This window comes from Aythya marila (genome assembly GCF_965140915.1).
Source record: "Aythya marila genome assembly, chromosome: 2".
Classification (NCBI taxonomy): domain Eukaryota; kingdom Metazoa; phylum Chordata; class Aves; order Anseriformes; family Anatidae; genus Aythya; species Aythya marila.
This window is the reverse complement of record NC_139043.1, coordinates 39,369,331-39,441,419: the sequence shown is the minus strand read 5'-3', so window position 1 is coordinate 39,441,419 and position 72,089 is coordinate 39,369,331. Positions and strand designations below refer to the sequence as shown.

The following is a 72,089-nucleotide window of genomic DNA, read 5'->3' as shown; positions in this document are numbered from 1 at the left end:
TATTAAAGAGGACCGGCCCCAGCACTGAGCCCTGGGGGACGCCACTAGTGACTGGCCTCCAACTGGACTTGGCTCCATTCACCACGACTCTTTGGGCCCGGCTATCCAGCCAGTTTCTAACCCAACAAAGCGTGCGCCAGTCCAACCCAAGAGCAGCCAGTTTCTTGAGGAGAATGCTGTGGGAGACGGTGTCAAAAGCCTTGCTGAAGTCAAGGTAGACCACATCCACAGCCTTTCCCTCCTCCACCCAGCGCGTCACTCTGTCATAGAAGGAGATCAGGTTCGTCAGGCATGACCTGCCTTTCATAAAGCCATGCTGACTGGGCCTGATCGCCTGCTTCCCCTGCAAGTGCTGCATGATGACTCTCAGGAGGATCTGCTCCATGAGCTTTCCTGGCACTGAGGTCAAACTGACAGGCCTGTAGTTTCCCGGGTCTGCCCTCCGGCCCTTCTTGTAGATGGGCGTCACGTTTGCTAGCCGCCAGTCGATTGGGACCTCCCCCGATAGCCAGGACTGTTGATAAATGATGGATAGTGGCTTGGCCAGCTCCTCTGCCAGTTCCCTCAGTACCCTTGGGTGGATCCCATCCGGCCCCATCGACTTGTGCACATCTAAGTGCCGTAGCAGGTCACCAACCAGTTCTTCATGGATAATGAGGGCCACATCCTGCTCCCCATCCCCTTCCACCAGCTCAGGGTACTGAGTATCCAGAGTACATCCGGTATTGCCGCTAAAGACTGAGGCAAAGAAGGCATTGAGCACCTCCGCCTTTTCCTCATCTCTTGTAACTAAGTTTCCCCCCGCATCCAGTAAAGGATGGAGATTCTCCTTAGTCCTCCTTTTTGTGTTGATGTATTTATAGAAACGTTTTTTGTTATCTTTAACGGCAGTAGCCAGATTGAGCTCCAGATGAGCTTTTTGTGATTAAATAAAACCAAAAAGAGATTAATTTTGTGATTAATAGTTGGAATATTACAAGGCAAGAAGGAAGATATGATTGGCATTCAGGCTAGAAAGACTTCTGCCTTTGAAATGCAAACTCTGGCAAGAGGCAGTCACAACAGGGGGATTAGCAGTAGGATTAATGTTTTAGCCACCATTTATTCATTTGATCCTATTGTATTCTGATTACAAGAGATGATGGGAAGGGCCAGTTCTTTGTGTGTAGGTCCATAACTAAATTAAGAAGATATAAGAGAATTTTCTTCTATTTGATTGTGAAAGTTCCTGGTAATTTCCTCAAGAAGAAAACAAATGAAGTTGTGTATCTTGAGAAACACTAGAGTAGACAGAATGCTCCATGCTGGATTTCAGCTTGTTTAGGGTCCAGATAGTCTCAGGACAAGGAAAGCTACTCTGTGAAGGACTGAAACTGAAGCAAAACCTGGAAGAGTACAGAACCTCTGTGTGCTGACATTTTCAAGGGTTCTAGCAGTTACCACCCTTCCTAGGTGGAAGCTTCATTGAGTATTTTTAACCCAACCCGTTCAAATGCTAAACTAAGCCATAACAGGTCTAAATAAGAATTCCCATTCATTCTTTTTGCCCAGTTCTAAAAAAATACAGGACTGTACAGTGATCCAATGTGTTTTAAAGTTAACTAATAAGAGTCTAAATAAGATTCTAAATTAGGCTGTAGATGCTTTCAGATAGGGCTGGTTCTCTTTTGCCTGGCCTGAAATCTCGGTATCTTGAGATCTTGGTATTTGATGTTAAATTTTTATTATTTTTTTTTTCAAGCTCTGGTGCTTCTTAAATGAATGATAATTAAGATTCAATCAGGCATCACTTTTCCCATACTTCTGCCATTTTGCAAAAGGCATACTAAGCTATGATTTCAATTTTTGTTTAAGAACCTTTACGATACTGCATTTAGCAAGGCCCAAATTCAAGAAAGTTCTTTATAAAGTTAAAGAAAATAATTGAATAATTATGGAACTGAGTTGCTAAGAGTCATATATGTGATTTAATCATGCTTCGTGTAAAGACAGTGTGGGCTGGTACTACCTAGGAAACCTTATTTTATTTCTAGAAAAGGCAGAGTGCAGCACTAAATGTTTTGGTATTCAAAAGCTTTTAAATGTAGAACATAATTCTCATGCTAATCTAAGAAAAGCCTTTCAAGAAACATACTTTTCCTTTTTGTATAGCTCCTAAGTTTTGGTTAGATGTTATTAATTTCACAGAAGAGAAGACCTGAAGATTTCATCTATTTCATCCTTCTATTCCAAGGCAGCATCAGCTATATCTACTCTTTACTTGATAGATGTTCACCAAACCCATTCTTAGTGTCCTAAAATAATGAAGTCACCACACTTCTCCGAGGCAGTGTCTTAGGATTTCACTGTCCCTTACCATTTAGAAAGTCTTTGATAATGACTAACCTGGACTTTCCTCAGTGCAATTTAAGTCCATTACTTCTTTTTTATCCATAAAGAACAGATTATTACCAGCTCCATGCAGGAGCTTTTAAAGCATTTGAAGTCTGCTCACTGAGTCTTCTCTTTTCTAAACTAAACACTCTCAATTAAGGAGGCTGAAATGGAATAGCACTAAAATCAACTGTCAAAAATAATAATCCACTAAGAACCTAAAAAACTATTTATAAAACTGCCTCATGTCATAAAAAGAACTGATTACAGGCTATTTAAAAAGAATAATAATAAAAAAAATCTTTTGATGTTTTGGCTGGCATGAGAGCCAGTCAGGAATAATCGGATTAAATGTCTTTTTTATTCTTCACTTAAAACTTTTCTTCCAAAATGTGTCTAGTTTGGTAATTTTTGAAAAGGAGTTACAGCCTCAGTGAGAAAATATCATTTATCTCTGAAGAGTGAACAGTATAATTCTGAACTATCAACGTGTGTATTATTCAAGTGAGGTCAAGACCTTTTCTGTGAATGGTTTGGGATGTGAACTTTAGCACCTCGTGCTACAGGTGAGTTTGACAGAGATTGAATTGGATACTATCTCAGGTGTTTCTTTTTTTTTTTTTTTTCTTTTTTTTTCCAAAAAATTAGTATTGTGATAACTGCCCTTTGAAAGAAGTAACCAAAGAATTGTTCCATATAGCCACAGAACATCACTGTTGTCATCACCATCCTTCTCATTTTGTTTGCAGGGGTGTAATGTGTGACTGTATGCTAAATCCATAGGTAATAGTATTCATATCTGAATACCACTTCAAGGGCAGCTGATATGACATAATTCAAGAATTTTCCACACAGAACAGACTATCACTTTCTGGTTAACAAGTGGTATAATGAGGACTCTTGAAAGGTAATACAGCTGTGATTCAGATTAGCTGACAGTCCACAGTATGAGAGAGTGTACAAGAATTTCTGCTTCAATTCTTGAAGGTGAACAGACACTTCACAGCCAGCCATATTCATGGGCAATTTGTAAGAAGAAAAATTCTGAGTCTCTGCTGAAAACACACTTTTTGAAAGGACAAGATTTTTGAGTCATCTTTTAGAGCTGTCAATTGTTTAGCTGCCTTGCCTAAGACTGTCTTCTTTTCTTTCCTTCATAATATAATGAATTTCTGGTGCAATCCAAGCAGTTTTTTGTTTGTTTGCTTGTTTGTTTCTTTCAGTAAAAGTGAACCACAACAAGTAGTGGAGAAGGAAGCCATACATGTATATCAATACGTTTGTCTCTCTTCTGAGTCCAAAATAAAATTAATCTTTGTAATTTCAAGGCAGAAAAAATCTGTTTTTCACTTACGAAAATATAACATATTCCTTATTTTTCTACTTCATTTATGGTGCTACATATAGTATGTGTGTATACATATATAGAGATATAGATATAAAAATTCTTGTCATTAAGTCAATTATCATCTGCATTGTAAATAATGCTTTTGTAAATATAGTACCACAACAATACAATAACCTTATTTCTAAGTCAGATTCAATACAAAACAAAACAAAACAAAACAAACAAACAAAAAAAGATAAGATTCACCTGCCATTTTCCAGGATAGAAAAAAAGGATCATGTGTTTTTCACAAGGTGTTATACAAGGTAGACTGCTAAAAAAAAAAAAAATGCCTCTTTAGCAAAAGCAAAATTTTGTCATTCCATATCACTACACTAAACCACCTGGTCTAGTATTATACTGTGCCTCCAGCAATGACCTGTGTTAGACTGGAAAAATAAACAAGAAACCTTGTCAGTTCTGTGGCTTACCACACAAGATTCCACAAGGATTATTTTTTGTTTGTTTCCTGCAAGAATCAGCTGATACACTGTTGCTGATACTCGATTGCAGTTTGTGATCTTGCAGTCTGTGTTCAAGACAAAACCCCATTCTACCTGTTCTCCTGTTCAAATCCTTATGAGAACCTAACCAAATTATTTTATGGGTTGTTTTTATGTGTAATATAACACTTAGTTTGTCTCATGGAAGTGTTGTCATCTACTATAAGAAAATTATATATTTAGTGCATGGGTGCTTCACTGCTAGAACTAATTGTCTTATTTTTTAACCTTTTCAGTTGTTTTATGGAAATGAGGGACAAATAGAAGAAAGATTACAGCTGAAAACTGACAAGAGTCTGATGCAAAAGTGATCCAAGTAAAATAACATGGTTCACAGTTACTGTGATGGAATTTGGCTCTGCCATATTTTTAGGGTAGTTTCTATACGTGTTTCCACACATTTTTAAAGCTGTATATGTTTGTCCCTGAGAATTTGTCCTTGAATGCTACCTTAACTGTACTATTCAATGTCATTGCAAAGAATTTGATAAGAAAAAGAATATAGCAGCTAAAATATAACCTGGAATTCCTTTTTACCACATGCGCTTGCTGTTAGTTGTAAGTGGAAGACATCAGAAATGACACAAACAGCAGTTTTCTGTTCTTCCTGTAAGGGCACTTCTTCTTCTTAACTGGTGGAAAAAGTAAGATGAGTCCCAGCAACTCTGTTGAAAACCTAGTCTAAGCAAAAAAAAAAAAAAAAAAAAAAAGAGTCTTATAATAAAGGCACAGTTTTCTTTCTTACATTGGTTTAAAAATCTAGTGTAAAGCCCGAACCTCTATAGATTTTCCTGCATTTGAAGACAGAGTCATTGAGTCCAGTTCTGTACTTGACATTGGCACAGTACTAATAATACCCAGTAGAAGAGCAGACTTCAGCCATCAGCTGATGATGATTTTATTTCTCTTTCTCAGAACTTTTATCATGAGCTACATGATTTGCCTTTAAAGATTTTTTTCCCCAGTGAAACCCTATTTCTCTGAAGTGTACAAGACACTTTTTGTAAGTATATTAATAAGTTTCCAACTATATAAGAGATCACTTGGAAATGAAAATCAGAGAGCAAAAAGAATAAAGGTTACACATTTATCTTCATGTTCAATTTACTGTAAGGTCCCCATTGAAATTTCTTGTCCCTGTTATACTTTTTTTTTTTCTTTTCCCAACATAAAATATTAGTATAATAAGTGAAAATATTGCAAATTAATTTTGGTTATACAACTTCCTTGATTTATGGAAAAGACAGGGTTCTATGCCAATAGTCTAATGTGCATCAGGACTTATTTTTTGTTGAGTTTTACCCTCTATACATGTATTCTTATCCTTACTGAATATAGAAACAAGTATTTGGCAAAGAAAAATAAATGGTCATATTAAAACAAAATCCTTTAGTGATTTATGGTTCTTGGCTCTGACTTGGAGCTGTCATCACTACAAGTACTTTTGTTAGAAAGACGAGATATAAACTGCTGGGTCTGATCAAAGACTTTAAAACTAATAAACAGGTTTCTAGGTAGATTTCCAAACCTCTGGAAATAACTTCCATTAGATCTTTCAGGGGAAAAGAATGGAAAAGAGGTGATACAATGATAGTGACTGATGTGTTTGCAGAGATATGGTAGGGATGAAACACAAAGAGAAGGGGACTTGCTGTATTTTTATGTTTTGATTCTCTAAAGATCTCTGAGTATAAGCCATAGAGAACACAGCTGTTCTCTACTGTTGTAACTTCAGGCTTCCTATTCATAGAACGTATCATTGTGTTGTACAGACCTACTATCAGAAATAAAACTTCCCCTAAATAGGGGAAGCTTGAGTAATTTCTTGAAGAGTTGTGGTTTTACTTTAGATGGAATGTTTACATTTACTCCGTCTCAAGACCACATAAAGTTTTCTGGTATTCTCTCTCCCTTCACTTCCTCTGGAGTAAATGTATAAAAGTTCTCAAAAAAAGCATTGCGATATTACTACATTTTGTGTAAAATCAGCTGAATAAGCAACATGCTTTTGCACAAATTATTGAAGGACTGATTCTTGCAGAGCTCTCAATTATTTTCAGAAGTCTTCATTTTCATTTCTGTTCAATAGAAAAAATGCACTCTTACTAAGTGTAATGGTTATGCAGAAACCTGTCAAAAGTTGCTAAAAATGTCTGGCAGTGTTTGCAAAGACTCTGAAATGGTGAGTCTGGGTGCAAACTACTGCAATGGTTCCAAGATACCAGTGATGCTGCTTTAAATATTTACACTATTGTGACAAATTTGAAGCTGCCTGTAAATATTTTATGAATGCTGTGGCTTAACAGGATTGTTGTGGTGTTTACTGCATGAATATACAGAACATGTTTGTCAGGAAATTGGCTCTGAAAACAGTGTACACTATAATCCCGATATTAGCTTCTTAGAAACATTTCAGAATATTGCAGCTCCATCAGTCTTGAAGTGAACTTGTGACATTCTTGCAAGCTGACTCAGTTGGTTTAAGCAGGAACAGAAAACAAAGCAGAGAACAGAAAACTTGGATTAAAATAAAAGGAGAAGCGTTCAATGACAGAGGCTAAAGGGCAAGTTTGGGGATGTAGAATGGAATCCAGACTACAGAGATAAGCTAGAACTGTAACTTTGGGACTCATTTAATGTAATGTAGACATTTACAGTGATGGTATCTGTAGGTTAAAGAGTCACACTTGACTACTTTTCTTCCAGTATAATCAATCAAGAGTTAAAAGGCAGTCTTAGTATGCAATACATAATGACCTATGCTAGACTTCTGTTTTGATTTGAAACTGTGTTCTAAACTTCTTGTAATAATGAAAATATCCTGGATAGATTATCTCTGATGTAAACAATGTGCACATTCATAGGTCTTTAACTGAATCTCACCCATACACATTGTTACAGTTCACCAAAACTATTTTTTTTTGCTCTGCCTTCTTCCTACCATTAAAATTAAGCAATATTTTGCTTCAAAGATACTTTTTGGATCCTGAATTTACCATTACTCACAACTCCCAAAAGGAAGATCTTCAGGTACTAATTATGGTCAGGCCTGCTGCGTGATTAAAGCTTGTAATCAGGCACTTGGAATAAGATTAAGCAAATTACAACTTTCTTGCTGAGAGAGGTGAAGACATCAGAAGTAACACATTGTGATCCAGAAGACCAGATAGGAAAGTCTTCAAAGAAACAACATGCTTTGCAGCCATGACAATCATTTAACTATTTTATTTCTCACTAACCCCCTGCAGGTGCCTGTATTAATTCACAGAATCACAGAATAATTCAGGTGGGAGTGGACCATCCCCTTCTCAGAACCATGTCAGCTTGGCGCAGGGCCTTGTCCAGTTTGATTTTGAATATTCCCAGGTAAAGTAATTTTGCCTGCTTACTGGTCAACATTTAAAATAGTTTATTATCTTTGTGGTGGAAAGATAAATTGTTACACTAATCAGATTTTACATTTTTGTAGCTGTATTGTTGCCTTTTATCCCAACACAGTGACAATCTCAGGTAGTCTGACTGCTAACTCTCACATTATGTGGAGAGAGCAATAAGATTACACCATAACCTTCTGCTCTTGAGGCTGAGGACAGTATGTCCTCTTAGCTTCTTCTCATATGACATATCTGGCTGAATATGAGAGGGCGCTTCTATACTGTGAGGGTGACAGAGCACTGGAACAGATTGCCCAGAGAGGCTGTGGAGTCTCCTTCTCTGGAGAGAGGCAAAAGCCGTCTAGATATCATCCTGCACAATGTGCTCTAGGTGATCCTGCTCAGCAGGAGGTTTGGACTAGATGATCTTCATAGGTCCCTTCCAACCTTGGACATTCTGTGATTCTGTGGTATGCCGTAGTCCCCAGGTCATACAGGTCTGCAGCTAACTTCTTCCAGTATTTCAATGTCTTTATTTTTTTGAAGAGTTGAAAAGTAGACCCAGTACCCCAGATGTGGTCCGACATATAGATGCTTTGTGATATATAGAGGGGAAGAATTACTTCCCAGGACCTGATAGAAACATTCTTACTGATGCAGCCTAGGATGTAATCGGCCTTCACTCCTGCAGGGGCACATTGCTGTGCCATGTTCAGCTTGCTGTCCATCAGAACCACCAAGGTCATTTTCTGCAAAGCTGCTTACCCAGCACCTTACTGCAGTGGTATGAGCTGGTCAGCCCATACCACTGCAGTGAGGTTTTCCATCCCAGGTGAAGGACATGGCATTTTTTTTTGCTGAGCTTCATGAGCTTCCTGTCAGCCTGTATCTCCAGCTTGTAAAGTCCCTCAATGGCCCTGTACTCCAAGAGATCAACCTTTCCCACTCATTTGGTATTGACCACAAATTTGCTAAGAGTTCACTCTGTCCTGCCATGCAGGTCACTAATGAAGACATCAAATATTATTGGTGCCAGTATTGACCCTTGATGAGCGCCATGAGGAACCAGGTCCCAGATGAGCTTTGTAGAGCCCTTGTATTGCCACATATACATCTAATATATATTCCACTTATCCAAACCATATCTTTTCAGTTTGGCTTGACAATGTTGAAAGGTGTTACAAAATCCAGGTAGCTATAGCAGGAGCCTGTTAAGATGTCATTTGTCACCTCTGATCCTTGTCCATAAGTTCTTGACTGGCACATCACCAGTTCCCAAGCAATTTTCCATGCATTTAAGTAGTTTTTTGTTTGTTGTTTGTTTGTTGTGTTTGTTGTTGTTGTTGTTGTTGTTGTTGTTTGTTTGGTTTGTTTACAACAATTCCGGTGCACAAGCAGTCCCACCACATCTGTGAAGCTGCTTTCACAGGACAACTGTGAGGACCTCCACCATAACGCTGTCTATCATGCACCTCCTCATTTCAACCCATGTGTCACTTCTTACCAGTCTGTGGTTACCATCTCCATCTTAACCTCATCACTAGATTAAGAAAAGTTAGTAGAGATGCTCTTGCACCACTTTGTCAGGTGATCCTGCCTCTTGCCATCTGACCTTACCTTAATTAGAGGGGCATAAATTATGAAGATGCTCACTGGATTTTCTGAAGTAACAGGTGAAAAAAATTAATTTATAATGGGGGGAACTGGAAACATATGAGTAGGTGAATACTTATTAAGACATGACTAGATCTTATTTTCCTGAAATGACTGAGTTACTTATAATTTAGGAGATGCTTGCCTAAGATAAGTTAGTACAAGGAACTAATATTCTCAGAAATCTTGAAGAGCTGTATTCCATGCCATTCTGTTTCCCATCTTCTGCCACTTTTCATGGTTGACTTTTCTCTATCTCTTCCTCAAATAAATGTAGCAGACAAACTATATCTAAGCCTAATAGGATTTGAAAACTGTCCAATATGTGTACTTCTGATTCAAAATGAGATCACTACAGGAACCGAGAGTGTTTTGTGGATAAGTGCTATGCTGAAATAAATCAATATACAAGCTTCCTTCCTGTCTTATCAAATACCCAACTATCTGGTGACATAGATTAGTTCTGTGAAAAGAAGATTTTTATCCTCCATTCTGTTAGTCTAGAGCATAGCTGTCCAGAATGGCTTTTTTTTTTTTTTTTTTTTTTTTTTTTTAATCTATTAGAAGCTTTTTGTATATCAAATGAAACTACTAAATGTAAATGTCTTCACCAAACTAGGGAAAATTGAGAGATCTGTGCCTGGATCTCTCTCCTTCTGCAGAAAACAACGTTCTGTGGAAATTGTGCTCATCTCCACCAATTAGACTGGGAGGGTAGACATCTTTTTCACAGGAACTGCTGTTTCTTCTCTTTCTGTTGACTTTTGGGATGAATCATCAGCAAATGCTGGAATTTGGGCAGAATGACTGCAACATTTTATAAAGTCTGACACATATTTGGTATTACAGAGACTGGATGATTATTACACAACTTCAGGCAACCAAGGGTTTGTATATGTATATCTGTCTCATGAGACAGTTGTTTTCCTGTTCACTTCTTAGAAACAGGATGATAAAAGTGCCAGACCAGTAATGAAAAGACAACCATGTGAGTAAGTAGACCAGTCCCATTCAGCTTTGCTTTTTCTCAGCTTTTCTCTCCAAGGTAAGGTAATATCTCTCTGTTTTGCTGCCATTGAGCAGTTGCCAAATAATTCTAGCTGTGAGCACAGTATACAGGAAATAAGTAGAAATGAAGATGAAGAAGCAGTTAAACGACCCTCTTTGCTATATTCTGTTCTCCTAAAACCATCTAGTATACCCAGCATCTAAGACAGAAGAGAGCAGAACAGTCACCATGCCATGAGAGGCTGGTAAAGCACGTTGCTTAGAACACATGATGCTGATTTGTTCTTAAAACAGTGGTAAATAAAAATTGTGTATGGGAAGAAAATCTCATTGACCAAGTCCTAGTTAGAATTCATGAGCTGTTTTAAAGATAATAAAATAAAAATAAAAAAAGTGAAGTGTCCCTGCGTTTTACTGAAATATATCTCTCTAACATTTTTCCAAAAATCCTATCCCAGATTACATGGTTTAGTATTGAATTATATTTAACTGGAAGATTGTTCCTAGAAGTTTACTTGTAGTCTCTCAAAATAAATGAGATAATAGGAAATGATGTACTTATATTTCTCTCTGTTATGGTAAATCAAACTCTGTTCAGCTTGATAGTATATGAAGAAAGCAATTGAGCAGTCCTAAACTCTAAAACTGTTTTGATATTTGTTGTTCTGTATCAAAAAGGATCATGTTGTCATTATTTTTTTTCTCTCTCTTATTTTGTCCAGAATAGATGGATCTAGATACACAGAAACCAGAGGAAATCAATGGGGAGTTGAAGAGCAATTTGATTGCTGAGACCAGAGTGAATACAGCTTAAGACTGATCTCCAAAAATATTTTAGGAGGAGTTGGCTAGTAGAAGTATTATTTCTGAGTGTTTCTGTCACTCTCATCATCTGTTATGAATCTGTTGCATTCTGTGAGGACCTTAAGGTGGGATCTTACTTTTTATGTCAGGCATAACAGAGCTGGTATTTGACTGTGTCCTTCAGATGCTAGAACAAGAAAAAATGTTGTCCTACTTCTTCATGGTTGTTTGCGTTTAGAAAACAATGATATAAGGGGAAATGAAAAAAGCTTTTCTGAATTTTCTCCAAGAAAGTACACCTAACTACAGAGGGATCTTGATACAGTCTGTTTTCTGATATGACCTATTCTAGGCTTTTTTGCTTGTACAAATTAAAAATGTAATGGCTAGAAGAATGCATTGGTTTTTTGCCTTTTTTTTTTTTCTGTTGTTTTTCAGATGTCTGCCTAATTGAGCACAGCTGTGCAGTGGCGCAAAACTAACCAGGAAATGAGCATTTTGATAATTTCACATTTCTAAAGCACCTCTTAAACATTTCATGTGAAAATAGCAGCCGCAATACCTTTAGAGATCAACAACATTGAACCAGATTTATCATACTGAGCTGTCTCCTGCAGGCATTTAGAAAAATCCACTTTCAAGACAAATCCGTAAAGGTTCCCTCAACTGTAACTGTCTTGTAACATAAACAAAATGTGTGTGGAATAGAGACAAACTTTTCCAAGCTGCTCCAAGAATGAATTCTTGTCTTTTCACTAGTCTACTGCCAATGAAGACTTCATATTTTTTTATTTTATAACAATCATCTCTACATCAGTTTTCTATTTGGGACTATAGCCAGTGGAAAAGTGTATAGACTTACGAAATACTCTGAAGTAATTCATAATGTGTTGCTTTTTGTGAACATCCTGTTTGTGATTTCAGTCTTCATCTTTACAAGTTAAAAAGCTGATTCCTCATTGAGCCATATTCTCAGAGGACATAAAATAGTCTAAGTGCACTGATACAAGTCTGTTGAGTCACCCTTTTCTAAAAAAAGGATTAATTTAGAGATTGCTTTTCTTTTTTGATTCCGATTCAAAACTAGAATGGAGGTCATGAATTCCTGAATGTGAGTTTTAAGCAGGGTCAGAAATCTGACCAGAATAGCTCACGTGTGCCCAAACTTTGACATTCTTGATTCTTGGCTGAACTTAATCCTAAACTGAACCCCAGATATCTAGTACAGAAACACAGTTCTTTTGAATTTAATCGTGATATGAACAGATCTACTCCAAACGTTCTATACTAATTCTGTAGTTCAGTAGTGTTTCTCACACACCACTAATCTTCTGTTCCAGAAAGTGGACAATAGAGCAAAAAGAGAGATCTTCATGTTTTCATCCGTGGTCAAATATCTTTTTCTGAAGTCTGCTTTTCTTTATTTCTGTGAGTATAGTCAAGTTTCATTAAAAGAAACTTTAAATATAGTCAGTCTTTCATAACTGGAGCTTGTAGACTTCTGTGGAGATCTAAGTCACAATATACATGTATGTACATTTCACTAGTTTATTATGCTTTTGTATATCCTGTTTACTTTGTGTGCATTTTTGGTAATAAAAATGTAGTCATATAGGCATTCGGAACTGATTCTGAGATATAAAAATAAATCAGACCAAGAGTTCCTTGAGCTACCCCCTGACACAAGTTCTGGGTAGACCACTAAATGCACTTTTACCTTTTTAATCTGTGTATTCTGAAATGAATACAGCTCTCAAATTTGATTGTACTTTTTCATGTACAACATGCAAGAAACAATAATGTCACTGGTGAGAAAGGAATGTACTTTCAATACAATCTTTTATCCTCTATGCCACACTACAATTGCTGTGTTTTGAATAGTCTTTGTGTTTCGTTTTGTTTGTTTTGTCTTGTTTTGTTTTGATTAAGAAAAATATGATACAATTATAGGAGACTAGATTTTCAAAGCCTTTCAGTTATTCAAACTTCATTGGAATGGCTTGGTCTGTAACATTTTAAACTAATATTAAGGGTCTGGAGATGCCTACACATATCAATTTCTTGGGGTGGGTATGGGATACACTCATTTCTTCTTTTAACAAAAAGTAGAAAGGCTAGGCAGAAGATAACCTGTGAATGTAAAGTAAACATTTACAACTGTTTTCCCCAGGTATGACAAGAATTTTATCTCATGACCTCATATCCCAATAACTCTTAGGAGGTTTGTGACAGTCATATAGAAAATTTTGTTAATCTTTTCCCTTCTTTCAGTTTATTTTTCTTTTTTTCTCAGTCTAATTTCTAAGAACCAAAACAAAATCACAGTTCATAAATAAATAGATAGGATCATGTAAGAATTTCAAAATTAAAAAAAATAAAAAGCCATTACCAAAGTGGATGTTTCTCAAGGAAAACATATTTTCTCGTTCTTTCATTCTTTTGTTCTTTCTTTCTTTCGTTCTTTCTCTCACTCTTTCTCTCTCTTTCTCTCTTTCTCTCTTTCTCTCTTGCTTTTAATAAACCTTATTTTCTTATGATAAAATTTCAGTTACATATAGTGGCAACTAAAAATTATAGTATTATAACTTTTACTTCTTTTACAAACTCAAAATGAAGGCTTAATTTTTTCAGTAGGAAAAAATGAATAAGATTCTCAGTAAGTACATCTATATTTTAAGCACTGCATCCCTCCTAACTCACTGAGACTATTAGGCTTTTCATTATGACCATCCTTAGGCTCATTTTAGATTGAATTGGGAAATAACTTTCACTGTTGCATGACCTTGTTAGCAACATTTACTGCCTGATCAGGAACTAACAGAATCTTCCTCTGGATATTTCAAGACTCATAAGATGTTCCAACTTTAATTAAAAAATTTAATTAATATATGGCAGTTTGATTTTTTTTTTCTGTTTCCTGTAATCTTGTGCATGAGCTATCTTAAAACTTGTTGCATAGACCTGATAGAGCTCCCCTGCAGAGTACTATAGGGCCAACTGAACAAATTGTGGTCATGGCAGGTTCTCAAGGCCAAATTGAAATTAATTATGATCTTTTAATAGTTTCTTTTCTGCTGTGAATATTTTATAATACTTTATAATACATTCAGTCATGTCGCATGATACGTATACAGTCCAGGGACTGGAAAACATCCTTACTTTCTCCCTCTCTCTCTCTCTTTCTTTCTTTTTCATGTAGATTTTTTTATTAATCTAAATATTATTAGTCTTTTTATTTGTAGCTAAACCAGCACATGCCATCTTGCCATCTTCATTTTTTTTTTTGTCAGTTTTAAACAACACTTCTTACCTCAGAACTGCCCCCTCCTTCTGCTACAGCATATTGATATAAATGTTACAATAAAGATTTCTCATGTTTTTAACTTTGTGCTTGTTATATATTGCGTTGACCGCCAAACAGAAATATATATATATATATATAGTAGGATAATAAAATGAAATTTTAAAGTTTTGTTTTGTTTTGGTTTTGTTTTGAGCATAGTATAAGGAGTTGTGGGATTACAAGATATTAGAGCAGGAAAGTCAGATTATGAAATTATTTTGAATTATTAAAGAGTTTGTGATTATGGCTGTGAAATAATAAAGCAAGTCAGAGGACGGGTAGCAGTTGGATTGTTGCTTAACATCAGTATAGAACTTCAAAGCTCTTTAAAAAAATGAATTAATTGAGTTCACTGTGTAACTCTCATTTCCTCAGCATGTGCAGTCTTTCCTTTCTGTTCTCAGACCATCCATAAGCAACATTTATTTCTTTTAATGCATTTATTGCTCATACTCTCATGATAAGTCTTGTACCTTTGGTGTTAAAATATAATTATCTATCAAATGCCCTGGAACAGACATTAAGTGGTGTTATAATGCGGTAGTGTCTCTATTCCACAACTGATAGATGCAGGTAAACTTTGAAGAAATTGTTTCAGTGTTTAATCTGAGAGGAAGAAATAACACATAAGTAGGACTAAATTTTTGTAAAACCAGGAGGTTTTATTTCTGGTTTCTGTGGTTCCCCTCATTGACCTATTCCTCTTCTTTCCCATATGATGAGTTTTCACAGTCATTAGTTCTGATTTGTGTGTTGCTTGTTGATCAGGAGGTATGTTTATTTTGATCAAATCACACTTAGGCTTTTGATGCCATTTTGAATAGAAGGTAGAAAATTAATGCATGACTGTTAATTTGTAGTGGGCATGCTGCCCGGATTCCCAGGCTGTCCTGTGCCCAGCCCTCTGCTCTTTTTTTCCCAGCACAACCTGAGATACCAGTCACATGACTTTGCAGACATGACTGCTGTGTTGCTCTGATATAATTTTATTTTTTTGTTGTTGTTAATAATGTATTTGTTTTTTTAAGTCATCTACTACCTCAGCTAACAGCCTATGTGTTTGTGCCTCTCCCCCAGGTCATCCTTCCATTAGGGCTGAAAGAGCAGTAGGTAATAATTGTCTCCTTAGGGCAGCTGTAGTGATATAGCAGGATGCACAAGTGCCCACATTAGGACTTCTGGAGCCCGGAGGGAATCTGTAGATACAACACAAACAACACAAGGTCAGAAGCAGAATGAGGGAGAAGAAGGTGTAAAAAAAGTTGCCTGCATTGCTAGCAAATCTAGGTGATGAGTGAGTCCTCACAGTAATTCTTACAGATCGTAGCATCATAGAATGGCTTGGTTTGGAAGGGACCTTAAAGATCATCTAACTTCAACCCCCCTGCCATGGGCAGGGATGCCACTCACTATATCAGGTTGGCCAAGGTCCCATCCAGCCTGGCCTTGAACACCTCCAGGGATGGAGCATCCACAACTTCTCTGGGTAGCCTGTTCCAATGCCTCACTACACTTACAATGCAGAATTTCTTCCTAATATCTAGTCTATATCTATCCTCTTTTAGTTTAAGACCATTCTGCCTTGTCCTATCATTATCTACCCAAGTAAAGAGTCCTTCTCCATCTTTTTTTATAAGAACCGTTTAAGTACTAAAAGGTCACAATGAGGTCTCTCCAGAGCCTTCACTTCCCCAGGTCAAATATCCCCAACTCTTACAGCCTTTCCTAATATCTAAGCGAGCAGTCTCTCTGCTGTTGCAAATATGACAGGATCACCGACAAACAGAAATTCATCTAGGGGATATAATGTTTATAGAGATCTGTATTAAGAAGTGAACTCAATAGGTGATTCTTTTGGGCTTACATGTCTTTAACTCATGCTAGTTTCAGTTTGCTTTCTTAATGCAAAGAAGACTAGAAATGTCACCTTGGTGTCTGATGAAAGACACCAAGAAACCTGAAGTTTTCTTAGCTTGCAGCACTTACAGCAGAGCAGGATCAGGCCAAAGAAAAGAAAGGGATATCAAAGTATCATTCATAACTGGTTGCTGCAGTATGGAGCACAAATTGTTGGCAACAGATATAAAGCTAAGTGCTATGAAGGCTGCTCTGTGCTGAGACAGAGTGATACTTGGTCATGTTTGGGGCAAGGGAAATGAAAGCCTCTTTGAATCATTCCTAACAGTTATCCTTCAGGCTGTTTCATCACTGCTGTGCTGGGTCAGAGTATTCCTGTTTGAATGATCAGCCCAAGGTCATACAAAGTGTCAAAAGCAAACACTTTAATGGAAACAGCGGAGGTCTTCATTCTGTTGCACAGGTTAAAAAATCTAGTTTGTTGGTAAAGAGTACTGCTGCTAAACTACTCCTTGTACTGCTCTCCTTTAAACAGTCCTAGTGCTAGGAGGGGAGCAGAGTTAGCAGTTCATAATATACAGAGTTTCAAAACACTAGTTGTGGAAGTGACTGTGACAACCCTTAGATGTGGCACAAAAGTCTCAGCCCTGGCAACAGAGTTCTGTGATGGAGCATCAGAAGGTTTCATAGAGAAAAATTCAAAATAATGGGGTGTGGGGATAGTGATGGAATCTGTGGAAAATATCAGGATTGTATTTATCTTAAGGGTAGATGAATCTGTTAACCATTTAAGGTGTTGTGTAAATTCCTACCCCACCATATTTTTTACAAATAAGGCTAAGACTGAAAATTCACTGAATATCTTTCAAAAAAACATAACTCTCCTTTTAGTTTGTATGCTCTAATGATGAATTATTTACAGGGCTGGGGCCTCTTAATTTGTCCCGTACCCACAGTTGCAAGGACTCTGTTACCATCTTGTGCCTATGCTCTACATGACATTATTATTATGAGGTCACAGATAGTCCTTTGTGCACTGAATAACTACTGTTTTTTACTGAATATTACTTACAAAAATATATCAGAATTATCATAGCAATAGACATTGCAGCACACAATCATACAAAACTAAACAAAATCTAAAGAAATTGGTAGTAGTTACCTAGTAACTAGAAAATTGCTGTTAGCTAAACAAACTAGAACAAAGATCCAGCAAGACAAATCAGGACTGACAAATCCTACTTCTGAGAATTTGCAGCATAAATACACAGCTTGTGGCCTGTCAGTGGTGATGGCAATAACATGTTACTTGGATCATGAGGCTACAACACACAAACACGTGTATAAATATGCAGATGCAAACACACCCACATACATTTATGCCTCAAATAAGTGAAGTCATGAAGTCTTATAGTTCCTGTTGCCAGAGAACTGAAATCAGTAAATAAAGCACAAGAATTTTCTTCCAGTCAGAATATTCTGCTGGAAAAATTTACACTCATTTCTTTTGGTTGTATATGTTCAGATTGTAATGAAAAAAATGCCTGTAGTTTTATGGATCACAGTCTCCTGTGTCCAACAGGTATTGTGCTGGAGCAAAATAACCCTTTTTAAATCAGATGCAACTCAAGTTAAACTCAAAATATTTTCACATAAAAAGGATTTTTTTAATCATTTTTAACACACATGACTAAGTGGTTATTTTCTGGTACACCTAAAACCAAATCACAAGCCTGATACTAAGGAGCTTGGATAGATACACAATTATATATTTAAGAGGAAGAATTAAACCTCATCTTAATTTTTTAATGTCTGTGGATTACATTACATATAGAAAAAATGACCATAATGTGGATTTATCATAAAACAAATGTTATTGTATCTAAACAGGGAATATTTCTCTATGAAAGTGGGAAATGCTCTAGTTTTGAATATGGAATGATGATATGTAGGGTAAAGAATCTTGATTACATATGAAGATTATATTTTGTAATAAAAATATAATAAAAATAATAAGTAACTCAGAAAATTGTCAGAAATGGTGAATAATCAAATTAGCTTAACTCCAAAATATGCTGGAGAGATGAATGTTTTGGGGCTGTAAGAAAGGTAACATAAGGATTCTTCTATAAATCTACATAAATTTTGGATTTATGATCACTTAAGTCATATCGAGACAGAGTGAAGTAGCAAGATTTTTGTTGTTGTTGTTGTTTTGTTTTGTGTTTGTTTTTTTTTTTTTCTTTATTTATATGTTGGTATGACCCTTGCTGGAGTCATCTTGATCAGCAGAATAATAAGAAATGGGAGATAATTCAGAAAAGAACTAGACTGATACGAGTATTAAGAATACCATAAAAGGTAGATAAACCAATACAAAGTTTAAGCTAGCTAGTATGATTAAAATAAACTAGTTTTAAATAGACCAAGATAGAAACAAAGGTTCTTATTTTCAGTGTCTTTTCTCAAGTCAGAGTACTGACTGATAGATAAATAGGAGAGGCTGTGATGCTACTAAGAGTAATGAATTGTAAAAATTTTGGGGTGCCAGATTCTTTCCTCTTTTTGCATCCTTTACATCATCAACTCAATATATTTACAAACAATAATAGAATTTTGAAAGTGATCTAACCAGAAGCTCAAAGCCACAAAATCTTCTAAATGAAATGTTTGTCCTTACCATTTCACAAACTTAATACATTTGTTAGGTTTCCATTACTTACTATTCCTGACACGTTTTCCTCCAGAGCAGTATACTGAAAAATTAGCAGAGAAGAGTTGGTCCAAACAATAGATGTGATATTTCTGTATGCTTTGCATATACTGCCTTTATATATTTTCTACTGAAATGTCTCCAAAATATGTATACAATCATTTGTACCCTATTGCTTTGGTTCCATTGGCTCTGATGTAATCCCAGAAATACCTGTAACTTCACATTAATTTCAGGCTAAATTTCTGGAAGTTTTCTATGGACATATGCCAGACAGGACTAATTGGGGTGATAGAGAGCAGCTTTCTGAGGAAATTTATTTATAGTAAGAAATAATGTCTGGATCAAGGTCAGGAAATCTAGATCTCCACAGGAATAGCTGTGTGCAGACAGCTGAGGAAATGCTTATATCTGAAAAAAAAAAAAAAAAAAAGGTCAGTAATTATTTAAATTCTTTAGCCCTAGAGAATTATTAAAGGCCCAGATAATGCTGAAAGCTCATTCAAGGCCTAAAGGATTTCAGTCCCATTTGAATTTCTGTTTGAAAATAACAACAGTGGTGTTGTAACAAATATGCGCTGGTGTTCACCGTTCTTTAAAACTAGATCCAGAAATGTTATAACTCTGTGGGCAGAAAGGTAAAAAATGTCAGTAACACAGATAGGAATAAGGGGACCAACTTTCAGAGGTTTCCTAGGAAGCTGAAGGAGACCGTGGAGTGGTAACATATGGTTTTAGTAGGTGTGGAACACAGAAAGAGTTCCATTTATGGATGCACACATACATGTACACACACACACACACACACAATGCATTTACTACCAGGCTTGCTAAGGAGAGAAGAAGGGCTTTGCAGGAGGCCCAGCACCTTCAAGAGAAAGTCTCCTGTCACTGCCTCCACAATTGCAAACCAACCAACAAAATCTCAAACCAAACCCTAGGAGGATTTGAGCTGGAAACTTTTTCTGAGCCCTAAAATAAAGAAATTGACATGTAGCCAGTAAAAGTACAACTCTAATCTGTAAAGGAAACAACCAGTACAAATGAAGATAAAAAGAAATACCATCAAAAAGCAGGCAAGCATGAAAAAAATGAAAATTCCTGAAATATCTTCAACAGTTTGGGTCTCATGCTATTTTACTTATTAGAGACAATTAAAGAGATTTGTGTGTTGCTATGAGCCCCTAAATTAGATTAGAAAATGAAAAAATCTTAATGTGTTGACCCTTTCCTGTCTTTCCTGTCTTTTTTTTTTTTTTTTTTTTTTTTTGGGGGGGGGGTTGAGAAAGTAGGACTGTTAATGATGAGTACAATCGTACAATCTCCAAAAAGTTTTATATTAGCTGTTTACTCTCTGCCTACTCCCCCTACTTTACTTTTCTCTTTTCTCCACTATGCTTGCATCTGTACCTGTACAATTTCATCTGATAAACTGACAATAACTCTATGAAAAATCATGAATTCTCATGAGATTTTCATTGTTTTCTGCCAATATTCAGTAACAGGAGGAATAACTACATAATTTGAAAAGGAAGTAGAAATGAGGCCCTTTTAACAGCCACTAAATCATATTGACCATCCTAGTTGTTAGGGATCACATCACTAAGTGCTCTCTAAGGTTATAATCTGCAATGATAAAGATGGAAAGAAGACTTCTGGCTTGATGAATTGAAGTGGCCTCAACTTTTGTCAATATTTTCTTGTCAATGTGTTAAATTAAAAATATGCATCAAAGATATATGCAGCTGTCCTGCATTTGTGTCACAAAGCAAAATTTCCTGCAGGGATATTCAGTGAAGAGACTAAGGTTTTGTGAACACCCGGTATTAACATTTGCAGAAAATGTTGCCTAAAGAACAAGCTACCAGTTGTTGGTTATCATTTATGTCAGAAGCTGATGCCAGGATTCTGCAACTCAGGGAAAGGAGAGATTTATGGAAAAGGAGGGTCCAAGAATTGTCATATCTGTGAATTAAATGAAAGGTCTTCCTAATGTAACAAGAACACCTTGAAGCTAATATGAGTTCAGATTAACAACCAGCAGTGTAACAGAGCCAGGTCTGGAGTTATGAACTGTAGCTATTCAATGCCAGCAGAGATCAGGCAGGGGAATTTTGCATCAGCTGTTAATTGTGCATACAGAGTTATTAGTGAGAAATGAATCTCTGCAGTAGTTTAGCCAGAACAAAGCAAGGGATAGGGACGACCTCTGTATCAGCGGAATTGTGATGTTCTTTTACAATGTTACTAAATTAAAGCACAGAAAAGAAGAAGATAAAGAAGTAACTATGATGTATTAAAACAACCCTGAATCTTAAGAATAATGAAGTCTTGTCTACTCCCACTCCACATCCTACTGTGAGGATTATCTGGAAAGCCATTTATTGCTTAATTGTACTATATTATCTTAGTACAGCAATGGTCACCAAGGCTGCTGGTCTCACTGCTGTGATAACATCACCAACAGAGTTTAGCATTGTTGTCTGAGCAGCAGGGAGTTGTCCTTCTGACCCCATCCCACCCCTCAGTAGTGCGTGGCAGAGGTTGGCTGGACTTTGGCCCTTGGCAGGTTTTCTCTTTAGGCTCCAGAGATCAGTGAGGCATTGGGCTTGGCTGAATTAAATCACCTGCAGCAGGAGAGAAATTTCTGTGTATTTACCCCAGATATTCTCAACATAGCCTGGGTTGCATAGGAAAATAGGAAAAAAAAAAAAAAAACAGAAAGAAAAAAAAAAAAACAGAAAGAAAAAGGAAAAGGAAAAGGAAAAGGAAAAGGAAAAGGAAAAGGAAAAGGAAAGGAAAGGAAAGGAAAGGAAAGGAAAGGAAAGGAAAGGAAAGGAAAGGAAAGGAAAGGAAAGGAAAGGAAAGGAAAGGAAAGGAAAGGAAAGGAAAGGAAAGGAAAGGAAAGGAAAGGAAAGGAAAGGAAAGGAAAGGAAAGGAAAGGAAAAAGAAAAGAAAAGAAAAGAAAAGAAAAGAAAAGAAAAGAAAAGAAAAGAAAAGAAAAGAAAAGAAAAGAAAAGAAAAGAAAAGAAAAGAAAAGAAAAGAAAAGAAAAGAAAAGAAAAGAAAAAAAGACTTTTTACTGTTTTGTACTTAGCTACTGCTAATATAGGTTCAGCCTTGGCTGGTCATCTCTCAGCTTCCAAAAGCACAAATTCCATCCAGTTACTGTACAAAAGTTTTCACAGATAGCAGAGTGGCATCAGTATGTTGGTCTTTAAAAAGCTCTGCTAGAGCAGGATTTCAGTAAAGCAAACAGAAATAGCTTTACATTCTTTGTATTCATGCCAGAAGATACAGAATTGACTTTTTCTCTTTTGAAAACATGTAGTACTTTTGTTCAGATATCTATAACAAAAAAACAGATTTTCCTTTTCTTTTTTTTTTTTTTTTTTTAAATAGACACATCAAAATAAACATCATTCCTTGATGTTCTCTAAAGCACATACTCAAGATGAAACTATCTATTGTTTGGGATTTTGCACTTCAGGTTTACTCTTGGTCTGCCTGGGTCCACTCTGCCGGTCAGGTTTTTTGAGAGCTGAAACTGACTCATGCATCTCTTATGGCTTCCAATTTGAAATATGAATAAAATGTTGAGAAACTTTTCTTTCATTAGATATCAACATGTTCATAGGAGGGAGAGATAAAATATACAGTCCGAGAAAAACAAAATTGATATTTTCAGCTGAAGGACTGTGTCCCAGCTCCTATCTTGTCTGTTATGCCCTTGTCTGTTGGCACAAAACAACAGAAGAAATAGCAGAACATCTAGTTGCCAAGGATATCCTCAATTATAACCTTCAGATGCATTAAGCAGGAGCATGTCATACATATTTTCTCATCCCTCCTCTAGTCCTAGGCTTTGGCAGGTGGGGTACAATAACTTCAGCTGCTCCTGCTCTCTGGAGAACTCTTGACAGCTAGCATCACCTTTAAGTGTCATTTCAAATTGAACAAAGCTTTATGTATGTGACAATTTACACCTTAGTTGCCAACATGTAAGGAAAGTTAAAAGATGGTGACAATCTCACAGAATTAGGCCTCCAATTGCATATGGAGTTTTAATTCCCTCTGCTATTACTGTGCATTTCTGATTCTTTGTGAAGTTGCAAAGGAGATTATTCCAATGCACATTTCAACCCTCTTACAGAAACAGTTTTAGCAACAGGAATACTGTATAGGAAAAACATGTAACAAGAAACACCATATCTAAACAAAAATAGATGAAAATTCTGTTTTAGCTTCCATGGACTTGACAGTGTGTATTGGACAGCTGTGCATACTTCCGTACATAATGGCCAACTGAATCTAATCTAATACAGCAATAAGTCTAGTTATAGAACAAATCCTGCTGTCCTAATAACATACAGAGATACTAATAGAGTTTCCACTTGTGAAATTGCTTTCTCAAAAAGCGTATGGTTCAATTTGGCTCTACAGCTTTTATTTCTTTAAGTGTCAGCAATTTGCTGAAAATATTATTAGTTATAATTTATTTATTACCTACCTCAAAAATTCCTAACAATATTTTTTGAACTCTGCCATTACATTTAGAAACATTATTGAGCCCAGCAATTGACAAAACTGTGTCATAATAAGGTGGATGTATGTTGCCTGTGGTTTTAACATAACAGCAATATCATTATTTTGTCTTACAACTTTAAGGGAAAATTGGCCTCTTTGCTAAGTAACAAAGCATATATAGTTATGCAGAGAATACATTTTGTGCAATAATACATATAGAAATTATATTATTAAAGTGTCCAATTTTCAGTGTCAAGTTGGCAAATGTTAGGAACTGCCAAAATTAAGCTCTCCAAATGAAGCAATGTTTGGCACAGAAGGTCTCCAGATCTAGTCTGATGCTTACACACCTGAAAGAAAATGATCATTTCTTTTCTTGTAGCTTTCTGCTCTGCTTCCTCTGCACCCTGGCTACTTTTTATGGTCACATTGTTAAAGACTGAATAATAATTCAAAATTCAGGGAAATAATATTGCTCATAATAACAGTTTTTAATCTAGTATTTCCAAACTTTTGTGTTACTTGCCAAAACCGAGTCATTTTCTTTTTAGGAAAAAGAGCTTCCTGTGCTAAAATTCTTAGACCCACAACAGATGTAGTAACCCACTGAATGGAAAGACTAATTAATAATAGTAGGGGCTGACTACTTTCAGTGTGTGAGTCTCTGTGGACTGGTACAGAGTCCTGAGTACTTCCGTTGAGTCTGCAGGCTGACCAAAAGCCAGCTTGCTTTCCTCCAGCAACGCTACAGCTGTGTGGGAGTACTGCTAAGCCCCCTTTTGCTTGGCTGTCCAGACCAGTTCAAAAGCTTCCAGGACACACCGGTGCAACATTGTGCCTCCTGGGTAGTTTCTGGCCTTTGTGAAGGAGGTTACCTGTGTGTCTGGGCAGTGAGGTACACCGCCACAACAGAGGCAGATGATGAATTTGGGGAATTAGGCATTTTGTGTTCAAGTTTTAGCTTTGATGGAAGCAATTTGAGAATTTCACTGGCAGCCAAATCATGCATGTTTCTCTGGCATAAAGTGTAATTATGGTCTAGCCCCACTTATGGAAATAGTGGAATTGTTAAGCAGAAATGGAATGGTGAAGCAGAAAAGTCATGAGTCTCTCATATCTGTGTTTTGTATATCATCTGCATTTGGAAGAAAGCAGGCTGATGTATTTGAACTATAGCAAATTCCTGGTCCCTCCCAACACCCAGATATCCCAGCACTTTAAAAAGACTGCAGCAAAAGGGGAATCTAACCTTGTCAGCCACGGAGAAGATTGAGAAGGCGGAAGGCAGCTAGTCCTCATTGGAAAAGTACCAAAATACTCCTTTGCCTCACCAACTAAAAGCTCTCGTTAAAAAAAAAAAGGTAGAGTTTTACATCTTTTGCAAATCAATCATAATTATAGTGTGTGAAGAAAACAGAGCTGCTATACGCTGAATGTGATCTCAGTGTGACTTGAGGCTGGGAAAGAGCCCACTGCAGCTGTTCCACTGCATTAGAACCATCAGCTTCACCTCATTAGGAGAAGCATTCACCTTCCTATGAGATCCCTGCTGCATAACCTCCTGCCCCACCACTGAGACAGACATGGTGGAGCAGTGTCACTTAACCCCTTACATTCCCAGCTGCACTCACATGCAGGGTGCAGAAAGCCATAGGAACAGCTCTTGCCAGTACTGGCGTCTGGATACAAGAAAAATATAACATTAGATACAAAAATATTTGTAATGCCACCGTGACCTTCTCTGTCTGACAGACCAGCATCTGCTGGAGCACCATGTGGTGCACCAGCAAACACTGAACAGTCACCCTGGTGGAGACAATGTATTAGGAAAAGAAAGAACAAAATTAACTATTTAGTCACCTTAGAGCAATCTGCTGTAGCTAAATGTTCTGGTCAGACAGACATTCACTTTTGCAGGGGAAGAGAAGGTATCATACCTCTTTACACTGATTTATATACTTTTTAGTCGGTCATATTTAATTTTCTTTATTGTACAGAGTTTTTGTTTGTTAGCAATTTTCCTTTCCAAAATAAACATACAAACACTGTATGAGTATAGTGTCAACATACGGAATATGAACTGCTCTAAACTTAAAAAATAAAAAATAGAAAAAAAAACAAGTATTCGTATATGTCTGGTGGTTACACAAAAAGAGTTTACAATTAAGGTAAAAGCTTATTTTATGGGCTTAAATCTGTTTTTCCTTTCTTCCCTTCTTCTTTTTTTTTTTTTTTTTTTCTTTTTCTTTTATTATTTTTTTAAGCAAGATTTGGCCTCTTTTAAAATCTTTACTAGGCTAGTGTTTATAGACTGATGTAACTGCCTTTACTCTCAAATACTTTATTATTTTTTAGAATTTTTGTGAAAACAAGTAATATGACCAGGAATTGACTCTCCTTTCACATTATACAAGCTCTGCTGGGGAACAACCCCCCTGACTCCAAAGTCATTCTGTTAAGGAAATGAGACTCTTCAAAAGGTTCTGAGCTTCCCTGGTGTTCAGTTCATACACTGCCTTTGAACATGATCATGTTCCAACATAGTAAACATATGTTTTGGTATCTCTTCTTCACAAAAGGGCAACAGAAGAAGGAATGTTTTGGAGGAAATTTGGTGATCAGCTTCTCCAGGCTCTTTTTATCTCTGAACATGTGCCACCCACGTTAGGTCTGAAAGGAACATGGGTAAAGCCATGCCCTCATTCTCCACAGCACATTGCTGGAACTTTGATCCCTTGCCCATAGCTAGCTGGAATTGGGATCTGTACTTCACCAAAGCTCTTTGGGTCATAATGATAGTGGGAAATCTTTCCTATTGTCAAGACTTCCCCACTTAAGGAAGGAGTGAGCTATTGGAAAGGGGATGGTTGCAGGTTGCAAGAGTGGGTATTTTGCATAGTTGCTGGGAGGCAATGGGTCCAAATGGAGACTCAACACAGGACTGGATTTGCCCAGGTGCATCATTTGTAAAAGTTCTTTTATAAACTGCATATAAACATCTAATAGTGGTGCGTGTGTATGTCTTGTGGAACAGTGGAAAACAAGGTGTTCCTCTGTCCATGATTTAGAAATAAAAGCTAAAGGAAAAGATGGGACTGTGAGAAAAAGAAGCAGTTTCAAGCAGTCTTATCAAAAGGAAAAATCACATTATATATGGTTTGATCTGAGATCCCAATATTTAGGTGTTTGTTTCTGTTGTTTTATTTATTTATTTATTTATTTATTTTTTAAAAAATATTTATTTTATTTCTTATTTTTAAAAATATTTATTTTTTTATTTATTTCCTGCCAGTTATTAATTTTCCATATATCCTTTGTTCTGTGCTACCAGAAAGGAACATTGTTCCTTCTCACCTCTCATGAGAATGGACTCACAAAGGGATGCATGGTGGCTGCTTGCTCAGATCTCACAGAAGAAATCCTGGATGAATTAACCACAGCTCTCTCTAAGCTCTGGCAGCAGTGAGACTGGTCCCATTGCCAGTAATCAGTCAGAGAATATCAGCAGCACAACCCAACCCAAATGTGGGACTGCTTTATAGGATTACTTGAACTCTCCAAATGCTTTATATTCCTTTCATTTAATGATGTTATAAAAATCAGACAGTATCCAAAAGGCAGTTTCCATAGTGAAGCAGTGTCTGGTAAGATGGAATGAAACACAAAATGCAAGAGGGCTAGTCAAGTGTGAACTTAGGTAACAAAGACATTTTCATTCATGTTTTGATCTGGAGCAGCAGCATGCAAATCCTCCATGTTAGCTCCCTTTGCAGTCCAGCTTTTGTACATACTAGGTGGGTTTCTTCTAAATTAACCCAAACTAAATGCTTTGTTCTGTGTCAAATCCTTACAAACTTTTAACATGTTAATTAATGTCCAAATTAAAGGACCTTCAGACAGCTTCAATGACACAAGTGGTGGGATGTTTTTTTGTTCTACTCCAAAATAAAAACCCAGAATTACAATGACCACAAATACAGAGACTACAGCACCAACTGATTCATCTTTTTGGGGGCCAAATTGCTTGCTAATGTGGACACAGTGTGAGTGAGCCACCAGCAGCTTTCTCTCATGAAGATCTCATAAGGAGAATCTGATGCTATTAATGTTTATAACCCCCTTCTTACACATATTTCTGTATGGTGATGGCTAATGAAGTAGACTGGTCTTGACAGCAAGAATGCATGTGAACATGTTGGAAAACAGTGTATGCACTTTATGCTTCACAAGAGAATATAGAACAAGGTGACATTTTTGGAAACTGAATTTCAAAGGATGTGGGAATAACACAAACCATCTGTGTAGTCACTTTTTTGTTGTTGTTGTTGAAAACATGAAACGTACAAACAGGAAAAGTCATCTTGCCCAGCATGTCTGCTTTTTTTGGTTTACCTTAATCCCACTTCTCTGTCTTTTCATTCTATGACTTGACCCCTTTCGTGCTCCAGAAGGAAATCTGAGGCTCTCTTGAACTCATTTACACATCTCAGGCTCAACCCTCCCTTCAGTTATTTATTCCATATGTTCAGAGCCCTTTCTATGAAGCAGTTCTTCCTGAGTTTTCTCAGTTTAATTTATGTCACCACCAGCTTCTGATTTCATGTCTATGCAAATAATTTTGAAGAATAGAAATGTTTCTTTTAAAAATATAAAGCATTGTATATCAACCAATACAATGAAAATTTTTGTGTTACTGTAGATGGAGAAGTAGTAAGAGTGATAATGTAGAATCTGGACAATATACATATATTTTCAAAAGAAGACAGTGAAGAAATAGAAACATGGAGCTCTGTCACTTTTACAAATTCCTTTCATTTTGAATTACCAAATATTATAGTCTCCCTGAGTAAACTGAAATATCTAAAAATTAGATGTCTACATCTGGGCTAGTCACAGTGATCTCCTTTGGTTAGTGGAAAGAACAATTTATATCAACCATTGTAGATATTTTACTAGGAATTGAATTGCTCTATAGGTGCTTATGTGTTTCCATTACTTGCAAAAGAAACCTACAGTCCGATTCAAACTTAGATACCTAATTCTGGATGACTTAATTACAGCTGATGAATTCCACACCATGTGTCCACAGCTCCACAATAAATACAAGGTAATTTGAAATAATAGGATTGAGACATGTAGGTTTTCATTGTGACTCCCCATTCATTACCTTATCCACTGGACCACTAAGCAGATAATGTAACTGCTGTAAAAGCAACAACTGAAGAAGCTTCAGTTGCAGTTTCATTAAATATTCCTGATGAAGTCAGGCGTGTGACTTTTCCCTGCTGGGTAACATGGTGTATCTAAATCTGAAGATGTACAGCCACTGGCTGAGAAATGTGACTAAGAGGAAGAGCAAGAAGCTGTTAGCACATGAACAACTTGAGGCCACTGCAAAAAGATGTGAGTCCTCAGGAAATTCTGCTAGTGAAGGAAGGGTTCAGATGCTGAGCTCCATGTGGGTTGAAGGTTTTTGCTAGGAACCTCAGATACAGAGCAGGACATCGTTTTTTTTAGAAAAGGATGTAGAAGACAGAAAAAGCAAGACAGACTGCCTTTCTCTACATGCTGATGTAGCTCTGGAGCCCTGAAATTACATTACAGTAAGCACTGTAGAAATATCACCATGGGTCACATAAGTATTGTCATTGCCCTTCCTCCTGGGTAGGGAGCCCCTAGATGCAGAAGGAGAGTAGGAGGAAAGTTTTTTGAAATCACAGCACATATTCATCACCTTTCAGGATCACAGTCAATTCTTTGCTCCAAGTATTTCTACATTTGCCATTTTCTGTCCTCAACATTATTCTGTCAGTCCTATTGAGAATGCTCACTCAAGTCTGTATTTTGGTTAAAAAAAAAAAAAAAAAGATAAAAAAAAAAACCTTACATGATATTTCCACTGAACCCAATAACTTTGGCTACATTAGTTGCTTTTGCAAAGGATGTACAAATGTAGTTGTTGTGACTCCACATGCACATGTCTGTGTGGACTATCATGTACATCTGCTGTCCCAGGAGAACAGTTGATTCATTTGTAATGAGTGGTGGGAGGTTGGAGGTAGACCAGCTGGCCAGATTGTTGCTGCGCTACCTCAGTCACATTGGCAAAACACCTCACTAGGGCAGGATGGAGCTTTGGCTCTGCCTAATTCTAGTCTTTCATTGCATTTTCCACAGTTGACTTAAGAGAAGAGCTTTGTTGTCTCCTTATTCTCAAAACTGTAAACGAAAAGTCCTAGCAAACAGTATCATTCTCAGGAGCGGTCCAACTCTACTTTATGCCCTATACTGCCTTTTCAGTCCAGAATAGTCCAGTTAAATACTACTGAGGAAATATTTGCAGGAAAAAATAAAAATTTATCTAAGTAGTGTTCTGTAAAATATGTATTTTAATATTTGTTCTATTTACCACTTAAGCCAATAAATATACAAAAAAAAAAAAAAAAGTTGGCTCACTTGAACACTTGGAGTTTGCCAAAACAGGTTTATTTTATGTTCAAAAGTATGAAGACCCTTGGGGAGCTAGGTAAAAGTGTGTAAATCAAAATGAGAGGCCATTATTGCAAAGAAAACAGTGGCAAGAAACACTGTGCATACAACTGGGACAGTTCTTGGCAGGTGTTATATTTAATAACAATGCTTTCAGTTGAGAAATGTATGTTTTAGGCTATTGGCCCTGCACACTACTTCAAACATAAGTGATATATTATTAAACTGGATTTCTGTTTTATTGGACTGTAAAGTTTGTTCAGAAAACTGTTCAAACTGAGCATGCTTCCTTTCCTTTCTCATGATTAGCTTTAGGTTCATATGCCAGAACAGTCATGGGGGCCAATATTTAATGTGTTGTTTTGATACTTTTATAGAGAGAGGAAGCTGTATGTAATAGACATGAATTCTTAGTTTCTACTGCAAGCTATTGGAAAAAAAAAATTATCGTGGCTCATGATATTATGATTATTGTTTATTTTTAGCAAGGCATATGTGCTATGGAGGAAAAAAACTTAGCCTGAAAAAAGGCAGCATCTGAGTGGGTTTCATTCCACCTCAGAAGTAAACAGTTTTCACAATTAACCCCATTGCTCTGTTTATACATCAAATAAAATGTGGCGAATACACACAGTTGTTCTCATTAATTTTTGATAAGCAATAGCAACTTAAAAAAAAATTACTCTGTATTTTATGCATTACCAGGTCTTGAATTCAATGAGAAACATATGCAGAAACAGACTTTCAGTCTTGTTTTATGACAAAAGAGGTAGGAAGCTGTCGAATAAATATGTTTAGATTTATCTTTTGTATTGGCATTTTTGTCTCTCTGTCTTGGTGTTCCTTGACTATACAGACCCATAAAACAGATCATTCGTCTAAGCTGCCTCTCCTACTTGATACTAATCAGCATATATGCTGAGAAACCCAGCAGGAAAAAACATACCTAAAATATTCCACTGCTCCCTCATGGCTATAGAAATAAAAAAGCTCTCACAGCATATCTTGACATTCAATACACTGTTATAACTAAGGATTTGCAAACATTAAAAAAATTTCTAGGAAGTGCCTTGCTGGCAACTCCTTGACAAACATAAAGCCAAACATGGCTTTAGGTTGAATGTGAAGCAATGAACATATGTATTTAAATGATCCTTTACCAGAAACATAGTTATTTTTTGTTTTCATCTCAGGAGGAGAAAGAAACATATAATTTGACTACCCTGAGCAGGTGATTTCCAGGTATTGAAATTCATAGCTTTTGCTTTTTAAAATGACACTGATGTCATAGGGAACTATGGGTAATAAAGTGACTTGTAGGTAATAAGCTGGAGCCTGGATCTGTAACATTGTACACTTAAAGACAGAAGCTCTTTACATCTTTATTTTATTTCTAAGTAAGTGAGATGATTTTCAAAAATAAGACCCTGATGTACTTTGTGATCATGAAAATCAGACCAGTCTTCAGGATATACAGAATGCTACACTGTAGAACATCATCATTTGCCAAAAAGCTGCTATGTGCAGTATCCAAGAAACTATGCAGGTTTTTTTTACTTTCTTTCAGAATAGCTGAATAGAAACAATCAAGGAATGACAAGTATTGCTCAACATTTTTTTTTTCCAAGTGAACATCTAATAAATGTCTAACAAATTATATTTCTTAATTATGCTCTTCTCCCCATGCGTGTTAATATAGCCTGTGTTCAGTGCAGATCAAGTGTGTGTGCAAACCTCCCATTGCATTGCCTTCCAAGGCAGTTGACAAGGCATCCCTTGACTCAGCTCAGCACCTCTTGATGTGAGTGGCTGAAATGATTTAAGTTTAACCATTGAATGCTGTGAACAGGAGGACACATATGGGTAAAGACGTGTATGATATGTACAGAGGTGATACTCTACATGCCTTCTCTCATCCCAAGCAATGCAGCCAAAGTTTCCAGACAGGAGGGAGCTTCTCCTTTCAGAAGGCTTTAGTATGAGTCGGGTCAAACCACTTTGCACAGAGCTCATGCCAAGCAAAGCTGGAGTGAAGCTTCATTAGAAGACTGGGCTTTGAGTGATTACTGAACTAAATAAACATCGAGCAAACAATATTTTTGGTGCAAAGCTGACAGTTAAAAGCCGCACTGTGACTTAAATTCTCCAGAAGCACAAATTAAAACTAAGGAAAAGACAACATTAGTTGTAATGATGAAGAAATTTTTCCAGCAAAGAAGAAAATGAAACAAATGTATTTCTCATGATAGCAGGTTCTTTCATTGTTTTCAGTTAAACTTAAGCAAGAGACACAAAGCAGCTGTTGCAGACCCTGGAAGAAAATTGAAGCACACACAGAAGAGAGACACAAGCACTATGTTTTAAACAGAGAATTCAGGAAGATGTGAATATATAGAAGAACTGGAACAAAGGAAAACACCTTACTATTTAAGAAATTGAATCTCTGATCTAAGCAGGATCTGAAATCAAAACTCGTGTAAAGACTTAGCAGAGTAATAGCTAGATTTTGATGAAGTAATTAACATTTTTTAATATGCATGTCGGTACATACTGACTTTAAAGAGGGTGGATAGCTCTCTGACACACTGCACAGTATGACAAAATCAAAATAACACAACAGAACAGAGGCAGAAAGATCTAATTTCAAAGATGCAATCCCAAAAATCACATCCAAACAGCTGCATGCACAAAACAAGACAATATCTAAATTTCAGAAAGTAAACAAAATGACACCACTTTGCTGGAACAAGAGAGCAGCCTAATTGAGACAAAGACATTGGGATTGGCATTGATACCTCAGAGGAGCTGCGCACAGAGAAAGAAAATAATGTTGCAACAATTGATGACTGAGCTTTCAACCTGGAAAAACTCATGTATCTGCAATTGTAGACCAAGTAAACTAGGATGATTCACAAAATGAGGCCCTAACACTGGAAGGGAAACAATGGAGAACATTGGAAAATGAAACTAATCTGCTCTAAAGAAATATTTATTCAGGCATAGAACATATTTGAAAATATATATATATATATTTCATCTAAAGATGTAACATTTGAAAATAGACTTCTGGAAGAGATTTGCAGATATGAACTCTAGTGTATGGGCTGAAAGACAGAGTATCAATATCAGTCCAGAAAAATAATCTTGTTTGATCTTAGGTGAAATCTGGATAATGATTTCTAGAGGCAAAGTTGAATGACAGACACTACAGAAAACACCTGAAGTGGCTAGCCCAACATGTCAGGGACAGTGCATCGCGAAAGTTTATTATCGCTTTAAGAGATTGTTCTCAGAACTAGGTGAGATTTTGTGTAGGAATATCTGAGGATTTAAGGGAAAATATTTGAACAAAATATTACATATGACTTAGATGGAGGTTAAAAAAAAATGTAAGAGAAGGTGTGAGATATTTTCAAGTGTCCTCAGAGGAACATTAGGGAAACCTCAATTCTTTCATATGCCAAACTAAAGTCAAATCAAGAAAAAAGGCACATTTCCATAGTAAATTGGGAATAGACTAATTTATTTTGCTTGGGAAAAATTGTCCTGTACATTGATACTTATTTTTGTTACAATGATCTTACTAAAAGATAATGTATCTTAACACTGCTTATGTGTATCATATTAACTTTTCCCAGGGTGATAGACTTTACACAATATTGAAAATTATTCAGCAGGTACAAGCAGTTTGCAGTGAAATATATATCTAAATTATTTCAACCTTATAAAATGTCTAGTGGCAAAGGCTTTCAATCCAGAGTCTAATGCAACATGCATTTAAAGTACAAAATAGTTGTACTGCAGCCTGTATCTATGACATTTAGTTTCAGCTAAAAATTGAAACAGGAACTCCTGAACTCACGGACACTGATGTTGTTATCATCAGGAATCTCTGACAGAAAATAATAATAAATAATTTTTAAAAAAGGAAAGAATATCAGTGTTTGATGTCTCAGGTGCTACCATCACTTCCACAAAATGATGCAATGATACTATGTATGATAGTAAATGTGGTTTACAACACCAGAGGTGTTAAAAAATGTGTCTTGTGCATATCTAGGGTCGACTATTCCAGCAGATACAGATTACAGAGTCATTTTCAAGTCTTAGATGAAAAGAATATAAAGGGCATCATGTGTATCTTTTGCCCAGAAATGTATGATATGGTCAAGAGTTTTGGCAAAGACAGATGGTCACCCGTCATGGTACAACTAGTATAACACATTCACCACTTTCTGATGCCACGGTGCCTGTATTTCAGTGGAGACATACTTGGGAAGCCCTGCTCCCTTCAGAGTTTAACTGAACAATTTTAGCTAACACATAATCTTAAATATTTGGAATATTGTATTGAACTAACAGTATTATCCCTTATAAATGGCACAGGGTGTTCACAGAATGGTATGCAATAAGAAAAAAAAAGAATTTTCCATGAAAACTTTTTACCAGCAGCTGCTGTTCTCACACAGGTACCTTGATGGCCTTGACTTCAGGCATTTGGATTTCACTCTCTATGATTTTTAATTTAAATAAAAACCAGTCATCTGCTGCCATCTTGTTTATAGTGAGACCATACTGTCTAGATAGCAGCTTGGTAAGAGATTCTTATGTTAAATGTACTGTATATACACATGGGTAGGTCTCCTTCAAGCTCCACAATTTAATTTACTCCACACTACAGTAATTCAATCTGATCCCCTTTCAGTTACAGTGCTTGTCAGTGTACCATTGACAGCATTTCTACGTTTGTCAGAAGTCCTGCTAATTTACTCGCATAATGCCTCACAGATTTACTGATGATACCTTTTAAATATGACTTGATTGACTGTACCTATGGAAATACTTGAAAAATCTTCTAAACTTGTCACATTCTTCTCTTTAATTCAAACTGGATTTGTGAAGACTGTTCTCCCCTGATTATTTATTTATTTATTTTTAATTCCTAAGGTATTTAGAAAGCAAGGATTTGTTTTAGGATCACACGTCTTTGTTATGGAGATGCCTTTACTCTAATGAAAACTGTAAAGAATCACTCAGGCAATCACTAGAATTGTTCATGCATTTAGCTTTGATCTGTTATTCTATTGGTAAATATTGAGTTGTTTCTTGATGCTCATAAATCAGAGCACTGTCCATAATTTCTGTTAAAAAATAAAATAGGACATAGAGGCACCACTAAACCATTAGCCTAATTTTTATACTCACTTCTCAGGGATTAGATGTGTCTTAGCTTGTCACTAAGGCAGCACGCGTAGATCTTGGAAGTGGATTTGCTTTACCTGTTCTGCCACCTTGTCAGCCCTGTAAACATATTTACAGCCAACAAAGCATTCTGTTGCAATATTTCTACGGTTATATGGTAATATGGTATATTAATGCAATCTGTTTTCTGCAATTTTGCATGTAATTATGAAGTTCAAAGGGTGTATAACCTTACTAAAGAAAAATGTTCTTTAAAGCTGTGACTGTGATGTTCTTTTGGTACTTTTTTATTATGTCAATAGATTTCATATAACATAGAAAACATACAGCTAGCTGTGCTTTCTCTGGAGGCACATGATCACAGACAGAAAGAAAAAATGCCACTGTTAACACAACACATATTGTACATACAATTCTGGAGCAGTTGCATTAATCTTATACTTGAATCATATCAATATATGATGTATGTTTATGGGTGGGAGGGGAACCAAATCAATGTAAAACTCAACAACTGTGCCTCTGTCAACTCAGAACTGACTCAGGAAAAAATGGAAATATTATGATCTGGGAATGTCAGCACATATTGTAACCACATGGTTAAAGAACGTGAGCTGATGTCTTTTATCAAGGCTTGCTAGGCAGTTTTTTGGAAGAGTTTGGTCTCTTTTTCTAACCACTTTGTATACAATTGTTTTAATGACTGAATGGAGGCATTGGTAGTCAAATTATGGGAAGCAGTTTTTCTATCCTGGGTGATTTTCTGAGATCTAAACATTATTTGCAATGTCAATAAATAAATAAATAAATAAATAAATAAAATTCAAGCTAGGACAATTTAAATGTTCAGTTACAATGAAGCATTGTGAAATGTATTATTTAGTTCTAAGTCTTCAGTTTTACATTTTCAAATAATATCTATTTTGAAATAGCTACCCAAAATCATTGGTATCAAATTACAGGACTTTTAAATCCAGAAATACCAAAACTGGCTTTAATTTGATGGCTTTTAAACATTAGCTTTTTTTCTTTTTTTTCAAATTGAATTTGGTTTTATCTCATCAGTACTCTTTCAGATGATAAGAAAAAAAAAAAGTTATAAATAAAAAAGCAACAAAGAAACAGATCATCTGAAGTACTGTAAAATTAACATAGCCCCCTACCTTGAAGAAATTAGCAAAGCAATTGAAATCATGAAGAATGTTAAAGCTCCTGGACCCAGCAGAAACATTTAAATTTGGAGACATGAATCATATTTAAATATGGAGTTAATTATACAAATTCTTTAGTGGCATATGGAAAACTGAATGGTAATTATAGTTCATTACTATCTACATCAGTAAAGGCAACAATTCAGATTTGGCAGCTACCTTGCACATCAGTGTGCATGGTGTCTGGCAGCCTAAGCAAACATAAGATTTTATCTCTGGCTGCACATCTCCATCAGATGTAAACTATCTATGTAGTTGTATGATTTGAGGCACAAATAAGGTACAATTGAGGTACACTTTGTAGTTAGCAGTTACAGAATGAACTGCACTGGACTTCTAACACACATACATGAGTGAAAACAATAAATGTCAGTAGAACTGGAGTCTGCTATTTACTACCTTTCCTGTAATCCCAATCCAATCCTTAGTCTAATCCCACCATAAAAAGCATTAATGTGACCAAATTTAGATCTATGCTGCGCAGAACCAGTCAACGGGAGGATAGAGTGCTGTACACTTAACCTGCTATAGACATCAGCTTAAAGATATGATGAATAACCTTTTGACCTCGTTGTCTACTTTTACTTGGCAACCCTTGACCAGTAAAAGAACCTAAATTATATCTTTCCAATGTCTGTCTGATCATCATACGCAGATTTTGTACATTTCTCCTGTCATGCATGATGTGAAAGAAAATTATGTGACAACTCATCAGCTATGCCCATTAATACAAGGAATCTCATCTCTGTCATGCAGATACACTTGTTGTTATCTGGAAATATGGTGGATTTAGCAAATTCAAGAGAAATCCATGAGGTGTGATGCCCTATGTTATGAGGAATACACTCTAGGAGCATATGGGGACAAAATGACATTTACTAAGGCAGCTTAACCGGGGAAGTAGATACACACAAAACCCTAATTACAAAAAAGCAAATCAAGGGTATATACAGGAAACAAGATGAACCAAGAAGTTTAATTGGCAGCATACTATTGCAAGCTATCAATTTATGTTATATCTTGACAGTGTACTTTTGAAAGATGCTTATTCATCAAGCAGTTGACAGATAGCGTTAGCAGAGCTTCAGTATCTTTTGGTCATGCCTCAGGAAGAGCTTAGAAGCAAAATAGACTCAAATTTCAGATCAGATTTAAACACTAAAAATTTCTTGCTGTTGAGGTGCATACAATAGATTTGCTATCAATAATGTATATAGCTCCCAGACAAATTTAATGTGTAGCTTTTGTAAAAATCTCAACAAAATAAATAAATAAAAGAAAATAAATACATTTTAAAAATGTGGTAAACTGTGTGCATGTGTTTTCCTGTGTTTACAGTACAGCAGAAACAAGAATATTAGAGATTTCTTATTCAAATAGTACAGACGAAATAGACTTATTCAAATAGTACAGGATGAAGGGATTTAATAACTATATGTCAAAATATAGACAAAAGGGTTATTACCTTTAAAGGTAAAAGATTTCGTAACTTTCCCTACTTACCCTTTTTGTGTTTAGCCTGAGCCACTGTATGCCCTTCTCTAAAAGGTTTAGGCTGACGAGTGAAATTCCCAGTTCAGGCTCCTCTGATGGTGTTCAGGTGCACAAAAACTCTGAACAGTATTTAGGGTGTTAGTCAAGGTGAATTATCTACTGAAGTATGTTAGATGTTATAAGAAGTTGTTTACATGTTATAGCAAACTTGTATGAGATTTGCAGTTGCATAAAGTATACAATTTTTGGTGCCTGCATGTTGTCATCAACAAAAAACAACAAAGCAAGATTTCAGCAAGGTTTGCAAAATTCTAGTGGGGTGAACACACAGTTCCACAGTTGCCAAGTATGAGCTACATTTTCTATCTACCTCTGCTATGAAAAACTAAAGTAGAGAGCTTTGAAAAGGGGCAGTGTCTTCAGCAGCTTCAGAGTTTCCAGTGTCCTCCGATGACATATATATATATATATGTATAATAAAGAAAAGACTGCTTTGTATCAATTAGCTTGTTTTAGTCATATGCAAAAGCCACAGTAATACTACATCCCCACTGATTACAGCAAATTATTAAACAGCAAGTTTGGGTTTCAGTGAATCCTAATTTTTCCAGGAAGAGAGATAGATATTTGAAAAATTTCTAACCTATTCTGTTTGATCAAAGCTTTTGGGCTCATACAGTATCTGCTTTTTAAATGTTTTTTTTTTTTTTTTTTTTCTTCATTTCTGCATGTGAACATTGCGTTATGGATTGTTATTAATAACAGATCACTAATCTCCAGAGCTCAACAATTATCTCAACCCAGAACATCCACTTTGCCCTTCAAAATCCATCCTTTCTCTCAATAATAAACATCTAAAATAACAGCATAATTGAATGAAATGCAAAGGAATTATTTATGTAATGGAGACATCTTGTTCTCATAAATTATTGAATACAAAATAGCTGACAACCTGTTGAATTTTCCTAGGGCTGTGCTAACTTTCTCTTTATCAAATTTATTTATGATTTATGAAAGTAGAAGCATCAGGGTAATAATGATAATAGAACCTGGCTTGCATACTGAAAAAGAAACTTCAGTGAAACCAATATTTAGAAGTTTTAAATTAGATCAAGCTATTCTGAGTTTTATTGTTGCTGGTTTTTTTTTTTAGGTTTTCAAATATAAAATTCCAGGTGATTTTTTCCCCAGTCATATTTCAACTGTTCCAAAGTGGGAGGGGGGAGGCTAAGAGGCCTTTTTTGAAAAAAAAAAAGTCACCTTTTTTTCAATACTTTGGTAGTTCAATATACAAAGAGGCTATGTTGGGCCCCATGCTAATGTTCCCTTTTTACTCCTATTTCTCCCAAAGTTGCTGGCCAGAAATGCTGTCTGTAAGCTATCATTGAGCCTTTGAGCCTAAAACAATGATCTGCTATCAAGTTTCAGGCTAAGCAAAAACAAATGTACATCTCGGAATGCATTTGGAACTGTTCAAATAAAATCTATGCCACAACAGTATTAGGAGAGTGGTAAGACCTTTAAAATATGATATATTTAATATTCATAAACCCTCTTGCACTTCAGTTTTCAGAACACTATTTTATTGCATATGGCAATATTATACCAATATCCTTTCATGTGCTTGCTTATTTGGCTTGTGAGGAAAATTACTGCACTAATGTATTACATAAAATATTGGTATTCGTTAATTCATACAACATAAGCCAACAACCTTCATGATTTTAAAGTAAGTTCTAAAGGAATAAACAAATGCCCACAATTCTAGGAGAAACTCCAAATTTTTTGAGTGTTACTTTGTGATCTCAGGCTGGTTATTTTCTGCTGGCAAAAATAAGTCTGAGGTAAATGAGTGATATTGACTGGCCTTTCCAACAGTTGTTTGTCCTTGTTGGACATCAATCTCAAATTCTGTGTTTCTATATATTACTGTAAGAGGAAAAGTATTTTTTAAAAACAACTAATATACAAAGCCAACTATTATCTGTTTTCAGGGTTGCATAGATGAGAAAACAGGAGAATAAGTAGCCTGTTGATCCATTTATAGTTGGAGTCAGGTAACAATAAGATGACTGAAGTTTAGTGTGGGGAAACCCAACAATAAGATGGTGGGCTGGAGGGAAAAAAGGCAGATGAAGATGGATTTCTTGAAGGCTTTCTTAGTTCTGAAAATATCAGTTATTAATTTCAAAGCTCACAGCCTAGCTTTGACTGTGAACAATAACTTGCTATTAGATAACAGTAGAATAGGAGAGGATTTTTCCCCATACAGGAATGTCGAGGAGGTTGCAGTTGTTTCTTTCAGCTGTGAACTTTGCCACTTACTGTGACACACTCTATCACCAGACTTCAAAAACCACTTAAGGCCCAAAGCAGATGTAGGAAGCAGTTTATTATCCTGTACCTCTCAATCAGAGCACCTTGGAGAACACAGAAAGTTATGATGCAAAATGGCACTGTAGTGCTCAGTGGCCACTTTTGCACTTTTGCCTGCTGTGGATAGAAAGACAAGAATCCCTTGGACACCAGCCTGTATAAAAGGTGGCTTTTCTACTGGCACTGCAGCATTTAATAGAGCTGTTTCAACTGGAATCTTGTCATGTCGAAAACCAAGGATCTATGAGAAGGATACTCTTGGCAGAAATTTTTGGACTCTTCAATTTTCTCTGCCTACAGGCCCAATGACCTCCTGAGAGTCACAAATGGTCTGAGGCTCCTTAATGGGGGAAAAGAGATATATTTCCAGTTGTTGGTAAAATGCCTTCTTTTGAATTATTATTTTTTTGTTGTTATGTGCATTGGCTTGCTGAGCTTTTAGTGTTTCTGGATGGTCTGTCTGTAAGAAACAAATTGCCAAGGCATGATTTAGCACCATGTTTATGAATGACATTTTGGGTTAGCTTTTCTGTATAGAGAAATACAAATAAATAAAATAATTGCAGATGCTACTTGCAACCTCATACTGGATATACCACTGAATAATTCCATGCAGGAATGACAGAGTAAATACTGGGACATTTCAAACTGAATGTATAATTACCCATGTTGTGCTCACAGTTGCCTGTACTGCACATAAAAATATATAGCTTGGAAAAGAGGACTCCAAGACACTTAGTCTTTATTTAGTAATTACGGTATGTCGGTATGTCATAGTGTCATAGCTGTTGGAGGCCCCAGTAAAAAAAAAAAAAATAAGAAAATAAAAATAAAAGTAAGGCTTTGAATCAATTAAAGCCCTACACGCAGTACAGCAAAAATGGGGAAAATGGAAATTAAATTCTTCTGCACTAGCAAAAGGAAGCCTTCACTTTCCCATGTACTGGATGTTCCCCATGTTGCCATCTGTACAACACTCAGTAACACTATCAGGTGTTTAGAATATTCCATGAGCTTTAGGGTTGAGTGGAACTTGATACTGAAAATTTACTATGTCGTGTGCAAAGAACAGGAAAATTGAAATATATCTGATAGCTTTGCTGAATGAGAAACAATCCTGGCCTTGAGAAAATCACCATCTTCTTCAGCCTGAGACTGGCAAAGATCTGCAAAAGAAAGCAGGAGTGCTAGGCAGCAATCACAAGGCTCTTAACATAACTACCGCTGTAAATGAGGGTGAAAGGTGGCAGGACACTCAAAGTAGCCCAGCAAGCAGAGTCTAAAGGCAACCTAAGGCTGCTCTGGGCATTTGGAGAAGGGCAGGCAGCATCTACTGGGTGGCAATTTGGGGAATGTGGGGGCCAGAGGACCCCCCATGGGGGCCAGACCTAGCTGACCTTCTTTACCAAGTGATCAAGAAAGCACAGACAAAGAAGAATGTATATCTAATGGTAGCTTTTCATCTGTAGTGAGGAGAACAAATAGAGAGGCAGCAAAACCCTATAGATGGCAACAGAAGAAGCCATGAAAAAATTAAAGCTGTGAGATCCGTAATAGAAAGGGGAGAAAGATTATACACAAGGTAAAAAGAAAAAAGGAAGAGTAAAGAAAAAAAAAAAAGTGAGAGAGAAAGAGGAAACTGATGGCTAGTGTGATTTTGATGGCAGCAGTCCATTGATTTGAAAGAGCTGGAAAAGAAATGCTTTAAGATATATAAAGTGCTCTGAGCTCCTCTGAGGGCCTGAACATGGTGAGTGTGATGTGTTTTTCTTCTGTCCTTCTGCCTACTGGTGGGAAGATAAACTATGAAGAGGCATGAGATAAAAGGAGCTACTTACTGTGCTAAAATGTGCAAAACCCGGGCCAGATCTCAAAGATTAAATGAAACAAATCAGCTTCTGTGGCTCAAACTGATTGCTGAACAGGAATGAAATGGTGCCCTGAAGGGAAAAATGAAGCAGTTCAATAACTCACTATTTCAGTCTGAAAAGCTTATAGAAGGTAAACAACATCCTGACATTGAGGCCATGGTAGGGAACAAAAATGCTACAAGAAATGAAATTTGCTATAGCAAGACATGTTCAATCAGAGTCTAAACCAGAAAGGAGTACTGTGGGCTGTGGTTTGCAGCACAAGTCAAAACATCAGCATTTGGAAAACAGGATTCACTGTCTCACCTTGTAACAGTTTGCAGTGCTCTTCAGCAAGCCTTGTCAAGGAACCTCTGTTGGAGAAGCCTCAGATGTAAGCAATTATTAAGTTTGGCATCCACTAACAGAGCAAGGTGGCCCTACAGGAAGTAACAGCACTCAGAGAGGCATTGGCCTCCTGGATTTACACACCCTGAATGGGAGGAAGAAATGAGAAATGAGCTGGGAAAGAAATGAGCTGCTGGATATGCCTGTTGGTTTGGAGTTTAGAATAATAAGCAGAAGAAATAAGCAGTAGTTTTCCTAAAACAAATCATGCTCTTTACTTCAGTGAACTTCCTCACTTTCTTACATCTTTATCAACTCAGAATTCAATAAAACAATAATAATTATGGGGTAAAATAGCATATAGTCATAAATAGGGCTTTTCCTTGCTACAGTTATGAATGGAAATATCTGCAGAACATTTATGGCTGCTGGGCATAGCACAGCAGCAGCAGTCCCATGCTCTTGGTCTCTTCAATTAAATGTATTGAATTAAATTCAATAACAAATGTTAAATGATAGGTTAAAAAGATTCATTTATTTGGTGTCTTATATCATGGGCCTAATGGAAGAATACCTGTCAGTGCACTATTTCTTAACATTTGATATTCTGTATCTCTTGCCTTTCATAATTTAATTTTCTCCCATGAATGAAATGAGAACATAGGAAGTGCCATAATATACATGCTTGTTTTATCAAACCTATATTTTCATTTGCACAGAAAATTCACATATTGGATTAAGTGATTGCTAAAAAGAGCACGTCATAAGATGTAATAAGTATATAAAAGATAAACCATAATTTTTTAGTATATTAACAATAAATGGTTAGTTGCACTCTTCTAATCCTTTATACTTGCATTGTTTAATTTACTTGTAAGTGAAAACTGGTAATAAAATATAGTAAGATACTGCATTGAAGTTATAGAATGTTGATTTTTAATTAATAATCTTATAAAATATAAATTAGCATGGTTAGCAACTCACTTGAAATCTAATTAACTTGCCTTGGCTATCTTGTTAAATGGCTGCAATACTAAAATATTTTTTACAAGGTTAACATATTAATAAGATTGTGGTTATGCATTTCTGCTCATTTAATTATATTCCAAAACTTATTTTATCCTTAGATGAGCATTAAACATCAATTCAATAAGCTCTGCTTTAGCAAATCATTTGATCACTGACATAATCAGATTTATTAATTCCAAATTCATTATTAAGTACTTTTAGACTTAATGTTCATTTCATATTTTACTGTCACAGTGTATAAAGACTTTTAAATATCTTCTAGATGTGTTTCAAAAAGAGGAAGAAATGAGTTGGTTGAGGAAGAGGGGACGTTTGGTTACCTTTCCTTTCTTGGAGTAAAAGTTAAGTAAGAAATTTACTGTCACATTTTGTGACAGCTGAATCTGAACCTACAGGTGAAGTGAATCTCTCATTATGAAGGGAAGTCTGGAAGTATTGGTTTCTTTAATGCCAAGAAAGCACAAACAATCATTATGAGTCTTACTCCTAGATTATTATTTTTTTCCCTGTAAGAATCACTGAGCATAATTGTATTATGTTTACCGGGCAGATGAAATGTTTTTTAAGACATTAAATAAATTCTTATGTGAACTCCTGGGGTCTCCATTTGAGATATGTGAATATGAAATAGTGAAGAAGCATACGAGTGACCTTCACATTTTTAAAATGTTATCATCATTTTAAAGAGTTAAATTAAATGAGCAAGCATTGTACTAAGGTGATTATATTCTCTTCCTCCTCCCTTTGAGACTGATTACAAGGGGTCCTCTGCAGTCTCACTGAAACTTAACAGGTTTCACGTAGCTCCAAGACTAGAAATGTTAAACCTCATAAATCATAATTTAATCTTTCCTTGGAATTCAAATAGTAGAAGGTACTTCTCATGTTTCTGAAATTAATTGTTTCAGGGACATCCTGAACATTACTACAGATAAAAATATAGTCTAGAACATTTATTCCATAGTCACTAACCACTTTCAGTGAACAAGAACAAAAGAAACATACAAAAACTTATCTTTTTTAGTTAATGGAGCTGTGTTAAGTTTTCCTCAAGAAATGAGAGGATCTTTTTAGTGAGTACTACATGTATAACCATCTATTATTTTGTAACAGGTGAACGTGCGTTCCTCTGGCTTACATGGCTTCTTTCATCTCAGTACAGCTCTGCCAATATGCTTCATGTATAATTAACTAATAATTTTTCAAATTTTTACTTTGGATGATGGTTTTGTCCTCAATTACACACACAAAATGTACATGTAGAGATACTTGCTTAAAAATGTAACTCCATCAAATGTTAGCAAATGTGACTCTGTGCATGAACAAGAAATAAGTGAAAAACAGGAAAACTATCCCATAAATTTAATTTTAAATGTCATTTTTAGTTCTGTACCAAGAAACCTTTTACAGTTTTATGAAGGATGATCCTCAAGCAACTGTTTAATAAAAATAATCATTTAAAGCTGAATGAATTTTCCATTAGAAATTATCTATTTTCTGAAATTCCTGAGGATGATTATTTTCTATTTTCAGAATCAATCTCAAACATTTCTGTATCTTTTAAGAAAACCATACAAACACATAAAGAATAATGTTATTCTTAAATTTTACTTTCAGTTCTTGCATATAAGTAACTGTGACTTGTGAGGAACAAGATAAATGTAAGCTCACAAACAATAATTTTTTGATATTACTGCATAATAAAAAGGCTATACATAATTCTTGTGCAGTTCATCTAGAAAACTTGATTAAAAGATCCTAGAGAAGGAAAAGTATCATGCCTAAAATTCTATGGGATTACATGAGAATGCATTACCTAAATTCCTCTGTAGCACTGATTCCATGAAGAAAGAAATGGGTATTGGTTGACTGTGCCATTGCCATAATTTTGTGCAGACAGGTCATGTGGCTGTATGATGGATGGATCTTTTATCCTGTAAAGATAAAGATGGTGAACTCTAAGCATTTCTGAGCTCTAAGGGTTTATTCTCTGCATTTAAGAACAATGGGAGCTGAAAGGACACATCCCTCAGTAAGTAGATCATAGACCATAACTCCTGATTCATATACATTGAGCATGAGTATCAATGTGTTCCTTCCACAGTGGTAAACAAATGTCATGCAGAAAATAACTAAGTAAATAAAAAGTGGAGATAGAGGTAGCCAAAAATATGATAAATCTTGGACCAAAACAATCTTCATTCCATCCCAAAAGTGTGGGTTACTTCACATGGTCAACATTGATGTGTTATATTTACAGAGATTTCTTTATTTCAATACTTTTTGCATCTGTAAAGGGAGTGCCAGACATACCAAGCAGAGGAAGGCATGAAGTGGAGACAGCTCAGAATATGCAAGAAGTTGCAGTAGGGAATCAAGCTTGGGCACTGAAGACAATACCAGTCCTCAATGAGCCAAAAGGAAGCTTAGGTTTCTGTTCAGATCAGCAACATGTAATTTCCTCTGGCTTCATTTCATTTACTGGTGTGTAGCCAGTTGATCTCTGACTTTGTACTGCGGGTGAACACAATTAACTCAATGTGTTACAATCTTAATGTGTGTTCTGAGCTCTATTAGTGTGTTTCATTATAACTCCTGAAAGATATGTCAATTAAATAAATTAGTACTGTAGAGGAACAGATATGTTTCAGAACCAAAAATAATGAACTAATGTAGGAATTTTAAGGCCAAAGAAATTTGGCCCTTGTTATGCTGAAAGAATGGACATGTACTTCGTATTGAATAATTAGAGACTACACCCTGTGAGCACGAATTTGCTGGGATGAAAGACTATTTCAGTGATAACATAAAAAAAACTTCATTGTATGTCACTTAAATTAGAGAACCAAATAGTTATAAATGATATGAAATTTAACTTTGCCCGTCTGTTTTTAGTCAGCCTTTCACCATTTACATCTGTCTTATGGGACATGTCAAGTTTTTCATTCTTTACTCTTTTTTTTTTTTTTTTTTTTTCGAGTCCACATACTAAAATACACTTGTTTTGTTATTTTCTGGAGATTATCACAGAATCACAGAATGTTAGGGATTGAAAAGGACCTTGAAAGATCATCTAGTCCAATTCCCCTGCTAGAGCAGGAACACCTAGATCAGGTCACACAGGAAGGCATCCAGGCCAGTTTTGAATGTCTCGAAGTAATCATGTGATCAAAGTACTTCAGGATGCAGCAAGTACTTACTTTTATCATAAAACAGATTTTCAGGATTAGTTTTAGAAAAGAAAAAGAATAAAATAATAATAATAAGGTGTGAGCTTTCCACCAATTGAAATCCCATCTGATTAATCATAGAAACAGAAAATCATTAAGGTTAGAAAAGACTTCCAAGATTATCTAGTCCAACCATCCCCCTACCACCAATACTACCCACTGCTTACATGTCCCTAAGTACTACGTCCAAACTTTCCTTAAACACCAGTTTAAGGAAACACTTGTTTCCTTAAATACAGTGACTCTACCACCTTCCTGGGCAACCCATTCCATTGCCTAACTACTCTTATTGAAAATAAATTTATCCTCATTTTTATCCTGGACCTCCCCTGGCACAACTTGAGGCCATTCCCTCTTGTCTTATCACTAGTTATTGGTGAGAAGAGGTCAACACCCAGCTTTCTACAACTTCCTTTGAGGGAGTTGTAGAAAGCAATAAGGTCTCCTCTGAACCTCTTCTCCAGACTAAACACCAGCTCCCTCAGCCACTGCTCATAAGACTGTTCCAGACACTTCACCAGCTTCGTAGCCCTTCTCTAAACATGCTCGATGGCCTTGATGTGCCATTGATCATGTAGTGAGGGGTCCCAAACTGAACACAGTACATGAGGTGCAGCTTCACCAGAGCTGCGTACAGGGGGAAAATCACCTCCCTGGTCCTGATGGCTACACTATTCCTGATACAAGCCAGGATGCCGTTGGCCTTCTTAGCCACACGGGCACACTGCTGGCTCACATTCAGGCAAGTATCAACCAATACCCCCAGACTAAGGAAGAAAAAAAGCAGCTGCTTTTGTGAATAATCTTCATATGTTCACTTTTTCATCCAAAACGTGTGCTGGTCATAAAATATGTTTTCAAAATAAAATGTGTTAAAACAAAACAAAAAGGGCTGCCCTATCTCTGGTCCACATAACCTTAAAGAAAATAAATGAGAGTAAATAGTTCATTAGAGATTAAATTCTCCTCTACCTTTTCAAGAAATTTACTCTTTGCATGTTTCTCTACCTAATCATAATGTATGTAGTAGACATAATATTTGGTATGAATGAAGAGATACGTGTCTTATCCTGAAGATATCATGAGCTCACACATATTTTCAATCTCAGCTAGAATCTATCCTTCCCATGCTTCCTACTTCTGTAAGAAGCCCAATTAATTTAATTAGTCTGATGATGAAACTAACTGGTCACTATTGGGTACATGATAACATACATGACAATCTGAAAAGCAACTAGCCTGCCTGTTTCTTTGGAACTCATCTCCAAGTTTTAATTTTTGAACATTCTAAAATTTCTACCCTAGCAATTATAACTGTCAAAGGTAATGAGTTAAAATGCCATGAATAATATGTATAGGTCCTTTAAGGTAAACAATCATCTTTATAATTATTTATTAAATAATCACTGTGAAGAGAGCTCAATCTGAGAAAAGATTCAAGTCTAAAAGGAAAAAAAAATGCTGATACATAAAAAAGCATACAGATCACATAAACACAAAATATTACAGTGGAGAGGAAGACAGAAATGCAATGGGAGTTCAGATTGTTTCAGCTGTGAGTTCTTCACTGGCCACAGAACAGGGTGGAACCAAACAGTAGTAATTAGGTCACATTGTTGAGAGGATAATAAAAGAATAGTTCAAGCTGGTAGAGACAAAATCAAAAAGGCCAAATTCCAAAATAGATGCATTTAGCAAGATAGGAGTAACAAGGACCACTGTAGAAATGCATTAATAGTAAGAAGCAAGAAGACCAAGGAAAGTGTTGGCCTACTTTCTCTGTGAAAAAAAGGAAGCTAATTGCAGGTGATATTGAGAAGAACAAAATGTCACAGTCTTTTCTGAGACAGTCTTCACTGGAAAGGTCAATTTCTGACTAGATGATTACTGTAGCTGATAGGAGGGAAAAACAAGCAAGATCTTCAAGTAGAACAGGGAAGACAAAATGTAGAGGGTATTGGAATAGTCAGGGGGTTGTCAGATCTCTGAGAACAACCCCTTCCCCACAGGAAAAAGGACTTGGGGCTGTCCCTAGCCCAGTCTGTTCATCATTGTATAAAAAAAAAAAATGGAAGGGGGGGGAGAGACAGTTTCCTTTGGAGCGGAAAGCAGAGGAGCAAGGCGATTACAGATTAGTCAGATTTAAATCCATTTCCCAGAGCAAATTTGAAGCAAAGAACTGAGCTATTTGTAAGCCTGGAAAATAACAGACAAATAACAACCAGGATTTGTTATGAAAAATCATGTCAAATAATATAATTTGCTTTGTCAGATTAATAGATCCTGCTGATTGGAAAGGAGCAGGAGATTTCTTGGGGTTTGTTGCCAGCAGCAAGGCTTTGATGCCATCTCAACAAGATAGAAAAAAAGCTTTAAAAAAAGATTTAAAAAAGCTTTTGGAATTTGTGCAAAACAAGTTGGATAGCGATATGCAAGGAGTAGTTATCTACCAATTCTCTGTGAAAATGAAAAGAAGGTATCAGATGGGGCTCTGTAGAATCTACTGCATCTACTTCTATCCAATACTTTCACTAATGAAGTGCATGATGTAACAGAAAATAGGTTTGTTAAGTTCCAAGATGACATCAGACTGGGACAGTAAGTGTATTGGAGGACAAGATCAGAATACAAAAGGGCAATTCATGATAAATTCAAGAAATAAGCTTAAAATAAAGGCTGAAAATCAATAATGAAGTGTGCAATGAAAATCAATTGAATAATAAAAGACATGGGAACAACCAGTTAAGGATCATTTCTGAAAATGATCTAGATTTAGAGAAGAGCACAAGCTGAATCAAGAAGCTATTGCTGCTATAAAATAAACAAATATATATATATATATTTATTATTATTTTATTTTTTTTTAAAGAATTTACCCGCAAGAAACCTGGACAAAGCCTATCCTTTAATTTTGGTTTAGGAAACCTTCAGCTATAGGGATATGCAATTTAGGGCATTCCATTTCCAAAAGATATTCACCATTAAGGACAAGGAAACCAGAGAGCAGTAGAAATGTTCAGATATCAAAAAATATGATCTGTTGGGAAAATACTTGAGTAATGTATTTGAAAGATAGGAAGAAGGAATAATACAAATGATACAAATTTCAAGTGTATAAAGAGCTACTAAAAAGAAGAAAGCAACATCTGTTTTCAACAACCCTTATGAATAGAACAAGAAATAATGGATTTAAATGGCAACATAAAAGACAAAGCCAAATAGTAGGAAACATCACTACAGTGAGGGTAGCAAGAGGGTTGAAATAGATTGCTGAAGGGCCTGGGGTGTTCCATTGCTGAAGTTCTTTGAGAACTGGGTAGACAAATTCCTGTAAGGAATGACCTGTCTTTCCTGCCAGCATATGGACTGGTTTCTCTCTTGAGCTTCCTTCACTTTCCTCTGCAATTTCCCTGTAGGCAAATCATTATGAATATTCTATATTTTACATTGACTCTGTTGGAACAAGATATGAGGAAAACTGGAGCTTCTAAAGCCTCAGGTCTGGACTCAAAGCAGTGATAGGTATAAGCCAAAGACTTATGTTTCCCAATGTTTCTCTAAAATGTCTATCTTAAGCAAAGTTTGCCTCAAGGAGGGCAATGAAACCACCTAGGGCTTTGAACTTTGGTTGTTTAGGGCATTTAATCTCCTTTCACCCTACCCTTGCACCCAATGGGTATTGTCCATGTCTATATAGCCTATGTATACACAGCCTATATATACACAATAACATATGATCTCTCTCTCTCTTACTCTGTTGTGTGTATGCATCGTATATATACCAAAATGTACATACGTACACTCAATTTTGTCCAAAGCACAATTCAGAGTCATTAAATTATCTTTTTCTCCAGTGATTATAAAGCAAACATATATAACATCATTTATTAATTTAGATAGCTATATTTGACAGTGTAAGTACCTCCCCACCCCCAATATTTATTTAGCACTAAAATTGTCTGCAAGAGAAGTACATTTATGAGCACATGTGAGGTGACGAAATGTTTTCAATCCAAAATCTCACTTGTATATTATTTATTAATAGTAAAATAACCCTATTCAACATTCATGAATGTTTATGAGACAAATGTGGTAGGTCTTTCCTCTATACTAGGAAATGTGGTGGGAAATCACAGATCTCTGTGCCTCATGTGAATTAATCACATTAAAATTCATAGGCAAACTGAGTCTGAAATCTGTCATAACAATTTCTAAGGACAATAGTTCTATGGCTTCTTCAAAAGAGAAATCATACTTTACCATTAAAATTATTATTAATCACAGGTTTTAAGTCCTTCTCTTTTTTTTTTTTTTTTTTTCTTCATTTTTAATACACAAAGCCAATCATATTTTAGGAGGCTGGTGCATCTGTCTTTATCATCAGCACATCCATGTCTGTCCAGATCAATTTTCCATTCACTTGAATTTTTCTAAATTTCCTTTTCTGGTCATATAAATTCATGAAGGTTTGCTTACTGACCTTCCAGTCATTGAAGAATTTAGACGTAGCACACACTACACTTAACTCCTCTGTTTTTTTGTCCAAACTAGGTTGTCCAAAATTTCCAGAAGTCAAATATACTAGAAAGAGACTGGTATATTAATTGAGTATGTTGAAAAAACAACAGTGAAACAATGATTAGCCTGTGGACAAAGGAGGAATGTACATTCCTTCATGTGGTATAGCATTCCTCATTGTGTGCTTTATATAAAAACATATCCAAAAGTCAGTTGCAATTTACAATTTTCCCCAAGAAAAATAATGATTGATATAACATTTATTTTCAACATTGCTTAATTTCAAGAAGTCAGCTAAAGTCTGAGATGTCTTTCTGTCTTCATGTTTCCTAGGAAATGTAATTTTGTGTTACAGATATGACCATATCCTCTAGCCACCACAAACTCCTAAACCAGAAGGGAAAACACATTGTGACACAGACGATGTAGTCTAGGAGAAGCTGGCTGTAGAAAAAGGGTTTGATACAACATAGCAGTTTAAGAAGATAAATGTCAAATTCAAACTAACTCAAAATGAAATTTAATTTAACAAATACAATTTTTAAAAAATAAGATATTATTAGTCTTAAGTTCTTTAGCAAAAATTCAATTGTACATTTATTATCAAGGTTCACATGAAAAAAAGAAACCATTTTAATTAGGTTATACTTCGAAGAGAAAAAAAAAAAAAAGATTTCAAACATTTCAGTAATTAAAAGGGGAAAATAATGACAGCAAGACCTGCCTAGTATTATGCTGAGATTGTTTTATCAATAGAAAGATGGTGATGTGGCAAGATGAGGAATGAAAGTGACTTCTAAATATAGAATCTATTGTTAAAGATAGTGAGAATGTAACGCTAAGAGTTGTCCAGAGTGAAGGTCTTTTAAAATTATCAAAGAACTGGGATTCAGCTTGGACATTTTTCCAATGATAGAAAATAGTAAACCAGCTGAACTGAGAAGCAGAGACACTGATTGCAAAAGAGACACTCCATATGGAGGCACTCCAATGGAGACATTCCTTTCTCTTAGAAATGAGACAGAAAGGAGAACTCTTTTTTTCAAAAAAGGGTTGCTATGGAGGAATCATGAGAATTATGGTCATAGGAATATAGAGGAATCATGAGAATTGTTCCTGTACTTTGTCTAAATGCACTACTGAAGAATATTCGTAAATTTCACTGAGCTTTGTTAAGCCATCTGAGAACCCAGCTCTACAACAGGAAGCCGCCTCCTTGGCAATATCCATACTTGCATGCCCAGATAGATGCCCAGAAAAGGAAGCAAAGTTAACCCAAGATTTTTACTAGTACATAGATACGCTGAGTCATGCTGACAACTCAGGTTTAATAAAACTGAGAAGTTATTGCATTCATCTCTTATGTTTTCCCATTTTGCTTTATGAATACGAAAAGACTATCTTCGTTGAATGAAAAATATACCTACATCTTGACCTTTCCTAAGAAAGTAATTCTTGATTTCCATTCACAAAATTTGGAGGAAAGAAAAAATATTTCTTTCATGTATATTTTTTCACAGTGCAAGAAGATACAGATTGGTGTGTTGGGCAGCATTAGAGGGGAGAAATAATGTGTTTGTGAGTGTGTGTGTGTTCTTCTAAAGGGAAAAGAGGAAGTTTAAATGTTTAAGGATAGACAAACCATCTTGAAAAGGTACTTCTGCCATTTGCACATGGAGACCTATATGAGCCCTAGCGGAAAACCAATTCAGACTCACTAGTGTTGAGTAAATTTTGGTCTCAAAAGCAGTTCAACATATTTACTAACATATTTACTGCACAGAATGACTTTTAATTTCCAACTCTGAAGCTGAATCGTCCTGTGTTAAAACCAAACTGTGATAAGATTACATAGTAACGTTGTTACACCATAATTAAGACTGGAAAGTGGAAAATAAATTTATGAGTAGAAACTGGAGATAGTTAGAGCCAAAAATTAATGAGCTAAGTTGGAATTTGACTAGGACATGAGGATGTAAATGGTATGAATTATTTAATTACAGTAAACAGCTAAAATGCACTTCTCATTTAAGGGCTTCCATCTTTAGAGGGTCCCAAAAGCTTGACAGGGAATCTTTTTCTTATTCTACTAGAGAGTAAAGTGCTGTACACTGAATCAGCACGTGTAAATCCTGAAAGAGAGCTCCATCACTAGGCTGAACCTGCCTCAACCCAGTTACCTTTGGAAACAAGTAGAAAGGTCTCCTTTCACAAGGGGACACATTCCTATCTTGTATTTCATTTCTGAATCTTTTATTTTTTGGCTGCATATGGGGTTACTTAGGTGCCTCTTCTAAGCAAGGAAGCTATGGATCAAATGTCTGAATTCTTAACTTTAATTTTGAAGGGAAATACCTATAATCTTCTGAGAATAGACCTTTTCATCTTTTGAAAACTTGGGTACGGTGTGGAAATAAACAGAGAATTTGAAATTGTTCTACTCTACTGCACTACTCCTATTTATAAAAGGGTTATGTTGTGCCATTCTTTAAGTTATTATACTGCTAAGGCAAGAACATGCTGCTAGCAACTGATTTTTGATATAGGTCAAGGCTAACTGTACTGTTCCTAAAATCCTTCAAGCCCTAGTAAGGCAACTGTCTTCACATTTTGTGATAACTACCAGAAAGGTGGAAAGAACTAGGCTAGAATAGTGCAAGACATGGTGGGCATGAGATTACAGGATCATAGAATGGTTCAGGTTGGAAGGAGCCTTAAAGACCATATAATTCCAACCCCCCTGCCATAGGCAGGGACAACTTCCACTAGACCAGGTTGCTCAAAGCCCTATCCAACCTGGCCTTAAACACTTCCAGGCATGGGGCATCCACAGCTTTTCCACAGGAGCAAAGATGTGGTAAAACAAATCAATAAATACTGATGCACTTTGATCTATGAGACATTCATAGGTTTCTAATTTCGTGCTTTTAAGCTCTTCTCCAAGCACTGAAGATTGAAATTTACTCATCTTTTATAGAACCGCAGAACAGTTAAGGTTTGCTGGGACCTCTGGAGATTGCTTAGTCAGCCCCACTCTTCTCAAAGCTAAATCAGCTAACTGATTTTTGCCTCTACCAATGTCCAGGTTTCAGAGCTAACTAGGTGTAGACAAAAATTGAGTTTTGTTATATGAGCACAGGCTTGAACATAGACTCTTGAAGAATACAAGTGAAAAGAGATCTCATAGAAAACACCAGAAACCCAAATTTACTGCTCAGGTGGCCACTACCAGAGGAATGGGAATGTTTTGTGGTAGCTAGCTTTGATAGAGCCTGTTCCTATACCCCTCTGGTAATTATGGTCTACTCAGTGTCCCTATCAATGCTAGAGGTGGAGCAGCAGCCAGTGAGATTAACCAAGGTTTTGGCACAGCCAAAAATCAATGAAAACAAGGTTATTTGGCTGTTCTGGATAGTCTGCTGCCCTGAGCAACTCTTTTACAGCCAGTACCAGCTACAAACAGGGACAGTTAACTAACTGTGAAAACAAAGTAAGTGTGGGTAAGGGGGATCATTTAAATGCTTACAGCACACAACCTGGAAAACTGGATGTTGTTAGTGCTTATTGATGCCTACAAACCACATGAGTGAGCCCCTGTCCTTTGCTGCAGTGGGGAATCTCACATTGATCATAAAACTGCAAAAGGGAGAAAGCAAAAAACTGGGATTCACATTGCCTTTAAAGGAGATGAATCATTCACCCACCTGGGTGGGAAGAGTTTCTTCCTCCTAGAGAGGTACACTGCCAGTCTTACAGATGGTACAGACCCATGGCCTCACCCTTTCCTGCAAAGGCAAACAACCACATACTTAGTTATGTTCTCATATGCTTAATGCATGTATTTGGTAATATCTTTTATTATATAACCAGTAGAACCATTTCAAGTCTGAATTTATTTTGAAGCCTTAGATTTTCACATTGTAAACTGAAACCAAAGAAATTGTATTTTCATTTTTTCATTTATGTACAACAGGAAAGTGAAAAATTAGGAAGCAAAAAAAAAAAAAAAAAAAAATGTAAATCAGTCACATCTCCAAAGAATTCAATTTATGTCTTTATTTCCCAAGCCGGTAGTTTGCTGCAAAAACTCAGTTCTTGATTAATATGCATCATTAATCATTTAAATAAAAGTGGACCCTTTAATTTCAATGAACAAACAATGCCATTTGACTGTTAATTCAACATTAGAAATTAGAAATCTTCAGAAATGTTAGTTGACAGAATATGCTTAATAAAAATGAATAAACCTTGCTCCAAGGGTCATCCAGTCATGAATATTGTTAAGTTCTCCTTCTTTTTATCTTGCATACCTATATAAACTTTAAAAAAAAAAAAAAAAAAAAAAAAGATAAAAGCAATCTTAAAATAAGAGAAGTGAATAATGGTTCCGATAATTAGAATCTGAAGAAAGTGAGACTTCAGAAAGGCAGCAAGATGACATGTCAGTGCATGCCTGACTCTTCTACTCATCAATGAAAATCTTGCAATTACAATGTAACTTCTTAAAAATACAAGAAATACAAACATTCAAATATGTTTTGTCTTCTTGATAAAAATTACTTTCCATAAGAATTAATGCTAACTCTTAGAGTTCTGTACTATAGGAAAGATACCACACACTAATCAGGTATAATGATTGTAGAATTATTTTTTAGAAGTGGTAAATATAGAAAGGTTATAGACTAAGCCAGAACTCTTAGATTCAGGTCTGTATACAGATTTAGCACTACTTACATAAAAAGGATTACCTCATCTTTATATCAGCTCAGAAATAGACCAGAGAGTACTTTTTGAAGAGCAGTTTTAGAGAGTTAATTCAGCTTGTAATCAATGTTCTTCCAGTTTTGACTGCATCTGAAGAATACAGCCCAGATGATAAGACAAAGTACGCAAGACTTTCTCTTTTTCACTGTCAGGAATACTGGTGATTCAGGTAATATATTGTCCTAGGCCAGGGTTCATGTAAACAGACAGTGTTGATGGGTCAAGCTGATAGTGGAACACTGCAGTCCTAAAGCTAGCTTTGGTGATTGCTCTTTGTCACTGAAAATCCTCAGATGGACTGAAAATTGAAGGTTGCATAACAATCCTATGGACTTTGATTCCATTCATAGCTGATGTAATTACATCAGCTAATTGGGTTGGTGTAAATAATTCAATGGAATACAGGACTGTATATCTCTCAGCCTTTTTAAGTGTTAGGGATTTTCAGTCTCATTTTTGTGTATGTAATTGACTGTCATTTTCCATTCTACATATACACATGAGACCTGAAAGCCTACAGGTGATGATAAGAAGACTGAAATGCTCTGTTTATTCTAGGATAGGTTACCAAATGATTCCAAGAATTTTATGAACAGGGGTGGGGGAGAATTACAACAAATCTTAATGGGTCTTTGATACTTTAGTGGCACAAACATTAAATGAAACCTTGTGTAGACAGCGAATGTAGTAAAAAGTCCAGAAAATAAACTATGGATAAAGATTACAGTCTATGGTTTGAAGGGAAAATGATCTTTAAATCATGAATTTGAAATATAAAATTATGAATTATGTACTGATTAAATTATAAACCTAGTAATGATATTAAATTAGAAATGTATTTCTTAGATCCAAAGATGTTTTAGGAACATACCTGATCCTGACTTTGTTTTCAGATTCAAAAGGTGTATTTATTCTGATATGCTGCTGGGCAGTGTTACCAGATCAGCACAATGCAAAATGAAACAGAAAAGCATAGGTTGCCAGAGGCCAGGCATATGAAGATTCTGAGATATTTGCATAGGTTGTTAGAAGCTGCGTGTACTAATCTGAAGGGACACATTTGCTGTAGGAACACATTGCTCTGTATTCAAATTACTCATATTCCATTTCATCCTTAGCTTATAATCATGCTGAATATCCTGTACAGCAAGAGCTTAGCTATGGTGTAATCCCAAAATCAGAAGGCTGCATCAATGCATTAATTACATTTCCCTTAGTACACACAGATGACTCTAAGATGGATGAAGAGCTGAAAACATTAAAGACAGGAAAGTTAGGACAGAACTTCTGGATTAAATGGAGGTTATTAGGTTCAGATTGTGTTTTGAATGAGAAGTCTTAAAGTTAAATGGATTACCCATCAAGATCAATCTATTGTAATTAGAAAGCACCCAAAATCCCTGACCTTGTATAAAATCAAGATATATTGGTGGAACAGCTTTTAATAATACATCAAGTACCAAAGTTTATATTAAGGTCACTTGTAAATATGCCCGCACCATTCCAATGCTTTTGTCAATCACTCCCTGAATTGGTCATAAAATGCTTCTATGTTCTCATTTGCAGCTCTGGTAATTGGAACATAAATCTGGAGAGTAGTCAGAGTAAGGTAAAATGTAACAAAATGGTGTGTTCCCTTGTTGGACTCTATCTCAGCACAGTATTTTCATGTTGACTAGTGACAGATGTGTTGTATTCTCAAGCAAGATCAAAAATAGCTAGAGCAATAAAGCCTGTTGTTTAAAGGCTTTTGTTATACTAGATTTGTGACATTCAAGTAATCTTTTTTTTTTTATTTTTTCCCTAAAATGTTGGTCAATGACAGTGTCAGTAAGATTCTTCTCTTTTCTTCTCTTTTAGTCAGTAAGGAAAACTTGCAGTACTAATTCAGATACCATAGGATACAACAGAATGGGATTTATGGTCTTCCTGTTTTTATTTTTTAAGTATAGTGCTTGAACTTAATCTCTTAGTTTGTAATTAGAATTTACCAAAAACCTTATTAATGTTAGGGTAAAAAAATATTTTAGAAGAAGACAAATGGACTGTGAGATGTGGAAAGTATCACGCTTCCTTCTCTGGCTTTGTTTTTTTACCAGTGTATCACGGTTTGCAGCTCATTAAGTGTCCTTATCTGAAAATATTTGCCAAAGACATACAGATCAACAAAACATACAATTAAAAAACAAACAAACAGAAAAAAAAAAAAAACACACACACACAAAAAACAAACACAGGTGCTTTATTGTACTGTAACTAACATTGAAATTGTAAGGCCACTGCTCATGATTCTAGGTACTTCTAAACAGGACTGTTTCCTTCTAAAAACTTGACATCAGTGCACTTGTTTCTGGGATAGGAAACCATAAAAAAAAATCTATGATCCAAGTTAAGATTCATGTGTTATGGGCCAGGAAGAAGCTTACTCTCAAGTTACTTCATACCACATAATTACAGTTATTATTCATCTATTTCACAAGAAGTAAAACTGCTGAAGTATAGCTCAAGAATTAGTTAACAGTGCTGTGGAGAGATCTAAGCCCAGTAGCAGCACAGGAAAAATAATTGAGTCATTGTAGCTCCAAACAATGGGCTGAAGAAAACCATACTCTTTGCCTGCAGGTAAAAACTGCTGTAAATTCAAGTTCTGTACTTTTGTTCTGTCAGAAAAAATAAATTAAAAAAAAAAAAAAGGAAAAAAAAGAAAAAAATACCTTCTGCTAAATACACTATGCCCTAGGTTATCAAACACTATAATAATGTGTATCTTAAACCATCCTAAAAATGGAGATTTTTACTCCTCAGTTTGACCAGCAAGTCCTTGCTCAGCCATATTGGTTTCCTACATTGTCTGCTTGATTTCTTACACATAGGGACAAAAAGCTCTCATGCTTTAAGAAAAGTGTCCTTAAAGAGTTGACAGCTCTGATCAGTTCCTCTTTCCCTACAGTGTCCCAGGGGATCTAATCCACTAGGTCTTTAAACACCTGCTCTAAATTTCAGGGTCCTGACTTTGTTCTTTGCCAGGCTCAAGAACATGAACTCAGCCAGCGTGTGGTAACTGCAGCCCAGACAGTCTGCAATCTTCATCTCTTTATGAGTTAATCCAGACTGGTGAGCACCAGGTCCAGTAATGCTTTTCCTTCAGTTGGTTTATCTGGTACCTAGACCAGGAAGTTATCCTTTACACTCTCCAGGAGTTTCCTGCATTGCTTACAGCCTGCTGCATAGCTTTCACAGCAGGTAGTTGAAATCCCCCACAATGCTGGGCACTGTCTTTAGAGTTATTTGATCTGAAGTGATAAGCACCTTTCCCCTGGACCTAATTGAAATTAAATGCATGTAGGAGTGGTATCTAATTCACTCTTAATGGGACTTTCAGCCCAGAGTGGTCAGATCAGCCTGGCTGAGTGGCCTCTCCAGAGAAGTCCATGACTTATGATCTTCATTATTTACTTGTACATTGTAGGAGTGGGTTTGGAGCATGGAGAAAATATTAGATCAACTAGCCTTGGTGCCCAAAAATTGCTACCCAAAAAAAGAACAGTAAAAAATACTGAGTAAGCTGCAACAATATCTTTCTGACTGAGGATGGTAAAAGATCGGAGACATTTTTCTTTCGACAAATCGAGGCTGAGCTGCTGGAATCATCCCTAGAGATAAGAATTTCATTCATTATGCAGCCCTTCTCCCATTCTCCCTGCCAAGAACGCAAATTTAGGGCTTTATTTTGCAACCATTCAAAGCAATGACAAAAATATCTATTCATTAAAATTAATACGCTTTTCCTAAAAGGACATTTACTGTAGGGAGAAGGTAGATTTGATTGCACTGGTAACCAATTCTGCATTGGTTTCAAGAATAGTAATCTGAGCTGAATGATCATTTGCAGATAATCTATCAAATCAGTTTTTACCATCTCTTTTATTTGATCTGTAGCTTTTAAAATTTGATTCAACACATCATGTTAAAAAAAAAAAATCCATTTTCCTCCAAAAGCAAATTTTCTCTTTATCTGTTTTTCCTTACACAAGTCTTCCTGCTGAAGATTTGCTGTGGGGCTCTCCCTCCCTCCTTACGTGCTTCATCTCTCAGGAGGTTGCCTTTTAATTAAATAGTTACTTTGTTTTCGTTCATTTTTTATTCTTTGTTTAAATGTTATTGTTTGTGCTTTGAATTGATTGCCCCTCTACAATCTGAGCTGAGCATTTGCTGTGGCACTGAGTGAATTTCTTATGCTATTGCCTCAGGACATTGCTGCAAACATAGTGTTGCAGTTGATAAAGATTCCCACGATAAAAGAATTTACAACAAAGGATAAATTAATTTTTGTAAAGCTCAATGGCATCAAGATCAGATACTGTTTCTCTTTTTTTCTCACTTTCAATTTCCATTTGCTTAGAAAATAGATTTCTATTCATTTGGACTAATATGGAAAGTACATTGTCATACAGACAGCTGCAACACTCAACAGAACAAGTGTGCCTTTGTCACCACAGTTTCTTTGTAGCTACCCTTCTAGCCATTAACAACAGACTTAAACCAACTGGTACTATTTTAGTCCCAATGCAATTTTCTTGTTCCTGCAACGAAACACCTTTTACTGTTCAGTTAAAAGTAAATTGACACTTCTAGCCATTCTGCATTGTAAGTTTATTTCTTTCCATGGTCTCTTTTCTCCCTGTTTCCAAAGCAATAAATTTTATCTTTATTATATATATTTTTGCTGATGTTATTGTTTCAGTTCTATAGAATAGCAAAAGGAGATAGAAATATTCTATTTTCAGCAGAAGAGAAGATTAGCAGGAATATGCAAGCACAGAGATACATGAGAAGCAGCAGAGAACTTTTCTGCAATTGAACCAAAACAACAGTAACTTCTGATACCTCTAACACTTGGGCATGACTCTAGTGCCCTAGTGCATAGCCTAGTGCTCTTCTGAGCATTTGACGTGCATTGGAGACCCTTTTCTTTTCCAACTCAGGTTTTTAGCACCTAGTGATGAGTTTAGCACCTAGTTTATTCAGAATTTCCTTAGCTCCCAAAATGAATTTGGATGAAAATCCTCACCCCACTCCAGTCTGACATAAGCCTTCCATTCTGACCTTAAATGGGACAAAACTTCTGTATCCATTTTCCACACAGTCACTGGTGTTACGGTATTGATATCATCAGCAGAGCTATTATGCTACCTGTAAACCACAACAATATCACAGAATTATAGATTTTAGGGGAGGAAAGAAATAACAAGTGAGTTACTTCTTTGCTATACTGTATTACTGTGTTGTGCACAACAGCATGTTCCTGCTGTTTCCTGTTGCTTTATCTAGTTTTACCATCAATCATTGCTCTTTTCCTTGGATGACTATTCCACAGACCCTTAGATTTTATTGTTAGAAAAATTTTGCCGAATGTTTGTCAAATATCCTTACGCTGGATCATCAGAGTTCACTTGTGGCACTAAGGTACTTTTTAAAACCAATGAAATCTAGACCCTTCATGGGATTTTGTAATATCTTCTGTTTGTTTGTTTGTTTTTGTTTGGTTTTGTTTATTTGTTTTAAGACAATGAAAGAAAGATTTGTTTCTAAACTTATAATTGACAATCACCTTGTAATAGTCACTTGAATGAGAGATAAAAACACCGTTATGAAGAAGTATCTGTTATAATCTTTAGTTAAAGCTTTACAAATATTAGTCTTTAGTTTTGTTTTCTAGAAAATCACTTAAATGTTTGATTCTCTGAAACACTGGGTCTAGATTTTTCCTGCAATTGTTCTCTCCCTTATGGTAAAACTTGCTTGCATGTCTTCTGGAAGTGGAACATCCAGAAGAATTTGTTGAATATTTTCATTACATCTGAAACTTCTTCAAAGTAATTGTTTAGGTTATTCTAAATATTCACTTCATGCACACAAATCAGTTTTGCCACCAAGATCTGTCAAGGTAGTGCATATGCCTGACCTTCTTCTGAAGCCTCCAGACAGCACAGTAATGTAAGGAGTCTTCACAGACCTTCAGTTCCTGTTGTGCTATTAAGGTCTTCAATTCAAATTTCCTTTTCCACCTTTTCTCACATTTTGTTTGCTGCTACCCTTCAAGCAATTCTAAAACAGAAATATTTTCATATCTTGGCCCTTAAAAGACTTCCTGTATATGACTGAAACTTGCACTGACCTTGATGTTTTCTGTCTGAGATACCATGGTAAAGAAGATATCACACAAGACTGAAGCATCTACAGGCTATTTAAAAAAGAGAACTCCAAAGTCCTGAGAGATCTGAGCAAAGAAGGATTTCCTCCAACACTTTGTAAATTTGTCTCCCCACACTGAAGTGGCCAAATTAACAGGCAAGATTTTAGATTCTGTGGATTTCTGAAGTTTTGTTTGGGTCATTTTCTTGACAAATCTTCGTCACCATGAGGAGAAGCAATAACAATTCTCAGCCAGGATCTTCCCTTTTGAACTTACTATTGCAGACAAACAACCTAAATTGTTCAGTTTATGTGTTGCAAACTAGGTATGCATTTACTGGTATTTCAGTGAACATTCTCTGTGAACACTTTGAGAGAATGCATTAAATGTGACTGAACATAGTTTATTTTATATGCATCAAAGGACTTCTATAAGTGGATGTAATAGATATTTATTTTAAAGCAGATCTACAAGTACGCATTTCAGACTAAAAGCTATTAACAACAAGAAATGAAGTAGTCAATATTCTAATCCCACCTGTATATTGCCTTTGAATGTTATGTCTGTATATAAGGGCAAAGTAGAGTCATCCTCTTCCTCTCCCTTTTACTACAACACCACATAGCAGCAAAGTGTAGTGCTGCCTTATTTCTCCAGGGAGCATATAGACTACCAATGCATGCCTCTTCTGGCAGCTTTGTCCATCCTAAAACGAGGGCATTAGAGGCAAGCACCAGCTCCTGTTACCAACAGTGCCCCTGGGCATTTGCTGGGGAGGAAGTGCTATTGCATGGTGGGAGCAGGACAAGCCAGCACCTTCCTTGCTTATCTCCAAAGTATTTTGAGGGCTGGATTATACTTCTCAGGCACAGCTGGTTGCTTGAACCTTAGCTACTAGCCAGCAGCAGCTGAAATCTTACTTATAGCTTTCAATTACCTATTGCTGTGTGGTGTAAAGTGTGAGAAGTTGTAGTGGGTTTACGTGGCAAGGTTTTGGTAGCAGGGAGCCATAGGGGTGGTTTCTGTGAGAAAGATCTAGAAGCTGCCCCATGTTTGGGAAGGGCCCCATTGTTTTCCAGATCTGAGCCAATAAGCGATGTTGTTTTGTGCCTCAGTGAGAGCAAATTTAAGACAGGGAAAAAACGCTGCGCCACACAGCAGCCGGGAGTGAGAGAACAGCCTTGCATGTTCCAAGGTCAGTGTAGAAGGAGGGGGAGAGGTGCTCTAGGCGCCGGAGCAGAAGTCCCCTGCGGCCTGTGGTGAGGACCATGGTGAAGCAGGATGTCCCCCTGCAGCCCATGGAGTACCACGGTGGAGCAGGGTTCCACGCTGCAGCCCGTGGAGGAGACCACGGTGGAGCAGGTGGCCCTGCACCGACGGAGGCTGCCGCCTGTGGAAGACCCCTGCCGGAGCAGATTCCAGGCTGGACCTGTAGCCCGTGGAGAGGAGCCCATGCAGGAGCAGGTGACCTGGCAGGAGCTTCTGCCCGTAGGGGAGCCAGGTTGGAGCAGTTTTCTCCTGAGGGATGGACCCCGTGGTACGGACCTATATCTGGAGCAGTTCTGGAAGAGCTGCTGCCTGTGGGAAGCCCACGCTGGATCAGTTCATCAAGGACTGCATCCCGTGGGTGGGACCCCACAGCACAGGGGACAAGAGTGACCGAGAAGGAGCGGCAGAGAAGAAGTGCTGTAGACTGACCATAACTCCCATTCCCCCGTTCCCCTGTGCCGCTCGGGGGGAGGAGGTGGAAGAGGGTGGATGGGGGGGAAGGTGCTTTTGTTTTTTTTTCTTCCTTTGTTTTCTCACTTCTCTCGCTTGTTAGTAATAGGCAATAAATCTTACTATCTCCTTATGCCGAGTCTGTTTTGCCCGTTACAATAATTACAGAGTGATTTTCTCATCCTTGTCTCAACCCTTGAGCCCTTTTCACATATTTTCTCCCCATTCCTCTTTGAGGAGGGGGAGTGAGAGAGCGGCTGTGGTGGAGCTTGGCTGCCCACTCGAGCGGAACCACGACAGAAGTCCAGCATCCTTTTGGCCTCTCATGCCATTGTGTATGTTCTGCTGTAGTTTCTTTGGGGAAGCTGAGGAATGCAAACCACTAAACTGTAATACCTTCTAAATGCCTTGAAGTTACAATAAAAAGAAAATTAAACTATTTAAAAAGTCTTTAATGAAGTGACACAGTAATTAAATTCTAATTAACAAAAGGGATGGCTATTTCTCAGTTCCATATGCAGATGTGTAAGTTGTGCTGTTGCTCCTAGTTCTAAGAGTTTCAGTAATGCCACTTCCAGCATGACATCATTATATATCTTAAGGAAATCACATTATTGAGAAAAAATTGGAGGATTTTTGTGGGAAAACAGCAATTAATCTTTGAGACAACTTCTGAGCATTGAAGAGTTAGTAACAACTGGTACTTCAGAGCTAATTTTATATATATAAAAAATAAATAATTTGATTAATGATGATTGAACATCATCAGTGTTGCACATTAGATTTTGCCCAGGCTTTCTAACAATAAAGTAGCCAAGTCTTTGTCTGGTGAGAGGGTTAGAGAGAGCTGTGTGGCTTGCTTCTACACCTGACACTGGTGCAGAACTTTCAGAACTTAGTCTGGGCTGCAGCAGAGATGCCCCGTTTCTAGAATTGAAAATTTACATCACAGATAAAGTATTGTGAAGTTTACAAGGAAGTGTCCATTGAACTAACAGCAGATGGAAATGAAAAAATCTTTTTTTATGTATTTAGAAAGGAATGCCTCTCATATGAAAATCCCTAGGACAACTTCAAATGCACATATTCCCCCTCCTGACCCCCTCTCCCCCTCCCCAAGAAAAATAAGATGAACTTAATCTTTTATTCCTTCCAGAGCCTGACATATTAATGTGATTAATATGGAAAACTTACATTCTAACATCTTCTGAAGCTGCATAAAGTAAAAAATGAATGATTTTACCTTGTCTACAGCAAACAGACTAAATTTTCTGAAAGCTGGGATTGGCCAAGCTACAGTCAAAATATCCCATAACAAAATTTAAATCTCCCAAATCATTTATTGGAAGAAGAATGAAAAGTAATGATTTCATATCAATTTATTTTCAAAACCTCTTGCATATCACTCTGTGCTTTATCTTTTCTATAATTACACATTATACATTTAAGGTTTAGTGCAAGTTATTGAAAATCAATAAGGTTATATATGTAGGATTGGTAATTACTGCATGACTTGTACAATATCTTATTTACATAATTCATTTACTGGCAACTTGCATTTTAATTAACCTAGAATCAGTGCTTCAATGAAATTCTAATTTAGTGTGCTAAATTGAAAAAGTTGTCAAATCTTGCACTTAGTCATGGAACTGTGAGCTTCATTGTCTATTCAAAAAGATTAAGAATTGTGCAATTAAGAAGATGAATTTAATCCTTGAAGTCACAATGTATTCTATAAGTCTTTGTTTTATTTTCTTCGTAAATTGTGTTAAAAACATGGTAATGATCAGAAACATTGTCAGAGGAATAAGTTTTGCTGACCACAATATTTTTCCCTTACAGTGTTCTTATTCAGTGGATAAATTTATCATAAAACACTAGTAGAAGAAAAAAAGTTGTTGAAGCAGCCACCTTAACACTTCCCCAATCACTCCATGCTGACACTGAAAATATGAATAGAACAAACAGAATGTGATCCTTGTACCAGTTAATATCAACTACCAGCTTCTTTTTATTATTTAATCAAAAATATTAAATACAACCTTAGAAGATAGATATGACAAATTCAATGTCAAGATATTCCATAACTTGCAAAAATCACATGGACATATATAAGACACGAGGACCTTTTATGGTAGGAAGAAAGGTTAGATTTTACTGACCTGCTTAAGATGTAGTGATTTATATATAAAATATGTAAAATTCTCTTTCTCAGCTATCTCTGATGACAACCATTGTACATTGAATGAATTTTCCATAATATTTGATTCATTAATAATGTCCATATTATTGGAAATAAATTTTTGGCTTTTCCCCAAAATTTGCATTATAATATGCATATATATATATATTTGCATGACAATATGCAAATATATAATATACACTAATAATAAAATCTTAGTGTATATCTGAAAAAAAAAAAAAAGCCTATGTCACTCTATTCTGGTTATCTGTGCACTGACATATTCAGCCCTTTCAAAGAACCCATGAAAAGGACAATAACATTGGAAGTCATATCATCTTATTTATAGCCTTTTTGAACTTGTGAGTATATTGACATAAATATTTAGGTAAAGTTAATTAATAGAAAGCAGTTGCTTTATAATACACAGGGCTGGAGCTTTTTTTTTTTGTTACACAAGCAAACAGACAAATACTATCTCTTTCTCCTGGTTTTCAATGTTGTGTCTCAGATTTAGACAAAAGATATAACTTATTTATTTCAAGGCATTTCAGTGTCAGTCTATACTACACGAGATGTAATATAATTTGTCTGCTACACTATTTATGCAGCATTCTGTCTGGCACAACATTCCCTCTAGACAGAAGGTGATGACATATTAAAGAAACAAGCAACAAACATTTGATCTTCTGTTTATATTGCTTTTTCTCAGAAAAACAAGAGAGCCAATTCAACAGAGATTTGGTTGCCACTGTGTGAACATGGCTCCTGACCTGAGGCGTAAGTTGGAGTTTAATAGCTTTACCACCTCAGTAATTTTAAATATAGTGTAATCTTTAAAAGGAAAATTCCTTCAGAAATTATCTTTTCATGTTTTAGTTCAGGAGCATGTCAACGATATAATGAGGTATGATGCATGACATTTTAGCCTAGAACATTTGTATGTATATTTTTTTCAGAAAGGAGAAGAATGCAAGCATTTCCTTAATGGCTTCCCTTCCTATCATCAATGAAAAGCTGCTTGAAGCATCAGAGCTAAGAGTGCTTAATATTAAATATCTTAATATCTTTGACTCTTAATATCAAACCAGCTTACTATAGGAGTGTGTGTTTGGGTGTCATAGACTGTGCAGAATGAGGGAGAATATCAAATTTATATGCAACAAGCATCACGAAGTTCTCTATCCCTTTGCCTTACCAGATTTTAGCAAAATGTTGTAGTGGATGAAAATGTCACTAATCTATTGCCTCTAGACTTCAGTCGTTAGGCTGGGAATCAAAGTGCTAAGTAATTTTATTTTCACTGAGATAAAATGGTTATGATGCACTTGATATGCAGGTGAGGATTGAGGTGAGGACCTCAATATTGGCTTTAATTATATGAGTTAAAGAACGGGAAAAATGGAGACAAATTAAAAAAAAAAAAAAAAAAAGTACTATTTTTACTTTTAAAAGGAGGGAAACTCAGCTCAAGTCACAGTTAAATATTCACCAGTTACTGAAGAAGTTAATTGATAACTGTTTTTGATATGTCTGTTGTTAATACTATGAGGGGAAGGGTAGCATGCTTTTGGCAAATTTGAAAATGAAAAAAATGAACTATCCAAAGAAAAAGCTGGGGCCTCAGACACATAACCACAATTAGCATCATTTAACATTTTATCCCCTCCATGCTGAGACACAGTAGCTGTGCATGAATGCCTTCCAGAATCCTAAATACTTAAGACCACGTGGCTTAATGTACTGCACTATGACAAAGTTAAGCTGTTGCATTATCTAAAAAGCCACTGGATTCATGAACAAAAGACTATAGTTCAGCTAAAGTATCATAATGTGGCTATGCATTGGAGCCTGGCGACACATGTTTCAGATATTCATGCACTGTTAACAATAGCTGAAACATTTAGTCTTTTTTTTTTTTTTTTTCCCCCTCAGTAATAGCTGCAAAACAAAACTGTGCAGTACAAACTCTCATAATCTGTTTTTTCAACGTGCCTTGTGGCTTTGCTTGTAACAGAGATAGTAAATTCTTGGTGCCAGCTTAACCCCTTCAATCACTGAGAATCATGAAAAACTATTTATTCACATGAGAAGGCCATCCATTTATCTCAGAAATCCTTCAGATGACAATGTCTTCTCATTATCTAGGTTGGATGCAGATCAATACAGTGGTAAAGGGGAAAATCTATATTCAATCCTCTAACAGCATGATTTCTCTTAATACAGGATTTGATATATATGAGTTTAAATAAAATTAAATTTCCTTTTCTTTTTCCAGTTTACTACAGCAAAAATCATTTATATTATTCTGACTATGTAGCAGCTCTTTCTTGGCCTCTTTCTACATATTTCTTAATATTTCAATGTTTTTATTCTATTTGACTTCCTCGTTTCACTGATACTTTGTACTGACTTGTAAAATGAAGTTTCAGAGTAAGATGAACTCATCATTCTTTTATTCTAACACAGAACCCTGTTTGTAAAGTTTCTTTTCTAACAAACTATGCACAGAAAATATCTTTTTGATACGCTAAGTGATTACAATGGAATTATGCAGTTTTAAAACAATGGAGAATTATATTCTAGTTTATTTGCTGTGTTTTGAGTATTTTAATAAGTTTACATCCATTAATATAAAGTAATTTAGATTTTTAGTGGATAAGTGTCGGTTTTACACAGAAAATAAGAAAAATGAATTGAAATAATCAAAAATACAATTTTCAGATGTTTTCTGTATCACAAAAACAGTACAAATAAACATGATGGAAGGAAAAAAAATCAACAAAAAAGCTCTTGATTTGAATAGAACTTACCATCACCAAGTAAGGTCATTGGGACCCCTACAATGTGAGCAGACCATTTCCAGAAAACACAGGGTGGGTTTTTTTTTGGCTAAATGATGTCAGTTGTGCTAACTATTATAGTTATGATAAATGCATATCCATTTAAATTAATGGCTCAGGAACACTTCTTCAGATTCAAAGTTTTTGTGCTTTACAGATAAACTTTTAGGTACACATACTGTAAAAGAAAATTAAGAAAAAGTGAAACCAAACAGTTAAATCTGAATGAAATCATTTTCTTCCACCTGTGCAAGCACAATTAACTGCCACATGAAAGCTCTAAGCCCATGTTTGCAAAACATGCTTAAAAGTTCATATAAATTACACCCCTCTTCTGTCCTTTAGTATGTTGAATACTAAAACTAGTGCTCAGACACAATTGCAAACTTACTGTAAGAAGTAAAATGAAAAGAGAGGTATACTAATGAAATTAATCACAGTCTTTGCTTGGGGGAAGACTGCTTATCACCAGTGAAATAGGACAGACCACACCTGGGTTTCAAGACTTTTCTACACCACTGCTCCACAGCTAAAAAAATTCCAAGGGGCTGAGCAAGTCAGAAATTTGCATATAATAATTCAGGTTAATATGGGAATTTTAAAAAATGCTTGTAAAAAAAAAAATAAAATAAATGCCTTAAGCAATAAGAACAATTCCACAGTTAATAGGTGTTTAAAATCTGTGAAAAATCTCTTAAAAGATAAGAAGCTCTTTTGTAGGTGAGAGGTAAATGCATCACTCGCAGTCAAGCCCTGTACATCTGTCAAAGTCTGACACATAATTAGCTGACTTTTAGGCAATTAATTCTAATGAGAGAGAGATCTTATTTCAATGGATAATATCCAATTTCTATTGCTTCCTAAAAGGAGCAGATTAACAGATTATTGGAAAAAGGAAAATAAACAACATTTTGTTTTCTTCAGTTACAACATCAAAGAGTTTGTGATATTGCCTTTGCTTACTTCCTTTGTGACATCTTTTATTTAAGAATAATGAAAGAAATCTCTGGTTGCTATTCAGCTGAGTTTTTTTATTTAAAGAGAATCAGTTCCTCCAGCAATTTTATTGGTAGTTGTAGACCTGAAAGCTGAAGAAATCTGGGTTGACCTTGGTGCTGAATCTGTGTGGCTGATGTTTGTATTCTCTCCTTCCCTTCCTATCTTATCATGGTCCCTGTTATATCAGGTGTATATTTTCCTTTTCCAGGGACAGGTCAGAAGATAATTTAGCCTTAAACGGATTTCAGAGATGTTTCAGGACTTCTAGCTACAGCAACAACTTAAAAGTCAACAGTCATATCTATAATATAACAATGTTTGGCACTTTTTTTGGATTTATTCCAAATGGTGGGAGAGGATTGGTCAGGCCCTGCATAACCAGGACTGAGAAAATTCTTATGAGCTGTTCTGCAAGATTCAGACCATGGCATTTCCATGGCTAGGGCAAGATGATTTTGCATCTGTTATGGACACAAAACAGCTCTGGATGTTCCAAAAATGGGTGCCAAAACAACAAGACCCATTGATTCAGATATATGATGTAATTGATGCTTTTATTTTAATGATAACAATTCAGAGAAGGTTTAACTTGAATAAGGAAACACTTAGTAAAATACATCCTTGCAAAAATATTGCAAGACTCAAAAGAAGAATAATATTTTCTAGGCAAGGTCGGTATCCTTTTTTTTTCTCATCTGATTTTGCTTTTTGGTAATTTCTCTGAGGCTACTGAACTAATAGTCTTGCAGATTATTCTCACTAACTTCTTTGAATCACACCCTGAATAAACAGTAAGAAATAAAAGCAGGCTAAACATTACAAATGACATGTTCTTCAGATAGAATCCTGGATATATGTGAATTCATCACACTCATTAATTTCAAAATACACTATTTTAGGATGTTTTCTTTGGAATTAAAAAAAAAAAAAAAAAAAAAAAAAGTGATTTTATAAGCAACTAAATCATCTGAATACCACTAGAGGAATTAGTCAATCTACAGCTGCCTCTGAGTAAAAAATCTACTGCTGTGTACAAACAATAAATGTTACAGGCTTTCTATCAAAGATGTCTACCTGGTATGTAAGAATTGAATCTTTATTGAGTTTTAAAATGGGTTAAATAAAAAGACATTAGGTAGCAATTTTGACTTCATATCATTTTTTTGCTAGTATCTTCACCTAAAATGCCTGCAAAGAGTATAAAATTGCTGTTCTTATAAGATCCCAAATTATTGGATGGCATTTTCTCTAATTGTGTCCGCTCATTTTCAGGGTTTAAATTGAAGGGTCATCTTGCAAGTAATTTAGTCTTCATTTGCAAAGTACATTTGCACATTTGCATGATGAAAATGTAATATTAAGGTTTTTTAAGAACTTTAAAACACTTTCTATATCTTTTGCAAGTTTTTTTTTCATCCCTATCTACTTTAGCACTTAAACACTCTAACAAATTTAGGAGTAGTTCCTTATAAAATAAAAGAAAATGTCCTTAGCTTTTTACTACTTTTGTTGTTGTTTTTTTTTTTTTTTTTTTTAGAACATGTCTCAATTCAGTTTATTCCATAATGTGGAAAAGCAGAATGATGTGTAATTTTTCATGCATGCTGCCTTTGCCACAGTTGTTTGAAATGGCATACTGAACAAATTAGGGCCTTTTGTGGTTGTTGGAAGGCACATGTGGAACCATAGAATCATGGAATGTTTTGAGTTGGAATGAACCTTAAGGATCATCTAATTCCATCTCCCCCCCACCCCACCATGGGCAGGGACACCTTTCACTAGACCAGTAGTTCCATCCAACCTGGACTTAAACCCTTTCAGGGATGGGGCATCCACAAGTTCTCTGGATAACTTGTTCGAGTGCTTCACCACTCTCAAAGTAAAGAATCCTCATACCCTTCCTTATGGCACATCTAAATCTACCCTCCTTTAGTTTAAAGCTATTACTCCTTGTCCTATCACTACACTCCCTGACAAAGAGTCCTTCCCCAGCTCTTCTGTAGGCCCTCTTTAAGTACTGGAAAACCCCTATAAGTTCTCAACAGAGACTTCTTTTGCCAGCTCATGTTGAGCTTCTCATCAGCTTCTCATCCTCAGCTCC

General features: G+C 36.1%; 1 long non-coding RNA gene across 3 annotated transcripts; it reads right to left on the bottom strand.

Annotated features, from left to right (window-relative positions):
* Positions 1–14,972: 14,972 nt before the first annotated feature.
* Positions 14,973–56,181, bottom strand: LOC309875401. 3 transcript variants are annotated; one of them, XR_014317031.1, is made up of 8 exons: positions 56,034–56,181; positions 55,533–55,604; positions 54,990–55,070; positions 45,354–45,471; positions 42,488–42,653; positions 42,149–42,250; positions 19,026–19,426; positions 14,973–15,641 (listed from the first exon to the last, which is right to left on the bottom strand). It is a non-coding gene; the product is annotated as an uncharacterized lncRNA (long non-coding RNA). The 3 variants fall into 3 exon arrangements; XR_014317032.1 differs by lacking the exons at positions 14,973–15,641; positions 19,026–19,426 and adding an exon at positions 39,305–41,476 and having other exon boundaries at positions 56,020–56,181; XR_014317033.1 differs by lacking the exons at positions 14,973–15,641; positions 19,026–19,426 and adding an exon at positions 39,305–41,476.
* Between the last annotated feature and the right edge of the window lie 15,908 nt (positions 56,182–72,089).